Source organism: Lathyrus oleraceus, chromosome 5, assembly GCF_024323335.1.
Source record: "Lathyrus oleraceus cultivar Zhongwan6 chromosome 5, CAAS_Psat_ZW6_1.0, whole genome shotgun sequence".
Classification (NCBI taxonomy): Eukaryota; Viridiplantae; Streptophyta; class Magnoliopsida; order Fabales; family Fabaceae; genus Lathyrus; species Lathyrus oleraceus.
Window position 1 is genome coordinate 345,945,675 of NC_066583.1, and position 72,089 is coordinate 346,017,763.

The following is a 72,089-nucleotide window of genomic DNA, read 5'->3' on the forward strand; positions in this document are numbered from 1 at the left end:
TTAATTGAATAAATGTCATTTTAATTGTGTTGACCATTTGGATTGACTTAATTGAGTTTATTATTTGTTGTTGGGCCTTGGTCAAGGTTGATTTGACTTTGTCAAGTTAATATTATTGGATTTAGGGGATTGATGGAATGTACATTCCATCTCCCAAAATGAATGAATAATATTAATTTGGTAAAAGTCCTCCTTTGACCAATTTGTGATCTCATTCATCCTTTTCCTTCTTCATCTAATTCCCCTTCTTCATCCATTCATTTTCAATTGGCCAATGAAATCTCAAAGTCCTAATGCTAGTTGATTGAAAGATTAACATGAGTATGGATGAGATTAGGCCACACCTTTGCATATTTTTTATGTGTGGTATGTTTAAATGAGCATAGTTCATAATGTTATGTTTCAAACATGCATTAACACCAAAAGTCTATTGCCCGACCTCAAATAGTTGTGACTTCGGTATAAGTCCAATTATGATTGCTTAACATAACGCTAAATTTGTGACATAAAAGGCATAAGCATTCTAGTTAGTGAGACTGTAAGTGTCCCCTCTTCCATGGTATTGTGTGGAAACTTGGACTTCTTTCCTTCCTTTGGAAGATGTTTTGGTTCAAGGATCCATGCTTGTGGCAAGTGGGTTGAGTGTTCTCCAAAGAATGTCTTGAAATCAAAAGCAAAACAAAACTAACTACTAACTTACTAACCATTAACTTTTAATTTCAAGTCTTTACTTTTATGCAATTTACTTTTAGCACTTTATTATCATTTGCCATTATATATATCATTTTAATTGTTTATGTTAATGTAATTTTCACTTTGTCCACTTGGACCATATTGTGTGATATACTTTGTTTCTTTGCTTCTTTGTGTGGTCTTTGACCATTAATGCACATAATAACAAAAACCCTAAAAGACTTTTGAGTGGACTATTGGTTTGATCTTGCCCAATTGGACTTAGAACTTAGGCAAGATTCCTTTGCTAATGGACTTGGCCAATGCCAATTTGTTGAAGAACCAAGTGCTTGCAATTTGAAATCCATCTGATACATCATTCAAGATCTCTCCAGTTCATCTGCCACATGATCATTGTGAAGCTGTTATTTTAAACCTGTGACTTGTGGAATTCATCTATTACATAGGCTATCTTGCAGAAGATCATGAAGTGGATAAGCTAGGATGAGACCATCTTTATTTGATGTCTTTGCTCTTCAAAATTGATATAATTGTGCATTCGTGTGTTGCTTGATTCTAAAAGTCCAAGGAAATTATGGGTTTCTATTGACATACTTGTCTATTGGATTGCTACCCATTTGGTTAGATCTTTTCAACCTTAAACTTTTAAATTTTGTGCATAGGATAATCTCTTCATCTTATCCCCATTTATTTAATTTCAAAATCTCTCCCTCCATTTTTAAAACCTTCTTTGTGTGAATTCTTTTTGTTCTAAACTTAGACCACTTTTGCAAAAAAGATAGAAACTTTGGCCTTATGCCATTGCATTTTCAAACTTATTTTCTTAAATCAAACTTGTGAATAAACTTAACTATACTTGACTTAAACTTTCAAAAAAGCCAAAAAGAACTAACTCATTCAAACCATTTTAGGCCTTTGTGCCTTTCAAACTTAAATTTTGTTAAAACCAACACACTCATTTTGAAATTTCTAGCACGAATTACGAGATTTTGATCCCTCATTTATATGTTGGTACGTAGGCACCAGACCGAAGGTCTTGTCAAACACAAAAATATAATTAATGAATTCTTTTCTCATCCTCTCATTCTATTTGTTTGTAAACATCACTTTGTACAAAATACATATGCACACAAAAAGGGCTCCCTAGGAGTACCTAGGACACTTTGGGTGCTAACACCTTCCCTCTGTGTAACCAACCCCCTTATATGTGATCTCTGACTTTTATTAGTTTTTATTTAAAAACTTCTTACTATTTGGGTTTTGTTCGTACTTTTTCCCTTTTCCCTTGGAAACAATAAAAGCGCGGTGGCGACTCTTGTTAATTGATCTCTAGCTTGTCAATAGCTTGATGATCATGAATTTCCCGCTACATCCCCGTTGCCCAAAAAATGGACCGGACCGGTTAGAAATTTCATCTATATAATCTCACACTCTCTTCAATCTTGGAAGGAACCATTTTTGTCTAAAATTTCTGCACTTAAAACCAAATTTTCTCTCTAACTTCATCTTCTCCAATTCTCCAACCTACACTAAATCTTTCTCTCACCATTGAAGCAAGCTTCACATTGAAGTTTTTAACCAATTGAGTTAAACCTCCTACATTCTACATTCATATAATCAACATCAAGAACAACAATTCAATTCAGAATTTTTCAGAGCTAAATCATTGAATAGAAGAAGTAGAAGGTCAAAATTAGCATACCTATGGTTTTCTTCATCTTCTTCATCATCATAATTCAATAATTTCCAAGAAAAACCTATGTCTTACAGGTCGGTGAATTTTCTTTTACCTCTGTTTGCTTGAAACTTGATACCACAATGTAGCTCTTGCATTGGATAATCAAATCCCCAATGTTTGGTGTCTTGATTCTTCATCTCTGTCATTTAATTTTAGTTTTCATAGTTAGGGTTCATGATTTTCTTGCTTCAATTCTGAAAATTAATGGAGTATTGAATCAAATTGATGAGAGGTTTAGAAATAGGAGACAGAGATGAGCATTTTTTATGTTGCAACTTAACTGATCTGGACAACTCCTCCGCCTCCGGTGGTGGAGCAAAGTGGCGGAAGAGGGAGAGCATATGAGGAAAAAGATGAAGTTGCTGATTTTTTTCTTTCTTTCCTCCCTTTGCAATTTTTGTTTGCGCCATAGTGCACTACAAGCCCATTGTTTTGTTATATGCACCTCTGTTTTTCTCAAATACATCCTTGTTAAACACAATAACTACATTTGACCTTATACCTCAATCTCTTAGGCCCGATGCCTCTGTTTCTAGGCCACACTCTCTTCTGGTCTACATACCCCTCTGCATTATTTTATTTTTATTGAATTAATGTTTGTTTTCTTTAATTCTTTTGTTACATTTTTTATGATTTAATTCATTTTAATGCATGTTAATACTTATTTCTACACATTATTTTCACATGAAAAATGCTTAGAAAATAAAATAAAATAATAATAATGCATGTTAATACTTGTTTCTACACATTATTTTGACATGACAAATGCTTAGAAAATTAAATAAACAATAATAACAATGTATGTTAGTTAATTAGATTTTAATTCTAGATTAGTTCCTTTAATTAGAAATTAATATGTTCACTTTAATTTTAGATTAACTTGTAGAAATTAAGCAATATTAATATATTTGATTTCTAGATTTAGTTAAAACTCATGTGCTTGTAATTTTGGATTCATGTCCTGATTGATTGATCAAAGTAATTTTAATCAATTAATCACTTCACTTTTACTTGATCCCCTATCCAGTCGAGTGATCAAAAGTCTCTTGATCACTTGATAGGATTAGATCTCTATACCTGCATTGGACCTCAAGTCAAGTCAACCTTCTCTTGCAAGACTTTGAAGACCCCGAACATCAAAGTTGGATCATTACTCAAGCACAACAAAAAGATCTTCAACACTTGTCAATTGTGATTTGAACTGTGTTTCACGAGCCTTAAGTAATAGAGAAGGGATGAGAGGAAGAATTCCTACCCTTATTTTGAATATCTTTGGATTCATGACGAATGACCCAGTTTCTTAGAGTATTCACCCCTATTCATAGACTTCAGTGCAATTCGAATCAAATAATTGTCAAGTCTCCTTCATCACAAGCAACACTTCATCATCAAGCACAACAAAGGTCCCTCTTCAACACTCATCAGTTATGATGAGGATTACACGCCACAAACCTTAAGTAGTAGAGAATGGGTGAGAGGGAGAATGCTTATCCTCATTCTGAAAATCTTTTGGTACGGGACGAATAACCCAGTTGCTCAGAGTAGTCGCCTCTAGTCATAGACTTTATTGTAATTCAAATAAAATGATTGAAAAGTCTTCTTCAGACGACATTTCAACATTTCAACAAGCTACATCAACAATACACTTTCTCTTTGGATCAAACACAACACTCTCTTTGAAATCCATGCATCCTTTGGGTTAATCACCTCATGTTTAAACACCCATAGGGAAATGTATGAGGTTGATGTCTTGATCCCTTGGATCTAGGAAAAATCCTATAAAGTTTGCATTGGCCACACCATTTATTGGTCGATGTCTCACACTCTTCGATTCAAATACACACTCCTTTATGGATTCAAACAATATACTTTCATTACACAAACCACACTCTTCTTTCCTCTTTAGCCATATTATCTATTGGTTAACACCACACCCTTTCTTAGCTTTGGCTAGTAACCATCTATTGTTTAACACCACACACTTTTACATTTCAAGCAATTCTCTCTTTCTTTTAATGCAAATCAATCAACTCTTTCTTTTCTTTTGACACTTAAACATTTTCAAAAACTTAACTTTCTTTTCATAAAAGAACTATTATAATTCGTTCCTTAGCATTCAAACTAAAAGTCTGGAGCATCCGAACAATGACCAAATCAGCTAACGTCTACACACTTCTAGGATACAATTATAATTGTTCCCTAAAAACAACCAACGCACACTTATTTTCTACCAAGAACTACGAAACTCTAATTTTCTCATTGCATTATGAGAATACGTAGGCACGAGGGTTTGAATCCTTGGCGAGCACACTAATTATTAAACTTTTTCCCCCTCTTTCTCGAGTAATCTTTAGATAATAACACTCATCCATGCAAAGAATAATCAAAATGGTTCTTGTTAAGTACAACAGATGTGAGGGATGTTAATACTTTCCCCTTGCATAACCTACTTCCTTACCCATTTCTCTTTCCCTGGATTTTATCGATATTTTCCATTTCCTTCGGGAATAAATAAAGTTTGATGGCGACTTTGTTGTATCTTTAATTGTGCAATACGCTCAGATATTTTTCACGGTGCGATATAGCGATCTGCCCAATGAGGACGAACTTCGTCTAGAGAGAAATGTCTAGCCCAGCGAGATATGTAGAGTGGGGGTTAGGGGTTCTGTGATGTGCGCCCAGAGAGAGAGGAGCTCGCCCAACCAGTTGTAGATCTCCTAGCGAGGGTGACAGTGCAGAATTGAATCGTTTCGAGTTAATTTGTTTGACAATGTGTTGTTTTGGCAATTATGGTTGTTGCCTGTATTATTTGGGATTATGTGAAGTGTTATGATTAATTGCATAATTATGACTAATGACTTATGATTATGGGTATGAGTTGTTGTGTTATGAATACAATCATGTGTTGTGAATGTAATTGCATGTGTTATATGGTGATGCGTAGCTCAGAGTGAGAACTATTATTTATGCATTTAAATGTATGCTTGTTTACAGTCAGATGTGGGGTTGTAATAATTGTTATGTTGTTGCATTGATTTGTATTGACATGAATAATTATGTCGTGTAATTGAAATAAGCGTGTGCGCTAGTTCAGAAAGAGGGACTAGTGGCTTATACCAAGCTCATAAGGGGTGGCTTGCAGCTCATAAGGGGGGGCTCATGGTTCCGAAGGGCGGACCCTGTTCCTGGGAGAATCAAATGTTGAGTTGGTACCATATGCATAGTATCACGTTGTGTCGTGAGTTGCATTGCATATATGTGTGTATTGTTGTGGAATGGGTGTGAGATTGTGATGACGTTAATTGTGTATTGAATGTATGATATGTTGTGTGTTTATCTACCATTGCATTTTTTACACCGTTTTTATGTTGAAGTTTATTTCTCACCCTTTTTGTCTAATGTTGTCCACCATGGACATCTTGTAGATAATCATCAGTAGAGTTGTTGTGTATGGAAGGTGGCTTGTTGGAGCTATTTTTCATTTATTTTATCACAAATTAGTGGTTTTAGTGTTCTAATTTTGTAACATCAGGAACGAAGCATTTTTGCTATATTTTGAGATAATGCTGAATCATGTGGTTTAATGTCTAATATTTTTTTATGAAGATTAATTTTTGAAGTTGTTATGATATTATTTTTCACTATTTGTTGTCAAATATATTGATGAATTTTGGATGATTGTCTTAATGATACTTTAAATTGTCAATTAAATTTTTTATATAAATTTCAAAATTTAGAGTATTACAAATTGAATCGGGTGTACGGTTTGCGTAAACCCTACTCATATCTCCCTATAAACCTATCAGAATTCAACTCTTTTGAAATAATATATGAATGAAGTATGCGACCTATTTTAACTTTTTTTATAATTATCTTCAATTTCTAACGTTTAGTTTTTGGTAGTTTAAACTTCAAAGTTATTTTATTGTTTTGTCACATGTATATTTTCTTAATAGTAGTCTCTAACATTTTTTAACAAAATTTTTAACTCTTAATCAAGTCAACGAGTATTTAGGATTCAAACCATAAACTTTTTTGAAATTATTAAAATTATGACTCGAAATCTAGATTAATCGTCGAGTTTATTTATTAATAAACCATATTTTTCTGTCTAAAAAAAACTATAACCATATCTTGTTGAAAGGGTAATGGATAATAATTACCGATTATCTTATCCAAGTTGAAAGTTCAATTCTAATTTAAAAATAAATAAAAAAGAAAAAATATAATTATAATTATTAAAAATATTACATCAAAAATATAATTATATATTAAAAAAACATTAATTATAATTTCTTTAACTTTGATCAATCTCATAATATATAAATGTAAAAAAAAAAATAGACTTTTCAAAATTTTATGTTTCTCTAAAATTTGGGACCCTGCACTGTAAAGCTTGCTGCTCCTACACAGAGTTGGACCCTCTAAAATCTTCTTCTTTCCTTATGAGACGAGTTTCACCTACCGACACATATGTCCTTCATCCTACCGTAGGCGTCAGGTTTCACTTATTTAGACGTTTGAGGTACCCAAGTCACTAGTGGTACCAGAGGCACTCTACCACCTCATACTACTGATGTTGTTGAGTCAATGTCACCTCTAGAGGGTGAGGCTTCTGCGGATGCTGAGCCAGATGCATTTGGATGAGGTCTTGTAGATTTGTCACTACTGCCTATGTACCCATACCATATTGTCATACATATCTAGGACGAAGAGGTAGCATTAGTTGTCTTCATTCTTTTTAATTTACATTTATTTTAATTGACAAATTTGTGACATTGTTTTTTTTCCAGGACTGCGATCCGCTGAAGATGTGTCGTACTGGCTACATCTTCCGATCATAGGATGACTCCTAGATCATGGGAGGATCACCAAAGATGAGGCACTCGTGATGATGGTAGACTATTTAGGGGTTGACCCAACGGAAGCGAATGAGGGTTTGGATGAAACCAAAGGGGCTCATGCTAGGTTTGAAGATCTAAATCAGATATATACATATGAGATCCAGAGAACACATCTGGCTATAGGTGATGACGAGCAGGTGGGCTCCACATAATGCATGATATGAGAGCATACCTGTTATATTTGATTGGCACTGCGATTTTTATGGACAAGAGCGCCACTTATACAGATGTCATCTACCTATGGTACTTCGAGGATTTCGAGTTGATCGATGAGTACAACTAGAGGACCGCTTGTTTGGTCTACTTGTACTCGAAGTTATCAGAGGGTTGTAGGTGGAAGACAAGGAAGGTCACAAGCAGCATCACACAACTCACGGTAATATTTGTTGATCTTTTAATCTTTTTGTATCGTTTTCATTTCATCTTTACAACGTCATTACTTATTATTCGTGTGTTCCAAACTTTTCAGGCAGGGATCCTCTAGCATTTCTCGCGCATTTTCGGTTGGGCGAATGTATCAACTTACTCTAAGCATATGTCGTGTGCTACTGCATTTTCCCGCTCAGAGGGAATCAGGAGACTGAGTCATTCAGAATGTATCTTGACTGCTTGGTTACCGATGACATGCACTTCAACAGCTATGTCGATCACTGTGAGACACATACATTTGACCAGACAGTTCTATACTCTAGATGGTTGGCATGTGGGTCACGTCTCAATGCTTCTCATTTTCCTGAGCGTGTCATGCAGCAGTTCGACTACACCCAGGCCATTCCTAGACACCTTGTTGTATCTGCTCCTCCTGCTTTGACACGTAGACAGATGGATGAGATGTTTGATGATTATGAGAGTCATCTAGTACCAGAGGAGGCACAGAGTACCATAGCCCCGAGCGACTGGAGCTACGTGGACGGGTACATCAGATGGTTCTTTAGGGTGTCACATTTGTATATGGTGCAGGCTCCCTCAAGAGACTCACCTAAGCCAACTCATCAGGAGATATTAGAGGAGACGCAAGCACAATTAGATCATGTTGAGTGTGTCTTGCCTATATTTCGTCGCATTGTGAAGATTGCGCGGACAGACATTGACAAAGGTATCTTCCTTGATAGGTCTAATGTGAGAAAGGTCCTAGATGTCATCATGATGGAGGCACGGGGGCATGATGTACTAGAGACATCATCAGAGGACGGGGGAGATTGATGGCCGAGGAGGCAAATGAGATAGATGAGGCAGAGACGATGTAATCTAACATACATAGTAGTGCATTAGTATATAGTAGTAGTAGTATTATGGATTGTATTCTATTTTGACATCATGCTACTTTATCGTTACTCTCGGGGGTTTTTTTCTATTTATTAATCTTTTATTTATATATTATATTTTTGGATCATCCGAATTTATGTACGTCGTTGTTTGTATATCGATATGCTACGGAGATATAACTCCGTAAAATAAACGGAGATGCATCTCCAAAATATTTTAACGTTCAACTAAAAATTGATACATCCAAAAATGCATTTCCGAAATCTATTTAAGTATTTTCGCATTGGAAAAAATTTCAACTTATTTATAAAATGGAAGTTTGCCGCATCCAAATCTTTTAAATAATATTTATATAAATTAAAACATGATGGCCATTTGGTCCACTTTAGTACCCAAACAAACCATAATAGATAAACATATATATTTTCCAATAACACTTTCAATAAACAATATGACACTAACAAAAGTTCAATTAACAATTTATAACTAAAAATAGGGAAGGCAAGTTTGTTTTTTTTAAGTAAAATGTTACCAAAATACATTTTACAATTTATTTGAACATTATACTTTAAGATTACAATATTAAACTCTTATTACTAAAGTAATATTAAATTCTAAATTTAATTAAGAATCTTGGTTGAGATGAAACCTTCCAAGCCCAACTTTATGCCCAAGAGCTTTGATGTCTTGTTGCACTTGTTCTCTAAAATCATTGTAAGTAAAGGGCTTGTACTTGGAGCTCTCAATCATAACTCCATCACCAGGAAATACAAAGTAGCATATTGAGATTCTTTCTATATCTTTCTCCACTTTCACTCTATGTGACACACTCTTGTATGTGTCGCTGCTAATAGCCTAAACCAAACCAAACCAAATTTATTATGTATATTTATAACAACTTCATTATAATATAAAAAATGTTGATTTTGAAAAAAATTAAGACCTGCATCATGTCGCCGAGGTTGATAATCAATGTGTTGGAAATCGGCTTTACGGTTAACCATTGATCATCTTTGAGAACTTGAAGGCCACTCACATGGTCATCTTGGTTCAATATCGATAAGACTGAGCTATCGGTGTGAACCTCCATACCCCAACCAACATCGGTGCGTGGGTAGCGATACACACGTACGATGCCGGTGTTTTCAGCTAAATAGGACTTTGTCTCTTTGAGATTCAGGTCAAGGCTCTTAGCCATTGCTTCAAATAAAGTTGTAGCAATTCTTGATAGATGGGTTGCATAGTCAAGTAGCAAAAGCCTTGCAAAAAGAAAACATTCAAGTCTAATAATAAATCAAAATATTGGCTTCAAATTTATTATATAAATTCAAGACATGATAGAGATAAAAAAAAATATTCATTTAGCTTTAAATTTCTTTATACTATCGACAATTTTCGTTAGGTAGGACCAAATTGGATAAGACAAATCCTCGTTTGCAGGTTAACTTTATGACAGAAAGTCTTTTGTATTCTGTCTCTTCCTCCATGTTGTATCATTTGTGTGCATGTGTAACAATTCAACTTTAATTGGGACCAATAATTCAATTTCTTCGGAATGCCAAATTTATGATATTTATAAAAAAAAAATATTTGAAAATTAATATTACATACTAGTACATCTAAAAGTTTATAAAGAGACTTTATTTAAAAACAAACAAATCTTTTAAAATAATTTTATAGTCTTGTAACTTGTTTGTTTCTGAATCAATTGGTCCCATTTATGACAGGTTTTAAATTTACTTGTTTTTTAAGTAAACATATTACTAGCACGACAACTAATTTTGCTTCAATCAAATGACACAAATTTTAAAATATTTGCTGATGAACTTTGATTCCACTTTTTTCAATATAGTTTCTTTCCTTTAATACTGTAAAAAATTATGAAGGCTAGTTTATAAAACAATTTTTAATTTTATTAAAAAAATTAATTAAGGTTTACAAACATTCTCAACTAGCATCACTTTAATTTTTTTAGTTGCATTCAAAGAAACAGTTTATTTAAAAAACAAATTTTAAAAAAAATAATAAGTTTATTATAAATAATTTAGATATTATGATATAGAGATTTAAGAAAACATAAATAATATCATTGAAAAATATTCAAAGTAAAAGTAAGTGCATGTTAAAATAGTTGTTATTAATTTAGTTAAAATAATCATATTTTTTCTATTTAAGAAATATATATTTAAAAAATCATATATATTATAAGTAATGTTATTAAAAATTAGCCTTTTTTCAAAACTTAATCAAAATAGTCATTTTATTTTTAACATAATAAAAAACATATTTTAACAAAATTGGTAAAATATTATTTAATTGATTTTTTATATAAATATTCTTTAAAATGCTCAAAACAACCTTAAATAAATAGGTCCAAGTTCAAAGGTAATTAAAATTATTCATTAAAAACATAACATATATATCCTAATATTTTCAACAACAAAATTATTTATAGTTATTTTCTTAATCAGTCTCCTAAAATACACTTAATAGTGTACATGTATTTTTTATTTATATGGTTTAATGAATAAAATTGAATAAAACTACACGTTAAGACTCATGACTCATCTATCAATCAAATCTAATAATAATCCACAAATTCATGGATTTGCATAATCCAATTGGTAGACACTAGAAACACCCATTCATGCAATGTTATGGGCAACAACCAAAATGTCATATTCAAAATATTTGCATCCATTAATCTATGTTTCATATTTTCCACGCATGCACATACTCCTAACAAATAAAACACAAAAGATTGCCTACAAAGAGACAAAACAATAAAACAAAAACAAAAACTTAATAAAGTTGTTAACTATGATGCCAGAATATAATATCGATAGATATCGGCACATACTGCCACTTCGACATCAATAATAATTGTCATATTATATCTGTATTTACCTTATGGACTCAAGTGAAGGAACTTGATGTTGAAATTGCTCGAGTTTAGATAATGGCACATCAAAACCTTCAACCCAATTGATATTCTGAGTTCCATTTGATAAAGCTTTTCCAGAAGGAGTCAGGGCAGGTGTACCCCAAAAGTATGTGATAGGACATTCATTGCATGCTTCTTGTTTGGACTCAAAAGACAAAGAGAATACTTGTATGGTTACATCTTGAAGCTGTTCCATAAGGGTTAATGGAATTCCATGGTTCACCAAACGAAATAGACCCCATTCCTTGCAAGCTTCATCCAAGTTCTTGTGGTTTAAGTACTTGAGATCTATGGTGGGAACAGGATCCGAATCTTGAATCGGGTTAGGATCCGTTGTGTTATTCGGGTTGGTTAGGTTTTGTGGTTGGTTGTTTTGATGGCGGAGAATTGGAGGGTAAGAATCCATGTTGTTCATTCTTTTTTGTTTTGTATAAAAAAAAAGAGGAATAGAATGATGAGGTGACAATCAAAACTATATATATATATATATATATATATATATATATATATATATATATATATATATATATATATATATATATATATATATATATATATATATATATATATATATATTGCAAGTACATGTGATTCATTCTTATTTTATTATTTTTTATAAAAGAGAAAGAGATGTGGAGTCGAAACGTGTCCATCAGCCCAATTTGCTCGAAGATTCTAAGAAGTTACACTCATGTATTATTCTTTTGGCAGATATACTCATTTACTTTTATCATTTTAATTGAGTTTTAAAATGATATACTATTTTAGAAAAATATAAATACATTGAATTAGCATATGAATTATGAAGAGAAGGATGTTGATTTTATAGATAAAAATGTTTATTGAGTAAAAGAAAATGAATTTTAAAGAGAGAGAGTGTTTATTAAACACATGAAAACAACACCTACAACGATTGTTGGATTTTTTGAAATATTTTTATTTCATTTCCCGATTTATTTCCATAATCGAATTTCAGCATATATATATATATATATGGTGTATAAGATAGATATTGAGTTTTTTTTTTTCAAATCGGTCATATGTCAAAAGAAAGAAGGTTTTAATTGTGAAACTTATTTTGTAGTATTTATATATTTTCAAATCGGTCATATGTCAAAAGAAAGAAGGTTTTAATTGTGAAACTTATTTTGTAGTATTTATATAGCGCACATTTTTTGTAGTATTTCTAGAGCGCGCAATGGCATAATTTGAGTACGGGAATAATTTGAGCATCACTAACAATACATTTAATCTCTGTTGCTAGTGCATTGATTTTTTTCTTTAGTTCTACTCGGACGAGTTATTACTTTTTCATGTCAATTTAGACGGAAGTAATTTTAATTGTTCATCATATATAAACTTAAGAGTGTGTCATTCAAGTACTATCAAACTCTTATTTTCAAACTATATTTTTTAGATTTTATTGACTTGTGTGTTAGAGTATTAATTTGACAGGTCCTCGTCGCCTTGTCGTACTGGAAGCTCATGCCACCACGTTGAAAGAACTTGTTTCTTTGGCACTAGGTATTTCTCGTTCCACCTCGAAATAGTGATGTTGTTTGTGGGAATCGACGATTGATTTTATTGAATTCCCATAAAATTTATTGTCTTTTTATCGCTCATCTGCTTCAACTGATCTTCGTTCTACTTTTGTGTTTGTTTGATCTTATGTAAACTAATGCAACATCCAAGTACACTAGACTAAACGGTAATGCCACCACCGTTGTTGTGACAAATAACACTCTTGATCCAATGAGAAAGGCTCAACCTCTTCCAACAACATAAATTGATTCAGTTCTTGTGACTTCTCTTTACGTTCCAACTCCGCATGATCCACTTCCTCCAACTGTCGACCAAAGAAAATTCCAAGTCCTTCGTACTTTTCAATCTTCTCAAGAGTTACTTCAAGATCAAACCTCGCAATAACTTGCACTACAACCTACGATCCCTGAACAACAAATGCTTCAGAGCCTCCAGTAACTACAGACCAACCCAGATGTGCAAGGAGCAAATGGACTTCTCAACAACTTTTACAACTTGGTACATTAGTAGAACTTGCATTTCTTAGGCAAAAGACTCCTCGGAATTGAAGAAAACCTGAAATATGCTTCAATCCCTACAGAAGTTGGCATTACAAGACAATGGTGAAACCACACCACGACCGATCCTTGTTGATACCAGGCCTCTTTAGGTCTCGGGACCGTTTCTAATGTCGAGAAACTTGATCTCTTATACTTGATTCTAAAGGAAGAGATGTTAGCCTTACTCACATGGGAGCATGTCATCTTCACCAATCGCCATCGCCCAATTCCTAGAGGAAAGACAAACACGACAAAAAAATACAAGCTCCTGGCCGAAGAAGGAATCCACTCCACAGTTGTATCCTCGACAGTCGAATATTGACGTCTCAGAAAAACCTTTGGCGTTAGACATATACAACGAATGGATATTTTAATGAGAACATCGAACATGTGGATATTATGTTTTATTATCACCACCCTCATGGTGTGGTGAAGTGTAAATTATTCCTTCTGACCCTTAGAGGAGCCACCATGACGTGGTTCAAGTCCCTCCTTAATGGTCACATAAACTCTTAAAAAGAGCTTTGTGACTCTTTTACCACCCAATTCACCACCCAAAAAATAGTAACTCGCGATGATATTTGTCCTCAGTAGAATTCACCAAAATAAAAAGGAATCCCTAAAAGAATACATAGAGGGATTCACTAAGGTGTCAGTAGAGGTAGGAGGGACAAATGATGGGCTAAAGTGTTAGATATTTAAGAAAGGACTAAGATCAAATTGTATGTTTCGCGAGAAGTTAGGACTGTAACAAGTTGGGAGATTAAAAGACCTCTTGACCATATCTCATCCAAAAATTAACTATGAGGTGGAACTCCTGGATAAAGAGGTGGAATATGGATGATGATCAAGGATCACAAGGAACAATCGACCGGTAGAGAATGACCATAATTGACGACGAGGCAAGAGAGACAGAAGGCCATAGACCAGATTCTCATTTTATACACCATTTAACACATCAAGGAAAAGGATTTTTGCAAGAATGCGCCAACATCGATTTAAAGGAAGTCTGGATAAGAAACACTTACTCGGTAAAATAATCAGTTAGGACCGATAAGACAATATTATGTCATTTCCACAAGAGTCATGGTAACAATACAAATGAATGCATACATTTGAAAGATGAAAACAAGGATCTAATTTTAAGAGGGAATGTTAATATGGTATATCTAAGAAGATGATCGAAAATATCATAGTGAAAGAAAGACAAATCCCCACTTGTAGGTTAACTTTATGATAAAGAGTATTTGTATTTTGTCTCTTCCTCCATGTTGTATAATTTGTGTGCATGTGTAACAATTCAATTTTAATTGAGAGCGGTAATTCAATTTCTTCATAACTATAAATAGTATTTGTTTCGTTCTAGAACCATAAATGATGTATATTAATAATGAAGAATCTTAAATTGGTGGTGATGATCTCTGATGCAGTGGTGTGGGGTGGACCTGCAATGTTAACACTCTAACATCCAAGTCAGTTCAGAATTCAAGATGAGTATAGTAAAAAGTAGATATCAAAATGTGTATGTTGAGTATCATAAGTGAAAGCTTTTATACGTTGGGTCATTTAGAGTGGATTGACATTGAATTAGGCCTCGGTTTTTTGGGCCTTTGGGTAGTCCAAAACAGTTTCCCATAAGGCTTGTCGAGCAGTTATTAGTCGGGGAAGTCTTAGAAGGTGTGGTCGTCCTCTGAGGATGTTGTTCACATAAGGTCAAAAGATGTTGGGAATCCTCCTCTCTTATTTCCCCCTGTGTTGGCTTGTCGGATGCCTCAGACTACGTCGAAGATAAAGGATTGTGTGTTTGTCGAAGATCATGCCCATGTGTGTAAGCTCTCCAAAATAGGAAAATCTAGCTTGTGGGCAGAGTCATCTTTTCAGTTGTTGTTGGAGGCTTCCCTTATGACTCTGTTCGCTACCAATCACTGGGATTTATGGTCTCCGACGCTCCTTCTCAAAAGGTAGAGTATTTGAAGGCTTCTTGTGAACTTGTTGAGTCGAAAGTTGCTGGCTATGAATGGGAGTCGGCCGGGTTTCACTAACGTATGGATCAAATGTCTCTTTTCATGGAGAAGGTAAACTTGTATGGGTCTCCTGCTACCTTGGTCGTCCGGGTGGATGACATCAAGGGCTTGCTTGAAGAAGAGAAAAAAGGTTCCCATGAAGTGGAGCTTGTGCTGGAGGCCTCATCTTCAAGTGCCTAGGCAGCTGTGATTGAGCTTGAGGAAGAGAAACCCACTCATTCTAGGGAGCTGGAGGCTTTCCAATAGGAGAGGGTCGGTTTGGACAATTAGCTGATAGATCTTTCCGACGAAAGTCTAGAGGAAACTACCTTCAAGAATGTTGTAAGTCAACTAGAGTTACTTGTTCCTGATCTCCAAGCATTTCATGGCTTCTTTAAATTTGTCGCTATAAATGATTTGTTGTAATTTTTTGTCGCTTTGTAAACTAAAGGATGTTTGTTACATTGTTTTACTTGTTGTATTTAGCTTCGGTCTCTATATGTATCATTCACTTTGTGGTGCCAATTCCCTTGGTGGGGATTAACAAGATCTAGTCATAACTTCACAATTACAGTTGAATAGTTGCTCTGTGTTATAGAGGATTGTCCCCAATCAAGGATAGGATCATCGTCTCTGTTCCCTGAGTTATGATTCAGATCGAGGTGAATGTATATGGGCTCTACTGCCTACGTTCTTTGAGTGGCTAACTTCGAAGGGGTGTGTCAGTTGCGCATAAATGTGATTAGTCTTTCCCACTTTTTGTTTCCTAAAAATAAAAATGACATAAAAGAATGCAACTGAATGATAAATGGGGGAAAACTCACTACATTTATCAATATTTCAATTTGTTACACGAAAAGAAAGAATTAGGTCGATATACAGCCCTTTTAACTATAATATCGCTTTAATTTAGCAGTGTTCCAAGTCCTTGGTATTTTATATCCTATAAGAGTTTCCAAGATGTAGGCGCATTTCCAAGTCTTGACTTTCAGCCGATATTGTCTTTCCTAATTTTCCGCCAGCTTGATGTCTCAAGCATTCTTCGCTCAATGTCAGCTCTTTGCAGTACAAAGTCCCCCACTTAAAATTCTCTTAGTCGAACATGTCGTTTGTATTTAGAGGTTGTGGTCTGCTTGACCATGGAGCTGGTGAAAGCGACTAGTATCCTTTTTTATTCTATGAGGTCGACTTCTTCTTTGATCACGATGTCACTTTTCTCCGTTAGCAAAGGGTGAGATATCCTCAAACTCAACTCTTCAATTTCCACTTTAAAGATAACTTTACTACCATAGATAAGTCTAAAAGGAGTTTCCCTAGTGGTCGACTAGGGAGTTGCACGATAATCCCAGAAGACGTGTGGTAGGTCATCGGCCCAGTTTCCCTTAGCTTCCTCTAGTCTTCACTTCATACCTCTAAGTAGCACCAGGTTGGCTGCTTCTGCATCCCGTTCGTCTGAGGGTGCTCTACTAAGGTGAAATGTTACTTAATCTTCAATTCCTCCAAGATATTTTTCAAGTTATTGTCTATGAACTACATTCCATTGTTTGTTACGATGGCTTAGGGGACCCCTAATATAGCCAGGACATTTCTTTTGAAGAACTTCAGGACATTTTTCATTGTTATGATCACCAACGCTTATGCTTATATCCATTTGGTGAAGTAATATATAGTTTCAATCAAATATTTGAGTTGCCTTGGTGCGAACGTGCCAATGATGTCCAATCCCCACTGTAGGAAAGGCAATGGCGATGTCACAATATGTAACTCTGAGGATGGAGCATTGAAGACATCCTCATGCCGCTGGCATTTGTCACATTTTTCACGTACTCCTTGGCATCTTGAACCATGGTCATCCAGAAATATCCTGCTCTTAAAACCTTTTTCGCTAATACATGGCTCTGAGGTGTTGTCCCGTTATCCCTTTGTGTACATCTAAAAGGGTGTAAGTGGCCTCCTCTTTTCCTAGGTACATCAACAAGGGAGTAGCTAGGATGATTTTATATAATATTCACTTAACCACAATATATGAACTAGCCCTTCTCCTCACCTAGGTTACCTCTACTAGGTTGGATATAAGAATCTCATGCTCCATATATTCTTGAATTGGAGACATCCAGGAATGTGGAGCAGTATTGCTTATGGTCAACACTATATCACTCAAGACCTCAATACTTCGAGATTTCCTAGTTTTTTAGACGAAATAATTATTAACTACGAGGTTCCTACTTGCTAACATGGAGGGTATGTCAGCGTGAGTGTCCTTATCTTGAATCGGTGGTGCTAATCTTTGATACGGAGGTGGAGGATGAACCTGCAAGGTTAGCACTCCAACGTCTAAGTCAGTTCAAAATTCAAGATGAGTGTAGTACAAAGTGGAGATCAGAAAGTGTATCTTGAGTATTATGAGTGAAAGCTTTTATATGTTGGATCGTTTGGAATGAATTCACATTAAATTAGGTCTTGACTTTTTGGATCTTTGATTGACTCAAAACAATATTCTTTTTTGTTTCATTAAAAAGAGAGAATTATATATATATATATATATATATATATATATATATATATATATATATATATATATATATATATATATATATATATATATATATATATATATATATATATATATATATATATATATATATATATATATATATATATATATATATATATATATATATATATATATATATATATATATATATATATTGTAATACCCCAAAATTTACCCTTCATTTTTCCTGGAAAAAAAAACGAAAAAAAAAAATTTAATTAATTAATTAATTAATTAATTAAATTAATTAATTAAATAAATAAAATATAACAAATTATTTTGGACTTGGGTCTCCCTCATTTGAGCCCACTACCCACGAAAATCAGTCTATAAATACTGAAGTTTCAGTAGAGGAAAACACACTTGGAGTTACACTGGGAGATTCACTGGAAAAAGATAGTGAGAGAAAGAAGACAGAACAAATGGGGATTTTGAGGAGAAACAAAACACTTTGAGGTTTCCTTGGAACAAAACCCCGAGGAAAAAGATAGTGAGAGAAGACCTGACAGAGAACTCAGAGCAGCCTCCAAACCCTGAAGGGAACTCAACTTGTAAACCTCACGGGTGCAACTCAATTTCAATCAAGCTCTCCAATCAGGTTTGCCCTATATCCATCATCTTTATGCCTTTAATTTGAATGCTCTAAACGTATGAGGTATTATGAGTGAATTTGATACCTTTTTTGTGAGCCTTTTGTGAATTTTGATGGAATTATTCATGTGGTTACATTTTGATTTAGGGGCAACTCTGGGTTACCCTATTTTGTTTCTCTAACCTGTCTTTGTGGTGCCATGGCATTGTTTTCCCTGGATTTCACCTTGTTTGTCTAACCTTTCTGTTGAGTTTTCATGAGGGCTCACATACTCTTGCAGGGATACCCCCTGGAGTTTTATTCTGATTATTCGTGTTGACCGATTTCCTTTGACGGTCCAGCTGGAGACATTTCAGGGTTTCTTGCCCCTTTAATTGCTGTAACTTCGGATCTTTATCCGTGTGGTAATTTTTTCCTTTTCTCGTACTTTATCGCTTTCTTAGCTGGAAGACCTCGATAGGAGGCAATGTTTGGGCCCCTTGGTGGCATTTTACTTTGAGATACATGTTTTGTGTTTTGTATTCATATCCCCACATGTAGCGTGGTTCCTTCGTCAAGGACTGCCTGTTTGCCCTCGAGCATCCCAAACCCTAAAACCCAAAAGCAACACGTTTACTCCTTCTACTACAGGCGAGTAAGTCTCCAAAGGTCGAGCATCCGGTAGATTGCGTAGTGACGTCGTTCGTCCAAAACCCAATCCATAACCCCGTAGTTAGCCAAACTACGGCTTGCTCTGATTCTCATTCCAGATGAGATACGTAGGCATAAGACGCGATGTCTTAGCGAGCACACATCCCCCCAACCCATAGGTCAGCCGAGCTACGAAGACTCTGATTCTCATATTCAGATGAGATACGTATGCAGCGGATGCGACATCCGCGCGAGTCATTTCTCTTAACCTTTTTAGTAAATAGACACATTAGGTAAACCCACACCCTTTAGACAAAAACTACAAAAGTGGATCCCGTAGAGTACTATGGATGCGTAGGGGTGCTAGTACCGTCCCTTCGCATAACCGACTCCCGAACCCAAGATTTGGTTGCAAGACCCCGTCTTGTCCTTTCCTTTTTCAGGTTTACTTCGAGTGTTTCCTTTCCCTCCTTTGGGATGAATAACGCACGGTGGCGACTCTCCTGTCATTCTCTTTCGCCGGTTGTTTTTTCGCACACTGTATTTTTCAGGTTGCGACAGCTGGCGACTCTGCTGGGGACCCTAAGAAGTTGACCTCTTGCTGGTCCATCTTCCCTAAGCGAGTCCCTCCCAGCTTTTGTAGTTTGTTTGTTTATTGGGTGTTCATGCTTTTGTACAGTTATTTATTTACCTGCTTTACCTTATTACATTGTGTACATATCATTGTTGTATCTGTTGGCTGGCTATGGCTGCTTGGTGATCTTTGTGAGATGAGTTCTATACCCGAACTCGAGAGCACTTAAGATAGGAGAATGGCATAGTCCTGTCAACTTGTGTGGAGTTATTCCTTAGCGAGTTGACTTGCAAGCCCATTCACTTGGTGAAGGTCATGTTGAGATCAATAATGTCACATAAGTAAGTTATGGTTAGACATTACTTGTTCCAATATAGACCTAAGAAGCCAAGGACCTTAGTTTACCAAACCCATCTTGGCCTATTCGTAGGACGTAGTGCGAAAGTCGTTCAAGTGTAAGATTTGATACGATTGTTACGCGATACTACACTCATAAGAGTCTCTCTTGAGAATATTGTTGGAATACGAGTAGTCGTTCCTCTGATAATATCCGAAAGATGGGATTATGACTATGGGAACCTTTTGTAGAACATGTTTGGCAGGTTTAAACCTTAGTACACTCCTTTTGGGTGGTTCTTAACCTAAACTCCATGCTCGTGGCTTGCAACAAACCCTTGATTCATGGTTAATCCGATCAGGTATCCTTAATATCAATGAAACTCGGGTGTTGATAAGGTGTAAACCATAATCCGCCAAAATGGGTGGTTGATATTAAGGATAACATGATCCATCCCATGACCTTTGTTTGGTGTACTCTTAATTTCTCTCTAGACAGTGCAACCTGACAGATGTTCAAGCAGATACAGCAATCCTGATTGGCATGCCATTGCATTGCATTCACATCATCACACCATTTGCATTCATATCATTTAACACATGTTTATCCTTTTCAAGGAGGTTTAAATCTTCTTCTTGATTCTAGTCGGGGTTTTCTTCTTACACTGTTTATCAAATGTGAGACTGGAATCAAGGGGGTAGAATACTTTTGGAATTGATAAACATGTCATTGCATTTGCATAGTCATCCGCATGTCTTGCATAACAGGTACCGCCACAGTGTTCTCAGTTTGTTTGGTGTCCCACTAGCAGGATAGCTGACTCAGGCATTCACCGATACGGTACCCGGAGGAACCAACAGAGAGTAATGGAAAGCCTACAGGCAGAGCTCGCCGAGATGAAGATTCGCATGAATCAATTCATGGATTTGGTTCAAGGGGTGGCTCAAGGACAGCAGGAGCTTAGATTGTTGGTACAGAGGGATCCCCCTATTACTCAACCGGAGACGTTGGCTGATCCTCCAGCTGGAGAGGCTAATGGACCCAATGGACCGGGGCCTATCCCAATCCTACATGTCACCTCCGGTCAACAACCCATTCAGGATGGTCAGGATGATCAGTTCCCCTTGCTTCAGGAAGACTTTGGCATGGACCCCATGTTTAGAAGATTGGAAGAAAGGTTGAAGGCAGTGGAAGGACAGAATCCTCTGGGAGTAGATGTTGCTGACTTGGGGCTGGTCCCAGGTGTGAGGGTGCCACCGAAATTCAAGGTCCCGATATTTGACAAATACAATGGCAGCTCTTGCCCCAAAACTCACGTGCAAGCCTATTTCTGTAAAATGGTTGCATACTCTGATGACGAGAAGCTACTTATGTACTTCTTCCAGGATAGCCTAGCTGGGGCATCCTTGGAATGGTATATGAGGCTGGACAGAGCCCACATCCGTTGCTGGAGGGATTTGGCAGAAGCTTTCGTGAAGCAGTATCAGTATAATGCAGACATGGCTCCGGACAGAACTCAACTTTAGAATCTGTCTCTTAAAAGCAATGAGTGCTTCAGGGAATACGCTCAACGCTGGAGGGATACAGCTTCCCGTGTTCAGCCTCCTATGTTGGAAAAGGAAATGGCCAACATGTTCATGAATACGCTGCCTGAACCTTACTTGGAGCGTCTGGTAGGTTGCAATGCTTCCAACTTTGTTGATGTGGTCTCTACTGGAGAAAGGGTGGAGAATTACCTTAAGACATACAAGATCCAGAGTGGAGGTGGATCCTCATCAGGGGTGAAGAAGCCGTTCATTCAGGGACAGAAGAAAAGAGAAGGGGATGCAAATGCCATATCTTCTTATCAGAACAAGGATAACCGGAGGAATAACTTTCAGAATTATCATCAGCAACCGTATGTTCCGGCTGTGACCATTCCAGCTGCAGCACCACTACAACAACAACAATCACACCGTCAACCAGCTCAGTATCAACAGCAGCAACAACCGGGTAACAGACCCGCTTATCAACAGAGGCAAAGGATGATGGACCGGCGTTTCGACACCCTTCCAATGTCGTACGCCCAGTTGCTTTCTAGTCTTCAACAACTACAACTTGTGCAATTGCGCACTCTGGCTCCTCCTATTGGTAGACTTCCGATGGGTTACGACGCCAACGCTAGGTGTAGCTTCCACTCGGGGGCACCTGGCCATGACATTGAGAACTGCAAAGCTTTTAAGCACGTAGTTCAGGACCTCATAGATTCAAAGGCCATCGACCTTGCACCAGCTTCGAATGTTGTCAACAATCCCATGCCCCAGCATGGTGGTGCGAGCGTTAATTTGGTAGAGGGAGAAGCCAAGTCCATTAAGGATGTGTTGAAGCTGAAGACTCCATTGTCGGATGTCAAAGGATGCTTGCTGAAGGCCGACGTTTTCCCCGGTTGTGGGAAGGGTTGTTTGGATTGTGCCACTCAGGGCGGAGGTTGTTTGAAGTTACAGCAGGGTATCCAGGCCTTGCTCGACAAAGGTATCCTCCAGGTTGAGGGTTTGTCTGTCCAAGAGTCTGCGGAAGGGGTTGAGGAAGAAGGGTTTGAAGATGCTACTAATGAATTCGCAGATGTTGTTCCTACTGATTCTGTAATCCATGATGTAACTGAAATGGATTCCGATGTTTCGGATGTGTGTACTTCAACGCCTCAGACTCATCAGGGGCCGATCACTTTCTCCAGTGCTGGCATCATTCAGTATGGTCAAGTCTCTACAATCAACGAAGAAGATGGGGATAGTGATTGTGATATTGACAACTGGGTGCGTCCGAGGATCCCGGGTGAAGTCATCAACAATTGGTCTTCTGAGGAGATTATCCAAGTCACTCTTCTTGAAGAGTAATTTTCTTTGTTTATTCATGCATATCCAAGTCTTACGTTCCACCCAGGGCGTAATGACTCATTGTAGGGCCCATCTATGTGACACTTGCATTTTTATCATAAATAAAGGACGTATTTTTGCATTCAAATATTTCGTTCCCTGTCTTTCTATTTTTGCAGTTTTTCAAAATAAAAAAATGGCAATGTTTTGTTTAGTTTTCACTTCTTGTTCACACTCATAAGCACACACCATCACTCATGCAGATGCACAACACCGGATCCTATTGATAACGGTTCTGCTATGGCTCGCTTCGACTTTGAAAATCCAATCTTTCAAGCTGAAGAAGAGGGTGATGAAGACTGTGAACTCCCTGAAGAACTTACCAGGTTATTAAAACAGGAAGAAAGGGTCATTCAACCGCATCAAGAGTCTGTTGAAGTGATTAATCTCGGCACCGAGGACGCCAAGAGAGAAATCAAGATAGGGGCTGCTTTGGGAGATGATGTGAAGAAAGGGTTGATTGAATTGCTGCAAGAATACGTTGACATCTTCGCCTGGTCTTATCAGGACATGCCTGGGCTGGACACAGACATCGTGGTACACCGCTTGCCTCTCAAAGAAGGTTGTCCTCCGGTCAAGCAGAAGCTCAGAAGAACAAGACCAGAGATGGCTGTCAAGATAAAGGAAGAAGTGCAAAAGCAGTTGGATGCAGGGTTTCTAGCAGTCACCAATTATCCGCCATGGGTTGCAAATATCGTCCCAGTACCTAAGAAGGATGGAAAGGTACGGATGTGTGTCGACTACCGGGATCTGAACAGAGCTAGCCCTAAAGATGATTTCCCATTACCTCACATCGACGTTTTGGTGGATAATACAGCTCAGTTCTCGGTATTCTCCTTCATGGATGGCTTTTCTGGCTATAATCAAATCAAGATGGCACCAGAAGACATGGAAAAGACAACTTTCATAACCCCATGGGGCACCTTCTGCTACAAGGTGATGCCGTTTGGTCTGAAAAATGTCGGAGCAACATATCAGCGAGCAATGGTGACTCTGTTCCATGATATGATGAATCATGAAATCGAGGTTTATGTGGACGATATGATTGCCAAATCTCAGACAGAAGAAGAACATTTGTTGAATTTGCAGAAACTGTTTGAGCGTTTGAGGAAATTCAAACTGAGACTTAACCCGAACAAGTGCACTTTCGGGGTGAGATCGGGAAAATTGCTGGGTTTTATCGTTAGCGGAAAAGGGATTGAGGTGGATCCCGACAAAGTAAAAGCGATACAGGAAATGCCAGAGCCAAGAACAGAGAAGCAAGTCCGTAGTTTCTTAGGGAGGTTGAACTACATTGCAAGGTTCATCTCTCACCTAACAACCACGTGTGAGCCAATTTTCAAATTGCTGAGGAAAGATCAGGCTATCAGGTGGAATGAAGATTGTCAAAGGGCTTTCGAGAAGATAAAAGAGTATCTACAGAAACCTCCAATCCTTATACCTCCAGTTCCTGGGAGACCTCTGATAATGTACCTATCAGTGATTGAGAACTCGATGGGGTGTGTATTGGGACAGCTGATAACACGAAACTATATCATATTTTAGGACTTAATTCCATTAAATTCTATGACTATTTATTTCGGTTTACTGCATTTTATGAGATATTACGTGGTATTTTCTTCCTATTTGTCTCAGGTAGTCTATTTTGAAGAACAAGTGAAGATGGAAGAAAAGGAGGTGCAAAAAGGAGAGAAAAAGAACCAAATGCCAAAGCCCAGCCCAAAGCGCAAAACATAAAGGCACTACCTGTGACGGACGTCACAAGGTGCGTGACGAGCGTCACGCAAAGCAGCCTTGTGACGGACGTCACACATGGTGTGACGAGCGTCACACCATTCCACTATCTTTTTGGCGCAAGTAACACCCTCAGAAGACTTGAAGAGACGTTGAGGAGTTTGTGTCCTATATCCACGCCATGCATTTAGCCACGTTGAAGACCCTTGGGAAACGAAAAGCAGTTACCAACACCAATATAAATAGCTACTTCAAAAACCTAAAAGGGTTCCTCGGTTTTTTTCCACGCTCAGACTGCCGAAGCTTTTCCAATTTTCTTTCTTTTTTTCGCTTCTGCAATTTTCTTTTCCAGCAACTTAACATTGTTTATTTATTTATTTCTTTTGCAAGTTCTACGTTTTTTCCCTTGCAATTTACCTTTCCCTTTTTAGCATTTAGATATTTTTCGCATAATAGTTTCTACACCGGAAACTATTGTGTAACTTTTTATCGGATCTAACCTTACGTTAGATTCTAGTTTTATTTCCTTGGTTTAATTTATTGTTTAATTGAAGAATCCAAGAACAAATCCTACCGGCTTGTGGTGGAGTGTTCAAGACTATTGTATTACGCATTCAGGTTCTTTAATCATTATTTAATGTTTTGTTTTATTATTTATTTATATTATCTGCCTGGAATGAGTCTGTTTATGCATGATATGTATTCTGGTTCGTTTAGCATGTCTAGCTAATTCGCCTAGATATCGGTATGTAAAGTAAGCAGAATAAGGGATCAAGACTGAGTCGGTCTATTTAAACTTAAAATTAAAATCAATCTTTTTACGGTCTCAACTTACAGGTTTAATAACAAGATTTTTTACAAAAGTAAAGGACATAAAGAAGTTAAAATCAATAGAGCGAGAGTTTGAGGTTTTAACTGGACAGTGTAAGTTAGGCATTAATTCTAGATCAGGGCGAGAGCAAGTTTTAGAGTTAATTAAATTCTGACCTTTTCCAAAAAGTATTTTTAAAGATTGAATGTGAGGACGAGAGTTAAGCATTTGGATTTAATTATATAACCTAAGTCAACAGAGCGAGAGTTTGAGATAAGGGTGTTTAAAACGGTCAGTGTTTTCTTAAGAAGAGTTTCTGCAACTTTATTGCTTTCAAAAGGTGGTTTTTGACTTAATTATAAGTGACAGCTACATTAATATAAAATCATGGTTTATTCAACAGAGCGAGAGTTTGAGATAAAACCTTTAACCAATAAAGTTAACCGAAACGATTTATTTTAAAACCAAGAAACCGACAAAGACTTGATTCCCTAGTTTTGACGAACTACATACCGATATCCGTTTTATTAATATTTAAGCTAGATCTTAGTTTAGCCTTTAGTCTTTCCCCAAACAATCAAACATTTTTCACCTTAGCTTTACGTAGTAACCTTAGATAACGGTATATCGATTCATAAGTCCCTGTGGGATCGATATCTTTTAAAACTACGCGATAGAACTGTGCACTTGCAGTTTGTATCCCATTCTCGACTCACACAGTCGAGCGATCAAGTTTTTGGCGCCGTTGCCGGGGACTTTTATTTAATCGATATCGTAACTCTTCCGTTACGCTGTAGAGACTAAGGTTTCTTTTTTCTTCTATTCTTTCTTTCGTTGATTTGTATGCCACGCACTCGCTCACAAGGCGAACCGCTCTATTTACGAATCAACGATATCGAACTGTATCTCCGAGTCTTACGACGAATTCGGGAATACCGTGCTGAAAACAATCTCCCTCCTATCGAATTTCCTGATCTCAAAGAGCTTCTTCTTTCACCCGAGATGGCAGAACCAGCTCGTGCTCTTAGAGATTACGCCGCTCCATCGCAAGATGAACCGCATTCAAGTATTGCTCCGCCCGCAATCGAAGCAAACAACTTCGAACTTAAACCTTCGCTGTTGCAGGCTGTGCAACAGAACCAATTCTCTGGAAATCTTACCGAAGATCCAAACCTTCATTTATCCGTATTTGTCCAATACGCCGATACTGTTAAAGCTAATGGTGTCACTTCAGAGGCAATTCGACTTCGTCTTTTTCCTTTCTCATTAAGAGATAGCGCTAGAAGATGGCTTCAATCTCTCCCTTCCAACTCAGTCACCACATGGAACGAGTTGAAGAAAGTTTTTCTTGCCCGATATTTTCCGCCAAGCAAAACAGCTATGTTAAGAGCCCAGATAAACGGATTTAAACAGAAAGACAACGAGTCTCTTTTCGAAGCATGGGAAAGATACAAAGACATGATGAGACTTTGCCCACACCATGGTTTGGAAGACTGGTTAGTAATTCATACATTTTATAATGGTCTCTTATACAACACAAGGTTAACAATAGACGCCGCTGCAGGTGGTGCATTAATGAACAAACCTTATGCTGATGCTTACCAGCTTATCGAGAGCATGGCCCAAAACCACTATCAGTGGGGAACCGAACGAACAACGGTGGAAAAACCTCAAACGAAAACTGGCATGTACGAGATAAGTAACCTTGATCACGTTAATGCAAAAGTGGATGCTTTGGTCCAGAAAATTGAAAGTTTAAACGTATCACCCCCAGCCGCCGTGGTTGCTATAACTCAGAATTGCGAGGTCTGTGGAATCCAAGGTCACACCCCTGCGGAATGTCAACTCTTGACTGGAATCCAAGCAGAGCAAGTGAACTATGCTCAAGGAAGCCCCTACTCGAATACCTATAACCCAAATTGGAAGAACCATCCAAATTTTTCATATAAGAGTAATAATGCTTTGTACGCACCTGGACAGTCTCCAAATCAAGCCCCATCTATACCTCCGGGATATCAGAAACCGAATCCGTCCATGCCTAACAATAACACCCCTAGGAAATCCAACTTGGAAATCATGATGGAAAACTTTATAGCTTCCCAACAACAAACCAATAAAGATTTCTTAAACCAGAACATACACACTGGCGAACAACTTAAACAACTAGCAAGCAAAGTAGATGCCTTGGCTACCCATAACAAAATGCTGGAAACACAAATATCACAAGTAGCCCAACAACAAGCACCTACTGCTGCCCCAACTGGTACATTCCCTGGACAGCCCCAACCTAATCCGAGAAGCCAAGCTCATGCAATTATATTAAGAAGTGGAACGGAAGTGGAAGGACCGTCTGATCCAAGGATAGAAAACCAAAACCCTAAGAAATCAACTGAGGAAAGTGAACCTAAGGAAAAGGAAGAGAGTAATAAGGAAACCCTAGAAAAGAAGGAACCTTATGTACCTCCACCACCTTACAAACCACCTATCCCTTACCCTCAAAGGCTTGTTAAAACCAAAGATGCGGGCCAATTTAGAAAATTTGTTGATCTCCTTAAACAATTAAACGTTACAATTCCGTTCACTGAAGCTATTACGCAGATGCCCTCATATGCTAAATTCTTAAAAGAAATTCTTTCTAATAAGAGGAAACTTGAGGATAGCGAAACCGTTACACTCCCTGCCGAATGTAGCGCTATAATCCAAAACATGCCCCCTAAACTCAAGGATCCAGGTAGTTTCTCTATACCCTGTCACATAGGAAAATTTGTCATTGACAAAGCCTTATGCGATTTAGGAGCCGGAATTAGCGTTATGCCTTTATCCATATGTAAGAAACTGGAAATGGGAGAATTAAGACCAACCAAAATGTCTGTGCAACTAGCAGATCGTTCCATCAAATATCCTGTAGGAATCCTTGAAAACGTTCCCGTACGCATAGGTCAGTTTTACATTCCCACTGACTTTACAATTATGGACATTAGAGAAGATGATATTACACCTATTATACTAGGAAGACCGTTCTTAGCAACTGCCGGTGCAATCATAGACGTAAAACGAGGACGACTCACCTTCGAAGTAGGTGAAGAGAAAATTGAGTTCATTCTTTCCAAATTCTTGAAAGCACCTGCAATAGAAGATACATGTTACTTCATGGATATCATCGATGAATGCATAAAAGAAGCAGAGTTAGGAGAAGACAAATCATCAGACTATCTTTTAGAAGACAAATCTAACCAATGTTTAGCAATAACACCGGACCCTACGCAATGTCTTAACAAACCAACCCCTGACCTGAAAACACTTCCCAAAAATCTGAGATATGAATTCCTAGACTTAGAACTTGAACGACCTGTGATAGTTAATGCAGACCTAGGGAGACTCGAAACAGAAAAACTCCTACATATCTTAAGGAAGTATCCAACCGCACTAGGGTACCACATCACCGATCTTAAAGGAATAAGTCCTTCTATCTGTATGCACCGCATCATGTTAGAAGAAGACTGTAAAACCTCTAGGGAACACCAGAGAAGACTAAATCCGATCCTAAGTGAGGTAGTAAAAAAGGAAATAACCAAGTTATTGGAAGCAGGTATTATATATCCTATATCTGATAGCAAATGGGTTAGTCCTGTACACGTTGTACCAAAGAAAGGAGGCATAACCGTTATTGAAAACGAAAAAGGAGAAACTATAACTAAACGAATCGAATCGGGATGGAGAATGTGCATTGACTATAGGAAACTAAACAAAGCAACCCGAAAAGATCATTTCCCTTTACCATTCATTGACCAAATGTTAGAACGATTAGCAAAACATTCACATTTCTGTTATCTAGACGGTTATTCAGGCTTCTTTCAAATACCAATTCACCCTGATGACCAAGAAAAGACAACGTTCACGTGCCCTTTTGGTACCTTCGCTTATAGACGAATGCCGTTTGGTCTGTGTAATGCCCCTGCAACCTTTCAAAGATGCATGATGGCAATTTTCGCCGACTTTCTCGAAAACATCATGGAAGTATTTATGGATGACTTTTCTGTATACGGACAAAGTTTCGAAGAATGCCTTGAAAACCTGGAAAGAGTTCTTGAGCGATGTGTAAAAGTAAACTTAGTACTTAATTGGGAAAAGTGCCACTTTATGGTACAAGAAGGAATTGTTTTAGGACACATCATCTCGAACAGAGGAATTGAAGTAGACAAAGCCAAAATAGAGGTAATCGAAAATCTTCAACCCCCAAGAACCGTGAGAGAAGTACGAAGCTTTTTAGGACACGCCGGTTTTTACCGACGATTCATCAAAGACTTCTCTAAGATAATTAAACCTTTAACCGGACTGTTGATGAAAGATGCTGAATTCATATTCGACGATAACTGTTTAAAAGCATTTCAAAAGCTTAAGCAAGCATTGATCTCAGCACCCATAATGCAGACACCAGACTGGAATGAACCATTCGAAATAATGTGCGATGCCAGTGATTATGCTGTAGGTGCTGTTTTAGGACAAAGAAAGGATAAAAAGCTTCACGTTATATATTACGCAAGCAGAACCCTGGATGAAGCGCAAATGAATTACGCCACTACCGAGAAAGAACTCCTAGCAGTGGTATTTGCGCTAGATAAATTTCGTTCTTACTTGGTCGGAGCCAAAATAATAGTCTACACTGATCACGCTGCTATCAGGTACCTTTTAACAAAAAAGGATGCTAAACCTAGACTCCTAAGATGGATCTTGTTGCTACAAGAATTCGACTTAGAAATCAAGGACAAGAAAGGAACTGAAAACGTAGTAGCAGACCACCTCTCTAGACTTGAGAACCTTGAACCGGAAAGAACATCAATTAATGATGATTTCTCGTACGACAAACTTATAGCTACTTTGGAAGAGAACAACTCCGACATGCAAGTAGAAACCACCTTAGCTATATCTGCCACACCGTGGTACGCTGATCTCGTCAATTATTTAGCTGCCAGAATAGTCCCACCTACTTTATCTTACCAGCAGAAGAAACGATTCTTCTACGACATAAAACACTATTATTGGGATGATCCCTTACTTTTCAAAAGAGGCCCCGATGGTATTTTCCGTCGATGTATACCCGAAGAAGAGGTAGAAAATATAATCCAACACTGCCACTCCGCTCCTTATGGTGGACACACAAGTACATCCAAGACCTGCTCTAAAATCCTACAAGCCGGCTTTTATTGGCCAACTATATGGAAGGACGTACATGCGGCTATTAAGGAATGTGACAGATGTCAACGCACGGGAAACATATCTAGACGTGACGAGATGCCACAAAAAGGTATTTTGGAAGTAGAGATCTTCGACGTGTGGGGAATAGACTTCATGGGACCTTTTCCATCCTCTTTCGGTAACAAATACATACTCGTGGCAGTTGACTACGTATCAAAATGGATCGAAGCTATAGCTTCTCCAACAAATGACACCCGAGTAGTAACTAGACTCTTTAAAAATATAATATTTCCGAGATTTGGCATCCCAAGAATAGTAGTCAGTGATGGTGGATCACACTTTATATCCAAGGTACTCGAAAAACTACTACTTAAGTATGGAGTGAGACATAAGATAGCGACACCTTACCACCCTCAAACCAGTGGACAAGTGGAAGTGTCTAACAGAGAAATCAAGCAAATACTAGAAAAAACGGTCGCCACTTCAAGGAAAGATTGGTCATTGAAATTACCAGAAGCTTTGTGGGCATACCGAACTGCTTATAAAACCCCCATAGGGACGACCCCATTTAAGCTCATTTATGGAAAATCCTGTCACCTCCCGGTAGAATTAGAACATAAAGCCTATTGGGCTATTAGAAATCTAAATTTGAACTATAAGGCCGCCGGTGAAAAGAGAATCCTTGACATAAACGAATTAGAGGAACTCAGAAGAGACGCCTATGAAAACGCCAGAATCTATAAAGAAAGAACAAAACAATGGCATGACAAGCGTATATCAAGGAAAATCTTCAAGCAAGGCGACGCAGTACTTTTATTTAACTCTAGACTAAAGTTATTCCCGGGAAAACTACGATCCATATGGTCAGGGCCTTTTCATATCACTAAAATCTTTCCCAGTGGAGCGGTAGAAATAAAAGGAAAATCTACAGAACCGTTCACCGTAAACGGGCAACGTCTGAAACACTATCACTATGCGGAAACCAACGAGGATTCGCAAATCCTACACTTAGACGAAACGCCCCCAGGACCTATAGATTATATTTAACAGTTTCTTTGTCGAGCTTGCGACATTTAAACAAAGCGCTTAGTGGGAGACAACCCACAAATTAGTTTGTTATTTTCTTATTCTATTATTATCATTCCCCTATTTCTTTCTTAATTATTCTTTTAATTTCTGTTTAGTATTCATTCTTGATTTATTCAAAAAGAAAAAATAAATAATAATAATAATTTTTCCTTCTTTCGGCATTTGGCCAAATCCTGACTTAAACTCATGTTTTCTTTTCTCTAGCTAACACCAACCAGATGGGACATATTGATCGTATGGGTATCAAGTTCAGAGGAATGGCTCAGAAACAAAAGTTTGAAGAACTAGCCGCTAGAGAGATGCTACCTAGTTTATATGCTGATGATTGGGCTATGACTGCCCTTGGACTGAGACAGAGTGTCCTGTATTTGCTGAATCAGATAGGATGGGAGACATCCCCTATCCTAAGACATTTCACCACCTACCGGAGACTCACACTAGAATTCCTTAGCTCATTAATCTATCTACCCAGCCATGGAAAAGGAATTAGCAGAGGTTTTATCTAGTTCAGAATGTTCAACATGGAGTACCAATTTAATATTAGAGACTTTACCAATCTTTTGGGTTTTCCTACCTCCTTTGATACATTCACTGTAAGCCAGGAAGAACTTTTTGAATATAGAGAGCTTGAACACTTTTGGGGTAAGCTGACTGGAAATGATGAGCCCGAAGAACATGAGTTTCTCTCTGGAAACATACACAACCCAGCCTTCCGCTATTTCCATAAGATCCTGACCCACACTTTATTTGGGAAGAAGCCAAACAGTACTTCAGTTTCACGTGATGAACTCTTCATCATATTTTGTGCCTCCCAGAACCGTCCAGTAAACGGTGCTACCTTTATGTTAGCTAATTTGGACCACCTTATCCAGGATGAGCGAGCACCAATCAGAATAGGCGGTTTGATAACTATGATAGGTAATGCTATTGGATTACGTCAGCCTATGCTTGACCTAAACCCTTTTTGTGGCATTACTACTATGAGTATACCCTTCCTCTTCAACACTGTGTTCATAGCAAACCTAGGGTCTGATGAGTTTGAGCTTATTATTGATAACCAGGTTCTTTGCTTATTCACCATGCCCGATCCTAGGACTAGCATTCATAACCGCAGTAACTGGCTCTATAACCTGAACGAAACTCCCACTCCTGCTAGATCCACTGAATCCATCCAGGACTATGAGATTTGTGATGACTATGAGACTTATGATGACCAGATCCCTCATGCTGAATCTGACCCTCAGACACCATCCGGCTATTATGATATTGACCCTCCGCCTCAACCTATTCAGACCGAAGAATCAGCCATATCCGACCTCCGGCATCATATGCCCGGAACTGATTATCACACCGCCATTGAAGCTTTGATGTCAGAACAAGACGCCCTTAGAGGAGAATTTACTAACATGAGACACGAAGTTCTAGGATACATGAGCAGTATGACAAATCAGTTTCACGAGTTGATACATCGTGTTAACTCTTTTGCTCCTCCGGCCAGAGATCGTACAGAGGGATAGAATTTAGTTATTTTTCTAAGTTATTTAGTTTTAAGTTAGATTTTTTTCATTAATGTTATTTGAATTCATGTTCACATTTATTTCTCTTTCATTTCATTGTTTTCCTTTCCTATATTACATTATGATCATTTTATTGAAGCTGTTTATTTAATTTTATTATGCAATAGCTATTATGCTCTACTGTTGCTACCTATGACTTATTATTATGCAAAGCAGATTAAGCATGCACGATAAATTAAATTACAGAATAAACCAATCATAAGCAAAACAAAACAAAATAAATAACAAAAATAAAATTCATTACCAAAGTAATTCTGTGAAACGCTACAGAAGCCTTGCCAAAAAGGAATGTGTGACGGGCGTCACACAATCCATAACGGACGGCACGCCTATTGCATGTTACGAACGTCACACTCCTGTGACGAGCGTAACACTCCTCAGACTAGTGAACGTTAAGGAGCAGTTGGAGACGAACGTTACACCTTTAACTTTTTACCTTCCCCATTCATTTTTCATTTAACCACACTTAATTACTTTTCAGCCACTTTTTCTTTCCACCTTCCAAATTCTTCTCCTATAAATACCCACCAAACCTCCCTTCATTCACCACAAACCATTCTCTCCTATCAAATACATTTCTTTTTCTTTCCAAATCACCCCTTCAAAATTCATCACAATGGCGGGAAATCAGAATTTCGGAAATATCATCTTCCGATCCGAAGATGACAATTATCAGAGAGAGCAATTCGAGCGTTTCCAACAGCGCGGCATCGTTTCCACCAGGTACCCCGATTTACCTTGTTTACACCAATTAGGATTACTCCAAGGTATCGAATGGATGCTCCGTCAAGCCAACTTAACCTTCCTTTGCACTCATAACCAACCCACCTACCCATCCCTAACCTTAGAATTCTTAAGTTCATACGACTACACCACTCCCGCCGGTGAAGACGAATTTCTAACCGGTACCGCAACCTTCCGTATGTTTAACACCGAGTACTCCCTAACCTAAAACCAATTGAGTACCATGCTACAATTTCCCACAGAAGGTCTGCTGCACGCCAGAATCCCTCCAACCTCAAACTGGAACACAGTTGTAGTTTTCGGCCTTTTCAAGAAAATTACCGGTATAGATACCTACAACTGGGAAGAGCTCCTTCTCTCCCATATACATAATCCCACTATCCGGTACTTTATTCGCATCCTGTAAAACACATTTTTTGGAAGGCCAAACAACAGCAAGGTCAACTCAAAGGAGCTATTTTTCCTCCAATGCGTCTTCGAACCGGATACTCAGGTAAACGCCGCCTCCTTTCTATTTCATCATATCCGCACCTTATGTGCTAGAGGCCGGCAACCTTTTATAATTGGTGGATTAATCACCACCATAGCACTTGGCCTAAACCTAGGGGATAAACTCCAAACTTTAGAATCCCTACCTCCCCTATCTATGGATATCAGCTATTGTCGCTCCAGCCGCCTGATTAAGAACAGAGTAGGCGGAGGATATTATCTTATGGTGAACAACCAGGCAGTCCCAAGCGTTGTTCTACCAAATACTGCCCTCACTGATGTCACAAACCCCGACCGCCACCTCTACGATCTAAACGCTCCTGAAACCACCGAGCCTTTACAAACAAACCCACAAACAGATGAGTTTGAAGCAATGGAACAAGGTGATCATCCGCCTACACAACAGTCAGTCCCGCTCAACCCTTCCAGTAATGCAACTGGCCCATCCTCCCAACGTCGTCGACGAAGAAGGCCTGCAACCAACGACGACATTATGGATGCTATCGATGGTATGCAGGCACAGAATGTCGAAATGCTGCAGATGATGCGTCAAATGCAACAGCAACAGGATGCTAGGAATGCCATAACCGACCAGCGGTTTACTGAGTTGTTCAGCAGGTTCGACAACTTAGACTTACGTCCGAGATCACCAGGTCCAAGAACCAGAGGCGGAAGACAACCTTAGTTGTAGTTTCTTTTTCCTTTCCATATTGTATTTCATTTCCTTAAAACATTGAGGACAATGTTTAATTTAAGTATGGGGGGGAAAACTTGTTCTTCCTATTTCCATTTTTCAAGTATGTACCTTTCCTTTTAATGTTATTTCCCTCTTTAATTGTTAAAAAAAAAAAAAAAATAAATAAATAAATATAAATTTTTAAGTTAAGTCCCGAGTGTGAAAATTTCTATTATCTATTCCCTCAAAAAAAAATTCATGAGCCATAACAAAAATTTAACACACCCAATAAGTACAAAAGTTGCTTACTTTATAAAACTTGAGTGAAATCAAGACAAAATTATTACCATAACAACGCTCTGAGAACCTCAACATGTTAGATCAGGATAAGTACCTCTTATACCAATCCCTTGAACTTTTAGTTTTATAGTAACCCCGAGTAGTTTATACGAGAAGTCAGCACCATCTTAATAGCAAACTACGTGGAGAGCCGATGAATATAAGTGAATGATCCCCAAAGTAACACAAAATATATGAATATATCAGGAAATGCACTGATTAAATTAGGTGATCCTTACCAGATCATTTAATCTAAAGGTTGCAGATCATGCAAAAAAACACAATATGAAAGATCCATTATGAGTTGGTTCAGTAGGTATCTGGTACTGAACTCGGTAGGGCGGACTACGGTTCGATCCCCCACAATTTGCAATGGACTGAATAACGAAGTTATCCGACTTATGTACCAGAACTTCTAGCTAAAAGCGGATCATAATCACTAACCGGTTACTCCACTATGTGCGCGAAAAGATAAAGGGCTTAATGTGATTTCGCTAGAATGAAAGCGGGTGAAATAAAAGTAAAGGAACTAGGATAGCTATAATGGCATTACTTGAACTGATTTGCATAAGCTAGGGTTATCTAAGTTGTAACGGTAGTTGTTGATGTCAAGATTAAACTCAAGTTGCTTCTAAACAAAATCCACTTGCAACCTATTACGAATTGATGTGTGTTTTGAAACTTCACCTGGCAAAATTTTTGAAAACGATTTCTATACTGAATTTTGCTTGAGGACAAGCAAAGATCTAAGTATGGGGGAGTTTGATAACACGAAACTATATCATATTTTAGGACTTAACTCCATTAAATTCTATGACTATTTATTTCGGTTTACTGCATTTTATGAGATATTACGTGGTATTTTCTTCCTATTTGTCTCAGGTAGTCTATTTTGAAGAACAAGTGAAGATGGAAGAAAAGGAGGTGCAAAAAGGAGAGAAAAAGAACCAAATGCCAAAGCCCAGCCCAAAGCGCAAAACATAAAGGCACTACCTGTGACGGACGTCACAAGGTGCGTGACGAGCGTCACGCAAAGCAGCCTTGTGACGGACGTCACACATGGTGTGACGAGCGTCACACCATTCCACTATCTTTTTGGCGCAAGTAACGCCCTCAGAAGACTTGAAGAGACGTTGAGGAGTTTGTGTCCTATATCCACGCCATGCATTTAGCCACGTTGAAGACCCTTGGGAAACGAAAAGCAGTTACCAACACCAATATAAATAGCTACTTCAAAAACCTAAAAGGGTTCCTCGGTTTTTTTCCACGCTCAGACTGCCGAAGCTTTTCCAATTTTCTTTCTTTTTTTCGCTTCTGCAATTTTCTTTTCCAGCAACTTAACATTGTTTATTTATTTATTTCTTTTGCAAGTTCTACGTTTTTTCCCTTGCAATTTACCTTTCCCTTTTTAGCATTTAGATATTTTTCGCATAATAGTTTCTACACCGGAAACTATTGTGTAACTTTTTATCGGATCTAACCTTACGTTAGATTCTAGTTTTATTTCCTTGGTTTAATTTATTGTTTAATTGAAGAATCCAAGAACAAATCCTACCGACTTGTGGTGGAGTGTTCAAGACTATTGTATTACGCATTCAGGTTCTTTAATCATTATTTAATGTTTTATTTTATTATTTATTTATATTATCTGCCTGGAATGAGTCTGTTTATGCATGATATGTATTCTGGTTCGTTTAGCATGTCTAGCTAATTCGCCTAGATATCGGTATGTAAAGTAAGCAGAATAAGGGATCAAGACTGAGTCGGTCTATTTAAACTTAAAATTAAAATCAATCTTTTTACGGTCTCAACTTACAGGTTTAATAACAAGATTTTTTACAAAAGTAAAGGACATAAAGAAGTTAAAATCAATAGAGCGAGAGTTTGAGGTTTTAACTGGACAGTGTAAGTTAGGCATTAATTCTAGATCAGGGCGAGAGCAAGTTTTAGAGTTAATTAAATTCTGACCTTTTCCAAAAAGTATTTTTAAAGATTGAATGTGAGGACGAGAGTTAAGCATTTGGATTTAATTATATAACCTAAGTCAACAGAGCGAGAGTTTGAGATAAGGGTGTTTAAAACGGTCAGTGTTTTCTTAAGAAGAGTTTCTGCAACTTTATTGCTTTCAAAAGGTGGTTTTTGACTTAATTATAAGTGACAGCTACATTAATATAAAATCATGGTTTATTCAACAGAGCGAGAGTTTGAGATAAAACCTTTAACCAATAAAGTTAACCGAAACGATTTATTTTAAAACCAAGAAACCGACAAAGACTTGATTCCCTAGTTTTGACGAACTACATACCGATATCCGTTTTATTAATATTTAAGCTAGATCTTAGTTTAGCCTTTAGTCTTTCCCCAAACAATCAAACATTTTTCACCTTAGCTTTACGTAGTAACCTTAGATAACGGTATATCGATTCATAAGTCCCTGTGGGATCGATATCTTTTAAAACTACGCGATAGAACTGCGCACTTGCAGTTTGTATCCCATTCTCGACTCACACAGTCGAGCGATCAAGTTTTTGGCGCCGTTGCCGGGGACTTTTATTTAATCGATATCGTAACTCTTCCGTTACGCTGTAGAGACTAAGGTTTCTTTTTTCTTCTATTCTTTCTTTCGTTGATTTGTATGCCACGCACTCGCTCACAAGGCGAACCGCTCTATTTACGAATCAACGATATCGAACTGTATCTCCGAGTCTTACGACGAATTCGGGAATACCGTGCTGAAAACAATCTCCCTCCTATCGAATTTCCTGATCTCAAAGAGCTTCTTCTTTCACCCGAGATGGCAGAACCAGCTCGTGCTCTTAGAGATTACGCCGCTCCATCGCAAGATGAACCGCATTCAAGTATTGCTCCGCCCGCAATCGAAGCAAACAACTTCGAACTTAAACCTTCGCTGTTGCAGGCTGTGCAACAGAACCAATTCTCTGGAAATCTTACCGAAGATCCAAACCTTCATTTATCCGTATTTGTCCAATACGCCGATACTGTTAAAGCTAATGGTGTCACTTCAAAGGCAATTCGACTTCGTCTTTTTCCTTTCTCATTAAGAGATAGCGCTAGAAGATGGCTTCAATCTCTCCCTTCCAACTCAGTCACCACATGGAATTGGCGCTGTTATTACTACTCCGAAAGGTGCCCACATACCTTTCACCGCTCGTTTGACTTTTGAGTGCACAAATAATGAAGCTGAGTACGAGGCCTGTATCTTGGGTATTGAGCAAGCCATCGATCTAAGAATCAAAACTCTGGACATCTTCGGAGATTCAACTCTGGTGATCAATCAAGTGAATGGTGATTGGAATACTCTCCAGCCCACTCTGGTCCCCTACAGAGATTACACGAGAAGACTTTTGACTTTCTTCACAACGGTAAAATTGTATCATATACCTCGTGATGAGAACCAGATGGCAGACGCACTTGCTACTCTATCCTCCATGATCAAGGTAATTCGTTGGAACCATGCTCCCAGGATCGATGTGATGCGCCTTGACAGGGCCGCGTATGTGTTTGCTGCCGAACTGGCAGTCGATGACAAGCCCTGGTATCACGATATCAAGTGCTTTCTGAAGAATCAAGAGTACCTTGCAGGGGCATCCAACAATGACAGAAAGACTTTGAGAAGATTGGCAGGCAGTTTCTTCTTGAACAAAGACAATGTGTTGTATAAGAGGAACTTCGACATGGTTTTGCTCAGATGTGTGGACAGACACGAGGCGGACATGTTAATGCAGGAAGTTCATGAAGGTTCCTTCGGTACCCATGCCGGCGGACATGCAATGGCTAAGAAATTGTTGAGAGCGGGTTATTATTGGTTGACCATGGAATCAGATTGTTTCAAGTATGCTCGAAAGTGTCATAAATGCCAGATTTATGCTGATAAGGTGCATGTACCGCCGAATCCTCTGAATGTGATGTCTTCGCCGTGGCCGTTTGCGATGTGGGGCATCGACATGATTGGAAAGATTGAGCCGACTGCTTCTAATGGGCATCGCTTCATCCTTGTTGCCATCACCTATTTCACCAAATGGGTCGAGGCAGCGTCGTTCGCGAATGTCACCAGACATGTGGTTGCCCGTTTCATCAAGAAAGAAATCATTTGTCGCTATGGGATTTGTCATACGGTGAACTGGACTTTTTGTGGTTTTAATCGCAATGTCGCGGTTAGCAAGAGTCGCCACCGACTTTTCTTTTATCCAATAAGGAAAGGTGGAAAAGAACAGGAAAGACCTTAATTTAGATTTTGGGTTCGGGAGGTACATTATACAAAGGGAAGGTGTTAGCACCCTTTGTATCCATGGTTATCCATGGGCTCTTAATTGCTCGATCACTTATATTATTTTTGTCTAAAAAAAGTGTTTGTGAATTGTTTGGAAAATTGTTTTGAAAAGAGAATTTAACTTTGTAATGATTCTTGTATGAATGTATACAAAGTGGTTATCTCGTTTAGTTTTGAAAATTGTTTAGAAAAATATAACTCGGTAATGATTCTAGTATGAATGTATACCAAGTGGTGATTTTCTAAAGGTATTTTGAAAGGTGTGAGGTGTGAAAAAATGTTTTAGGTTGTGAGCCAGCAATTAAGAGTTATACCGACCCAAGGTCTTTACGGGCATTTCCTATCCTTATGAGGGTAAAACTGTCCTTATTATTGAGAAATAAGTAGTTTTATCCTTTGGATGTAAAAGGGTCATCGTAGGGTCATCGATTGGTCATTGAAGGCAACAGTTATGAGGATACCTTAGCATTCGAAGGGACTATCATCATTTAATCGTAGGCAACATCGGAGGGTCATCGAGGGACAAAGTTGTATATTCGAAGGCAACATCCGAGGGACTATAATTTATTTTATGATGATTTAACCGAAGGGTCTTTGCTAAGGGTATCCCCACATTCGCGGGACATGACCGTAATATCGTAATCGTAAGGCAACAAAGAGAGGTCCAAGATCACTTATTCAAAGGCAAAGTTTTACAATTAATTAGGTGATTAGGAGGAATTCTCCCACATTAAAATTAATACATTAAAATTAATACATTAAAATTAATACATTAAAATTAATACATCAAAATTAATTAGGTAATTTAGGGTGAAAACTCCACAAGGGTATCCCACAAATAAAGTGGAATACCTAGCCAATAACCTTTTCCTGGGATATGTGAACCTTTTCGAAGCTCAAAAAGAAACATGTCAGAATACCAAATCAGGGTGCAATCGAAGATTACACCGGAAAAATATCGCAACAGTAAATAGGATAGGATGAATAATGCATGGCTATGATAAAAACATAAAAAAAACAGACTAGAAAAATCAGGTACTGTCTCGTTCGCCTCTGCCTCGCCTAGCGAAGGCCAGGCGAACGGCCACGGATTTTGAATTTTGAGAAAAACAGCCCCATGTTAGGAACCTTGAACTTTATGGCATTTTATCACAGGAACAGCATGGTCAAACATTCAGGGTATTCAGGCATGTTTAAATTCACATACGAAAGCAAATTATATATCAACATTTAATCATGATGCATTATATGTGTAGATATGGCCAATTGAAAGTATAAACAATAGAGATACGCAAACCTGTTTGCCAATTCAAGGTTGAAGGGATTGACCACTTGTGGTATCGGAATGAGTTAGGCGGCGGGAATTGGGCGGCGATGGCTTCGGGGCGGATGAGCTGCCTTCAGGGTTTCTTTATTCTGAATTCTCCGGATTGGCAGGGTTCCTATGCCAAAGTTTCTATCCGTCCTTCTCTGTTCTCTTTCTTTCTTTTTCCTCAAGGTTTTGTTCCAAGGAAACCTCAGAGTGTTTTGCTTCTCTTCCTTCTTTCTCCAGTGAATCTCCCAGTGTAAACTCTAAGTCTAACTCCCTGTCCTTTTCCTCTACTGAAACTTCAATATTTATAGACTAATTTTGTGGGTAATGGGCTTGGAATGAGGGAGACCCAAGTCCAAAATAATTTGTTATATTTTATTTATTTATTTATTTTAATTATTTAATTAATTAATTAATTAATTAATTAAATTTTTATTTATTTATTTATTTATTTTTTCGTTTTTTTTTCGTTTTTTTTTTTTTTTTTTTTTTTTTTTCAGGAAAAATGATGGGTAAATTTTGGGGTATGACAGCTGCCCCTGTTCAATATTCTTGAACCGAGAGAGTTAGGATGGCGTGTATGCCATTCGTGGTCTGGAGGTGGAAGATTATTGAACACTAGAATGCCCCAAAAATTTGCACTTGAGGATCGACAGTTGGTCTTGATGGAGATGGGCTTAAAGATGCCATCCGGGAGGTTTGATGACGAAAGCTTCAGATCGAGCCGTACATTAGGCCAATTTGAAGACATGGGTGCCACACTGGGTCGTACATTAGACCGAATAATGAGTCATCCATTAGGCTGCCGACTTCGCTGGGGAGTCGGAGTGTGTCATATGCTGTTGGGGATAAAGGATCAGAATGGACCATACGCTAGATCGTATCTGAGTTGAAGAGAGAGCCGTCCGTTAGGCTGAATCTGATGATGAAAGGGGTAGTCGTACACTAGACTGCACTTCAGAAATGTACCGTACACTAGGTAGCATCTGAGTAGTTGAGGATCTGAATGGGTCGTACGTTAGACCGCATTGGAGTTGCTGGAGCTCAGAATGGATCGTACACTAAATCGAATCTGAGTTGCAGAATGAGCCGTCCAGTAGGCTGAATCTGATGGTAAAAGGGAGTAGTCGTACACTAGACTACACTTCAGAAATGTACCGTACGCTAGGTAGCATCTGAGTAAGGGAGTAGCCGTATACTAGACTACCATTCAGAAATGTACCTGTCCGAATGTAGCATCTGAGAAAGGGAGTAGCCGTATACTGGACTACCATCCAGAAATGTACCTGTCCGAAGGTAGCATCTGGGAAAGGGAGTAGCCGTATACTAGACTACCATCCAGAAATGTACCTGTCCGAAGGTAGCATCTGGGAAAGGGAGTAGCCGTATACTGGACTACCATCCAGAAATGTACCTGTCCGAAGGTAGCATCTGGGAAAGGGAGTAGCCGCATACTAGACTACCATTCAGAAATGTACCTGTCCGAAGGTAGCATCTGAGTAAGGGAGTAGCTGTATACTGGACTACCATCCAGAAATGTACCTGTCCGAAGGTAGCATCTGGGAAAGGGAGTAGCCGTATACTGGACTACCATCCAGAAATGTACCTGTCCGAAGGTAGCATCTGGGAAAGGGAGTAGCCGTATACTAGACTACCATCCAGAAATGTACCTGTCCGAAGGTAGCATCTGGGAAAGGGAGTAGCCGCATACTAGACTACCATTCAGAAATGTACCTGTCCGAAGGTAGCATCTGGGAAAGGGAGTAGTCGTACACTAGACTACACTTCAGAAATGTACCTGTCCGAAGGTAGCATCTGAGAAAGGGAGTAGCCGTATACTAGACTACCATCCAGAAATGTACCTGTCCGAAGGTAGCATCTGGTCAGATGAAGGTCTAACTTGGTCGTGCATTAGACTGTACTTGAGTTGAAGAAGGTCAGAATGGATCGTACGCTAGATCGTATCTGAGTTGTTGAGGGTCAGAATGGATCGTCTGTTAGATCGTATCTGAATTGAAGAAGGTCAGAATGGATCGTACGCTAGATCGTATCTGAGTTGTCGAAGGTCAGAATGGATCGTATGCTAGATCGTATCTGAGTTGAAGGAGTCATATGTTGAGCTGAATCAGAATGAACCGTATGTTAGGCTGTATCTGTATACGTTGTACTTGCAATAAATGTCTGGGATGGGCTTAAAGATGTCATCGCTAGGAGGATATCGAAGTGTTGTCAGAATGAATGTTCCCATGAATTGCATCTGGAATATGTATCTGAATCTTGTCTGTGATTGATAAAGGCGTCTGCCTGAATGAGCCTTTTACTTTGACTATATCAGGAGGATAATTAACCTGCAAAGAAAAGTTAGCTTTATGCCATGTCATGATGCATGAGATGTTTTATGCTTTCGAAAATAAATGCGAATGTTGTATGCATGCGTATGCTGTGAAATGATGCAATGAATGAGTTATGCGTATGAGAAGTTCTGCTTGGGGACTCTACTGGGGAAAATAAATCCCCATCTACTGATTGGAGATATTCGTGTTGAGGACCCTTTCTCGGCTGGGGGTTCTGATTTCTGTCTGATGGTAGAGATATTCAACAGAGCCTGGCTGGGGATGGATGAGATGATCAATCTGTCTGATGATGCCGACCTCTGTTGGGGAATAGCTGGCTGTGCCGGGGAATACTGCCAACTTCTTCTGGGGAAAAAAACAGGCTTGCTGGGGGGAAGAGAATTGGTAGTGGATTCATTGGAAGCATGATTAGACCTTTTCCTTGATCCTAAAGTAGGGTAGTAATTGCTATTGCTATTCTATGCATGTATTTTGGTAAACATTGGTCATATTCAAATGCACATATTAATTCAAATTAAATCAATGGACATTTACGCAACCAAAACAGAAAAGTAAAAAACAAAAGCATCTTTTTTGAAAGAGGGTTGTATTGATTTTTGAAAGAAGGCCTATAAACAGGCAAATTGTGTACAAGGAGACAGAAATCCTAGTAAGAGGAAATTGTCAAAAACAAAGAGAAAGCTATGCAGAAAAAGTCCTATTGATTTTAAGTCTACTACTGCCATTATGTCTTCAAGCATCTCATCCCCTGCTGTCGGATAGAAGTGATTGGCTTGGTCAGTCCCTTGAACTTGGATGAAAGTTGACTGAGAACGGGACATAGTCATACGCTTTAATCCCTAATTTTTGCCTGGACCGCCTTTTCAGGTTTTCAGTCCACCAGGATACCCTTTTTTGCCCAAGCCACCTTTTCAGGTTTTCGACTTGCCGGGTGTACATTTTTTTATATATATCCCTAATTTTTGCCCGAACCCTTTTGGTTCGCCGGGATGCCCTTACTTTTGCCTAGATACGTCGATCTAGCGGGTCTTTTTCATGCGTAGTATTTTTTAACTATGTCCGCGTTCACGGGATGCGGGAAATCTTCGCCATCCACTGTAGCAAGTATCATGGCTCCACCAGAGAATACCTTCCTAACTACAAATGGCCCTTTGTACGTGGGAGTCCATTTGCCTCTGGGATCAGTTTGCGGTAGCACGATACGCTTGATTACCAAGTCGCCAATTTGATACACTTGTCGCTTGACCCTTTCGTTGAATGCCTGGGTCATGCGTTTCTGATATATCTGCCTATGACAAACAGCCGCGAGTCTCTTCAATCAAATTTATCTGATCGAGTCGAGTCTGAATCCGTTCCTCTTCATCTAAGCCCACCTCTTTCATGATTCTTAGCGAGGGAATCTGAACTTCCACTGGTAAGATGGCTTCCATTCCATAGACTAAAGAGAACGGAGCTGCCCCTGTCGAAGTGCGTACTGAAGTGCGATAGTCATGAAAAGCAAATGGTAACATCTCATGCCAGTCTTTGTACATTACTGTCATCTTTTGTATAAGCTTCTGGACATTGTTAGCAGCCTCCACGGCGCCGTTCATCCTTGGCCGGTACGGAGAAGAATTAGAGTGTTTTATTTTGAACCGCGTGCAGAGTGCAGTAACCATCTTGTTGTTCAAATTAGCACTATTATCAGTGATAACTCTTTCAGGAGACAACAAGTTTCTCGAATAGATATTTGATAGAACCCATCTTAGAAATCAATAAAGTGGTATGATTCAACATGTACTGTCTTAGTCGGCGAGCAGCCCAAGCCAAAGCGCAGCAAGCTTTCTCGAGCTATGAGTATCTTGTTTCACAGTCGGTACCTTTTGCTAAGGCGGTATATGGCATGCTCTTTTCGACCAGACTCGTCATGTTGCCCCAACACACCTCATTGGATTTTCTAACACGGTCAAATACATGATTAGAGGTCTTCCTTCAACTGGTGGTGTCAGAATTGGAGGTTCTTGGAGACACTTCTTGATTTTATCAAAAGTTTCCTGACATTCATCATCTCTTGACTGTCCTCAGTAATTTGAAGATAGGTTTGCAAGTAGCAGTCAAGTAGGATATAAACCGGGCAATGTAATTCAAGTGCCCCAAGAGGCTTCTGACTTCTTTCTTGTCTACTTTTAGTACTCAGATCGACAGTTTCAATTGACTCCTCATGCGGCTGTATAGTCCTTTCTTCTTTCAGTAACAGTCTGGCAAGTTCTTCAGGTACTTCACAATCTTCCTCACTTCCATCTTCGGCTTGGTAGATCGGATTTTCGAAGTCATAATGAACAGTAGCAGAACTATTATCAACAGGATCCAGAGTGGATGTGGATACGCAATTTGTTACGTAAGTGTGTGCAAGAAAGCATAGCTTATTTGAAAAATGACAGGAAAGATAAAGAGCGCAATATTTGAATGCAAAAAGTCCATTGATTTATTGAATATGAATATGCTTATGAGAATGACAAAACATTTAACCAAATTTGATACATTGAATAAACAACAAACAATTACTCCTGACTAAAGGAAGTTGGAATAGTGTCTTCAGCCTTCCAATTATCCAAGTTGCAATCGCTATTCACATCTTCTACAGCATTAACAGTCTTGTCATGATCGGGCATAGGAGCAGTGATGACTTTAGGAATATCCAGAGGATCAAATTCAAATTCCCCAGCGTCGATCATATCCTGAATCTTGTTCTTCAGCGACCAGCAATCATTCGTATCATGCCCGGGGCTATCGGAGTGATAGGCACACCTGGCGTTGGGATTATAACGAGGAGAAGTAGTGTTGGGTTTTGCAGGAGGATCTCTGAGGGTAATTAAATTTACTTTTAGCATACCCTGTAGTGCTTGTGCTAAAGTCATATTGATCTTCGTAAACTGCCTTCTTCCCGGGTTAATGTGCCTCACAGATTTCTTGTCCTTTTTCTTCTTGAGCAAGAGAGTCTTTAGTTCCTCCTGCCCCTTGGATAAGTTCAAGATCATCTCCTGGAGTTGAGCATTCTGAGCCTGGAGATCTTTGACAGTTTGTTCGAGGTCCATTTTTCTGTTTGAAGGAAAACCGTGAGAATACTGATCCTTTTAGAGTACCTGTTATGCAATGTCATGTTATGCTATGCAATGTATGAAATGTTTTCAAGGACTTTTGGAATTTAATTTTGCATAAACTACCAAAAAAAAAGCCACTTTTATTAATAATATTTGATTAATATTCATTATAATAAGAAGTAAAATACAATAAAAGCTCTGGTCTCCCAGGGACGGCTTCTTTTTGGGCGAAGATATGTATTGAGTCTTCGTTCCTCATTAAGCTGGTCGGTGAGCTCTAACACCTTCTTCCTTGTAGCACAGAACTGGGCTTCAAAAGTATCCCTTTCCTCTCTCAACTGGATCCAGGACTTCTTTAATTCTTCAACATCGGTAGGCATATCTGGATAAGGAACGATCTGAGGAGTACCTCCTTCAGCTTCTGGTTCAACAATCAGTGGTCCGACTGCCAGATATGGCATGACAAGTTCACGAGCTCTTGTGCGGACCCATCTGAGATAAGGTTCCATAGGAATAGAGTTTTTCTGTCCTAAAGTACTTCTTTTCACCATGCCCCAAGCTCGCACAAATCTTTGACGGAGACCTTGGGAATCGTTATCATAGTCAAACACCGTGCCTTGTATAATTATTTCATGTGGACCATCTCTTCGAGCACAACCAAACTGACGTAGGGCTAAAGCAGGATTATAAGTAATACCTCCTCTTATCCCCATGAGTGGTACATTAGGGAATTCTCCACAACGGTCAATGATGATATTGTTTTCTTTGAAATGAGGACACCAACAGATGTCTGAGTGGGAGAGCGACATTATCCTTTGAGACCATCTCAAACTTTGCTCATTCTTCAAGAATGACTGAGGAAGGTGCGAAATAAACCACCTGGATAATAAAGGTATGCAGCACATGAGAGTCCCTTGCCTCTTCATAGTACGAGTGTGAAGGGAATGCAGAATGTCGCCGAGCAAGGTAGGCACAGGGTTACGAGCGAGAAATATCTGAATAGCATTCATATCTATGAATTGATCTGGATTAGGGAATAACACCAAACCATAGATTAGTAATGCTAGAATCTCCTCGAAAGCATGGACATTCATGACTTTTAAGAATTCTCGGGCCTTATTCATCAGAAATTTGGCAAGTAAACCCTTAACTCCACTTCTTGTTACCCAATTAGCTTCAATATCTGACTTTGTCATGTGTAAAGCTGCGACAACTTTTTCGGACCTCGGAATCTTTTCTAAACCACTGAAAGGTATTTGATCAAGAATAGGTATCCCAAGCAGCTGGGAAAATTCTTCTAATGTGGGCACCAACTGATAATCTGGGAATGTGAAGCAATGATGTTTAGGATCGAAGAACTGGAATAGGACTCTCATCATATCTTCTTTGAAACCAGTGGTAACCAAATCGAGGAGAGAACCATGCTTTTTGACGAACTGAGCCTGATCAGGAAGTTCTGACACTAAATCCTTGAGTTGAGGAGAGATGACTACAAAATTTATCCGGATAGTCTTCCTGGGAGCCATAGCCTTACAAAATAGAGCCAAGTTAAATCCCTAAGTCCTCGAAGTGATTAGTGCAATGTCATAATGTTATGATGTTATGATGTTATGATGTTATGATGTTATGATATTATGATATTAAACAAATAACAAGCATAAGCAAGTCATACAACAATCATTCCTAGGTTTTAAGGCTTGCATGAGTTCCATAGGTAAGTACCCTCCCCACTGAAGTTTGGTGGGTTCAACCTGTCTTAGAATAGTAACCGGGTTCTAGAAGGATCTCAAATCATTGACCTTTCCTTAAGTCCACTTCAGTGCAACACCAAGTGGTTGACCGAAGCTTCCCTAAAGTCCAATCTCAAAGAGTGTAGTATCGAGTCTCAACCAACTCCAGTCGGAACCGAAGCCAGTTATCTCACTACTTTCTAATGGCCAGGATGAGTCAATTAGGGTTCTAAAGGTCTGGTTAATGCTTTTATGACACCACGCGAATGCCAAATATTTCCTCAACTAACATGAGGAACATCAGGACATCCAAAGTGCCACATTAACCGTAGCCATCATTTTGACCATTCCAGTATACGCCGGACAGTCGCGATGATCTCTTGCTACTTACCTAAGGTACACTAGATCCGGGTGTAGGATCTTTCACTCAAGCATAACATACCCAAGCAATCCCTTAAAAATAAATCAGACAAATTGAATAAGTGATCTTGTTTTTAAGGTAACCTCTCTTTTTAAATATTCCCCAGCAGAGTCGCCAGTTCTGTCATACGGTGAACTGGACTTTTTGTGGTTTTAATCGCAATGTCGCGGTTAGCAAGAGTCGCCACCGACTTTTCTTTTATCCAATAAGGAAAGGTGGAAAAGAACAGGAAAGACCTTAATTTAGATTTTGGGTTCGGGAGGTACATTATACAAAGGGAAGGTGTTAGCACCCTTTGTATCCATGGTTATCCATGGGCTCTTAATTGCTCGATCACTTATATTATTTTTGTCTAAAAAAAGTGTTTGTGAATTGTTTGGAAAATTGTTTTGAAAAGAGAATTTAACTTTGTAATGATTCTTGTATGAATGTATACAAAGTGGTTATCTCGTTTAGTTTTGAAAATTGTTTAGAAAAATATAACTCGGTAATGATTCTAGTATGAATGTATACCAAGTGGTGATTTTCTAAAGGTATTTTGAAAGGTGTGAGGTGTGAAAAAATGTTTTAGGTTGTGAGCCAGCAATTAAGAGTTATACCGACCCAAGGTCTTTACGGGCATTTCCTATCCTTATGAGGGTAAAACTGTCCTTATTATTGAGAAATAAGTAGTTTTATCCTTTGGATGTAAAAGGGTCATCGTAGGGTCATCGATTGGTCATTGAAGGCAACAGTTATGAGGATACCTTAGCATTCGAAGGGACTATCATCATTTAATCGTAGGCAACATCGGAGGGTCATCGAGGGACAAAGTTGTATATTCGAAGGCAACATCCGAGGGACTATAATTTATTTTATGATGATTTAACCGAAGGGTCTTTGCTAAGGGTATCCCCACATTCGCGGGACATGACCGTAATATCGTAATCGTAAGGCAACAAAGAGAGGTCCAAGATCACTTATTCAAAGGCAAAGTTTTACAATTAATTAGGTGATTAGGAGGAATTCTCCCACATTAAAATTAATACATTAAAATTAATACATTAAAATTAATACATTAAAATTAATACATTAAAATTAATACATTAAAATTAATACATTAAAATTAATACATCAAAATTAATTAGGTAATTTAGGGTGAAAACTCCACAAGGGTATCCCACAAATAAAGTGGAATACCTAGCCAATAACCTTTTCCTGGGATATGTGAACCTTTTCGAAGCTCAAAAAGAAACATGTCAGAATACCAAATCAGGGTGCAATCGAAGATTACACCGGAAAAATATCGCAACAGTAAATAGGATAGGATGAATAATGCATGGCTATGATAAAAACATAAAAAAAACAGACTAGAAAAATCAGGTACTGTCTCGTTCGCCTCTGCCTCGCCTAGCGAAGGCCAGGCGAACGGCCACGGATTTTGAATTTTGAGAAAAACAGCCCCATGTTAGGAACCTTGAACTTTATGGCATTTTATCACAGGAACAACATGGTCAAACATTCAGGGTATTCAGGCATGTTTAAATTCACATACGAAAGCAAATTATATATCAACATTTAATCATGATGCATTATATGTGTAGATATGGCCAATTGAAAGTATAAACAATAGAGATACGCAAACCTGTTTGCCAATTCAAGGTTGAAGGGATTGACCACTTGTGGTATCGGAATGAGTTAGGCGGCGGGAATTGGGCGGCGATGGCTTCGGGGCGGATGAGCTGCCTTCAGGGTTTCTTTATTCTGAATTCTCCGGGTTGGCAGGGTTCCTATGCCAAAGTTTCTATCCGTCCTTCTCTGTTCTCTCTCTTTCTTTTTCCTCAAGGTTTTGTTCCAAGGAAACCTCAGAGTGTTTTGCTTCTCTTCCTTCTTTCTCCAGTGAATCTCCCAGTGTAAACTCTAAGTCTAACTCCCTGTCCTTTTCCTCTACTGAAACTTCAGTATTTATAGACTAATTTTGTGGGTAATGGGCTTGGAATGAGGGAGACCCAAGTCCAAAATAATTTGTTATATTTTATTTATTTATTTATTTTAATTATTTAATTAATTAATTAATTAATTAATTAATTAATTAATTAAATTTTTTTTTTTTTCAGGAAAAATGATGGGTAAATTTTGGGGTATGACAGGATTCCCGAAAGAATCATTACTGATAATGGTTCTAATCTCAACAACAAAATGATGAAGGAGTTGTGTCAGAACTTCAACATTCAGCATCACAATTCTTCCCCTTACCACCCTAAGATGAACGGCGTTGTTGAGGCGGCAAATAAGAACATAAAGAAGATTGTGCAGAAGATGGTCGTCACGTACAGAGATTGGCATGAGATGCTACCCTTCGCCTTGCATGGGTACCGTACTTCAGTACGTACATCGACCGGGGCAACCCCTTACTCCCTTGTGTATGGTATGGAAGCAGTCCTACCTGTTGAAGTGGAGATTCCTTCCCCAAGAGTCTTGTTGGATGTCAAGCTAGACGAAGCTGAATGGATTCAGACAAGGTTCAATGAGTTGAGTCTTATCGAAGAGAAGCGAATGGCAGCCATTTGTCATGGGCAGTTGTATCAGAGTCGGATGAAGAGAGCCTTTGATCAGAAAGTGCGTCCTCGTTGTTTCCAAGTCGGAGATTTAGTGTTGAAAAGGATCCTTCCTCCTCAGACAGATCACAGGGGCAAGTGGACTCCTAACTATGATGGACCGTATATTGTCACCAAGGTTTTTGATGGTGGGGCTTTAATGCTTGCAACTATGGATGGTGAAAACTTCACTTCCCCTGTGAACTCAGACGCAGTTAAAAAATACTTCGCATAAAATAGACCCGCTGGACAGTAAAAAGAATAGTCCAGGCAAAAAATGGGCATCCCGGCGAACCAAGAAAATGAAAGGGTTCGGGCAAAAATTAGGGACAAAAATAAAAAAAGATTGTACACCCGGTAAGTTGAAAACCTGAAAAGGCAACTTAGGCAAAAATGGGTATCTCGGTGGATCGAAAACCCGAAAAGGGCGATCCAGGCAAAAGTTAGGGATTAAGCGAATGACTGCGTTTTTAGTCGTTCTGAATCTCATCTCGTGCCAATGACTGGAAATTTTTGAAGGATAGGAAACAGTCCAATCACTCTTTCAGAAAGCTGATCATATGGAGGATCTTGAAGACGGGAAGTCATAGCGGAATTGGAACCCAATAGAAATCCATTTCACATTTCCATTAGATTAATTTCTGTTTTTATCTATTGTGCGATTACCTCTTTCCAGGGATTGCTTCTTAATGTAAATGCCTATTCAGAGGCCATTCAATCAATAAAATCATGTTATTCAGTATATCTCTGTTTTCATTTTCATTTTACTGTTTTGTTTGCAAAAATGACGTCCGAATTTTTGATAAACATTGCATCATGACACATAAGGGCTTTACAGGTACATGCTTAATAAACATTTAAAATTGCTGTAAATTTTAAGTGCTTTGGATCGTCTATTCAGAACAGGTGCCCTCGGGGCATTTCCTTAAAATCCCCTGTAGATGATCGTGAATATCTTCCCCAGTGAAGTCACCAACAGACGAATTCGGTGTCTTATCCCTGCAGAGCTGATCAGAGCGTTGGATTCTTCAATCTCCAGCAGTTTCTCACCACCGTACTTCCCCAAGCGGTTGTTTCAGGACATACACTCCCCAGTAGAGTTGATAGTACCAGACTACATATCCCCAACGGGGTTGACAGTGCCAGACTTTATCTTCCCAGCAGAAGTGGCTGCTCCTTAGAGTTCGATGCCAGATCGATAATCCCAATGCCAGATCCATGGTTTCTTTCCTTGAAGCAGAACCTCGGTACCGTATCAGTGTTTGCTCCCCCTACTGAGTCATCTCCCGCAAATCGTGGTTGCCAGAACCATTGTAGCTTTCCTTAGCAGTAGGCTTCCAATGCCATTCTTTCCCCGATCAGAGTCTCGGTATGGCCAGAACACCGCATGGCTAGTCATCTCCCAACAGAGTTCATTGTGGTGTGTATCTCCAGCAGCCTGGCCAGAGCCCAGAGGATGGTAATCATTTCCTCAGCAGATCCCCTTGCCTCGGCTTGGCATTCTACCCAGCATTTCGCATCCCTGCATGTAGAATCATATTGCATTGCATCCTTCCAAATCGCGTAGCATTTCCATTTTCATGGAGCATTACACCATTGAAAAATTCAAACATACGCATGTAAGCATAAAACATTCTCGGTATCCCAAGTGATAAGCTAGAAGTTGTTTCCAGTACTCAGACTGAAGATTGTTCATGACTTACCTTTGTTATCCCCAGCAAGTGTTATTGGCCCATGCGTCGCCTCTATTATCATTCCCTATTTCTGCCAATGCTGACAGGCATGAAGTTTTCCGATGTTCAGATCGAAGAAGTTTCTGACGTTCAGGTCGATGCAACTTGTGGCATTCAGGCCAGTTTTCCGGTATCCAGACCGAAGTGGCATTCAGGTCAGTTTTCCGGTATCCAGACCGAAGTGGCATTCAGGCCAGTTTTCCGGTATCCAGACCGAAGTGGCATTCAGGCCAGTTTTCCGGTATCCAGACCGAAGTGGCATTCAGGCCAATTTTCCGGTATCCAGACCGAAGTGGCATTCAGGCCAATTTTCCGATATTCAGATCGAAGAAGTTTCCGACGTTCAGGTCGATGCAACTGTGGCATTCAGGCCAGTTTTCCGGTATCCAGACCAAAGTGGCATTCAGGCCAGTTTTCCGGTATCCAGACCGAAGTGGCATTCAGGCCAATTTTCCGGTATCCAGACCGAAGTGGCATTCAGGCCAGTTTTCCGGTATCCAGACCGAAGTGGCATTCAGGCCAGTGTTCCGATGTTCAGATCGAAGAAGTTTCTGACGGTCAGGTCGATGCGACTTATGGCATTCAGGCCAGTGTTCCGATATTCAGATCGAAGTGGCATTCAGGCTAGTGTTCTGATATTCAGATTGAAGTGGCATTCAGGCCAGTTTTCCCGATATTCAAATCGAAGTGACATTCAGGCCAAGTCTTTCCGATGTTCAGATCGAAGAAGTTTCCGACGTTCAGGTCAATGCAACTTGTGGCATTCAGGCTAATTTTCCGATGTTCAGATCGAAGTCATTTCCAGTATTCAGACTGATGAGCGGCATTCAGGCCATGGTTATTTCTGTGTTACCATTTATTTTGGTATCCAAGTTAACATTCTTTTTCGGTATTCAGACTGACTTTCACTGTACCAGACGGATTCTTCTTTCAAGACCACCTCTTTGCCGATTCTGACAGACATTGTTACTTCACTTCACTTCAGTGCAAATTTTTGGGCTTTTATTGTATTCAATCCCTTGATACCTCGAAAGCACGAAAGCAGCTGCCATCTTCTTTCCGGGTCTCCAGTTGATTGAATAGGGGCAGCTGTAATACCCCAAAATTTACCCTTCATTTTTCCTGAAAAAAAAAAAGAAAAAAAAAAGAAAAAAAAATAAAATTTAATTAATTAATTAATTAATTAAATTAATTAATTAAATAAATAAATAAAATATAACAAATTATTTTGGACTTGGGTCTCCCTCATTTGAGCCCACTACCCACGAAAATCAGTCTATAAATACTGAAGTTTCAGTAGAGGAAAACACACTTGGAGTTACACTGGGAGATTTACTGGAAAAAGATAGTGAGAGAAATAAGACAGAACAAAGGGGGATTTTGAGGAGAAACAAAACACTCTGAGGTTTCCTTGGAACAAAACCCTAAGGAAAAAGATAGTGAGAGAAGACCTGACAGAGAACTCAGAGCAGCCTCCAAACCCTGAAGGGAACTCAACTTGTAAACCTCACGGGTGCAACTCAATTTCAATCAAGCTCTCCAATCAGGTTTGCCCTATATCCATCATCTTTATGCCTTTAATTTGAATGCTCTAAACGTATGAGGTATTATGGGTGAATTTGATACCTTTTTTGTGAGCCTTTTGTGAATTTTGATGGAATTATTCATGTGGTTACATTTTGATTTAGGGGCAACTCTGGGTTACCCTATTTTGTTTCTCTAACCTGTCTTTGTGTTGCCATGGCATTGTTTTCCCTGGATTTCACCTTGTTTGTCTAACCTTTCTGTTGAGTTTTCGTGAGGGCTCACATACTCTTGCAGGGATACCCCCTGGAGTTTTATTCTGATTATTCGTGTTGACTGATTTCCTTTGACGGTCCAGCTGGAGACATTTCAGGGTTTCTTGCCCCTTTAATTGCTGTAACTTCGGATCTTTATCCGTGTGGTAATTTTTTCCTTTTCTCGTACTTTATCGCTTTCTTAGCTGGAAGACCTCGATAGGAGGCAATGTTTGGACCCCTTGGTGGCATTTTACTTTGAGATACATGTTTTGTGTTTTGTATTCATATCCCCACATGTAGCGCGGTTCCTTCGTCAAGGACTGCCTGTTTGCCCTCGAGCATCCCAAACCCTAAAACCCAAAAGCAACACGTTTACTCCTTCTACTACAGGCGAGTAAGTCTCCAAAGGTCGAGCATCCGGTAGATTGCGTAGTGACGTCGTTCGTCCAAAACCCAATCCATAACCCCGTAGTTAGCCGAACTACGGCTTGCTCTGATTCTCATTCCAGATGAGATACGTAGGCATAAGACGCGATGTCTTAGCGAGCACACATCCCCCCAACCCATAGGTCAGCCGAGCTACGAAGACTCTGATTCTCATATTCAGATGAGATACGTATGCAGCGGATGCGACATCCGCGCGAGTCATTTCTCTTAACCTTTTTAGTAAATAGACACATTAGGTAAACCCACACCCTTTAGACAAAAACTACAAAAGTGGATCCCGTAGAGTACTATGGATGCGTAGGGGTGCTAGTACCTTCCCTTCGCATAACCGACTCCCGAACCCAAGATTTGGTTGCAAGACCCCGTCTTGTCCTTTCCTTTTTCAGGTTTACTTCGAGCGTTTCCTTTCCCTCCTTTGGGATGAATAACGCACGGTGGCGACTCTCCTGTCATTCTCTTTCGCCGGTTGTTTTTTCGCACACTGTATTTTTCAGGTTGCGACATATATATATATATATATATATATATATATATATATATATATATATATATATATATATATATATATATATATATATATATATATATATATATATATATATATATATATATATATATATATATATATATCATGATCAAATGACACCAATATGTCAAACTTAAAAACATGACATCTCTGATAACTTTTTACTCTATGTCTGTATGATAAAATCCACTGTTGGATTGAAAGTTATTATCATATAGATCATGCCTATAAATTTTCACATCAATCCAAACTTATTTAATATGTTAAAGAGAATGATAAAAATTAACGGTTTTCATAAAGATTTATAAACGTTAGTTTTTATATATCTCGTTGACATGTCAAATAATTTACTATTGATATTAAATTTTAAAGACATGATCTATTTATAATAGCTTGCAATCCAATGGTAGATTTTGTTATGCAAATATGCGGTAAAGAGTTATCGAATGTGTCATATTATTAAGTTTGACACATTGGTGTGTATATATATATATATATATATATATATATATATATATATATATATATATATATATATATATATATATATATATATACACACACACTTCTGAGTTCAACACCACTGGAAACAATAATTGCCTACTTTTTTATAAAGGGTTGAAGTATACTCACACAATCATGTCATGTGTTTGAAAACTAGAATATATAGTCATACCATTAATATTAATATTGAGTACTCCAAGTTCAGACATGCTAAAGTGACAATTTTGAATGATTTTCTAACACACCTAAGTATATAATTAACATAATTTTTCAGCTTCGGATCTTGTATAAATAATCGCTAACTCGATAACTTCATGCTAACTTCTATGGGTTTTTGGTGGGAAATGACTTCCATAATTTCCCTCCTTTGTGAATTCAAAAATAGGAGTTAGCGAAAACATGAAATATAAGCGTAACGACACAAAAAGAATTTTAGCATAGAAAACCATCTCAATGTGAGCAAGGAAAAAAACCACATAATCCTTATACCTCTTAAACTTCCACTATAACGATGATGGAATACAATAACTTCACGCTTATGTGGATCTTATTACAATATATCTCTCAATTTAAGGAACACTCTCACAAATTGACTCACTATTTCTCTCACTAGAAAACTCTTTATGAGAATTACTTTTCTCTCTTGAGCAATGCTCTCTTTCTCTCTTGCCTCTTGTGTGTTCTTCTCTTGTCTGTTATTTTGAATGCTTGCTCATTATGCTATTTATAGGAGAAGCAAGTCAAAGTTCCTTACATGCATGAAGAAACTTCCATGCAAAATATCATGTGTCTCTTGCAAAGCATGCCCCATAACATATGTTACTTATGCACTACATCGTGTGTACATCATACACCTTTCTATTTGTCATCACATGCAAGATTCCATTTTATCAAGTATATGTTGGCCGTGTGGAAATGGCTGGACCCCACAGTTTTATTACCGACTTGTAAAGTGTAAAGATTCATAGTATAGTAAGTTATACAATTGGTTTTGTCGACTGTAATGCTATGGTTAAAAACCAAAACTCAATCCCATTGTTAAGTTGGAATTATTTGCTCGTGTTGCCACATTGCTCAGCAAAAACATGTTTTCAATTTCATTTCTTCCCCTAATAACAATATTAGTTAGAAAACACTCAACCCCACATACTATCGAGCGTGATGACATTGCTTTTGGATTCAACATCAAATTCCTGGTCAATCCCATTCGAATATTGTTGTTGTTCTCTAAACCATAATTTGGCCTTTGTTAAATATGTAAGTCTTTGTGTGGAAGTCAAAATTATGTGTTTGTATTCGACGGGTGTCAACATTAGGTTGTGTCGAACAGAGTCTGTATTTGCTATATTTGACAGAAAGACAAATATAGCTTGTCGAAATAGCATGTAGTGGAATCATGCAGTTGTCGAAGGAGTCGACATATGTCCAAATAGTTAACTTAGCTTAGTTTTAGTTGAGTTAGTTATTTTTTGATTACTTGGAGTGCAAGTAATCTCTTTTATAAATAGAGATGAGCTATATTTCATTTGTAACAAAGGGAAGAACAAACTAAGTGTAAGAAAGCATTGCCTAGATTTTGAAATCAGAATTGTGATTAACACATTATAGTAAATGCTTAGAATACAGTTTGCACAACAACATTACATTCTTCTTCAGAATTTATTTTTCTCTCACCTTTAATTTGCATTGTTTTCTTCTTTCAATTCTCTGTGTAGTGTAGAATCATCTTGTAACTAATGAGTGGTTGTTTCACCTGAGTAAATGATGAAGAATAAGAGGCGTGATCAATCAATGAGATTGATTCTTGTTCATCAAGATTGATTCGGATAACTTCAAGATTGGAGTTTTTCTAACATCTAGTATCTAGAGCACTGGCTGTGTGATCCTTGGGACACATTGAATCACGATAAATCATCCAAACCGACATTTTTTGGTGAATATTCAAATCTTGAATGGTAAGAAATACGAAAATTGGTGCAAGCAGATGAAGTTTGTTTTCTATTATCAAGATCTCTGGGATCTGTTGAAGAATGGAGTAACACCAATTAGAGAGAATGTTACAGATGAACAAAAGGTTGCGCACACAAATTTTAAGAATAAAGATTACAATGCTTTCTTTGTGATCCATGAATACGTTGATCCAGACAACTTTGAGACGTTTGGTGATGTAGATTCAACAAAGGAAGCATGTAACATCCTGGAAAAATCATTTTGAGGCACTAAGAAAGTGAAGGAGGTGAGGTTACAAACTCACTAAAGGCTGTATGAATTGCTTCATATGGAAGACAATGAAAACATGATTGATTTCTTCACTAGAGTAACAAGACTGGTGAATCAAATCAAAACATGTGGGGAAATGTTGACATCAAAATAAGTAGTGTCAAAGATTTTAAGTTTATTGTATATAAAGTTCTATCATGTGTTAGTAGCCATAAAAGAATCAAAATATTTGTCAAGCATGACAAAATAAGAGCTTCAAGGGACTCTTGAATCTCACGAACCAAGAATGGCTAAAAGAAATGCAAGAAAGTCGAAGACTGGTGTGGCTTTGCAAGTTCAGTCGACTAAGAATCACAAAGGAAAATAGAATGGTAACAAGGATAGAGGAAGTTACAACAATTCAACTGGTAGAGGAAACCATCAACAAGGTAGTTCGTCGAATCAGAGACAATATTCTAACCAAGGCAATCACAAAGATGGTGGTGCAGATAGAGGAAGAAGCAATGAAAGAAAGCCTGATAAAAGTCATATTAAGTGCTACAATTGTAAAAAATATGGCCATTATGCAAGTTAATGTCGAGGAGGCAAGAAAGATCAAGAAACTGATGCAAAGTTTGTAGAAGACAAAGTGATGCTAATGGTCACAACAAAAGAAAAAGAAGGATTCAAAGATCAATGGTATCTCGACTCAGGTTGTTCGTCGCACATGACTGGAAGAAAATATTGGTTTATTAACATCAGTCCCTCGTCGAAGTACAAGGTCAAATTTACAAACGACAATGCCTTATCTACTGAAGTTATTGGCTATGTTCTGATCAAGAGAAAGGATGGTAAATGATCAGTAATTCCAATGTGTTGTACATACCTGACATGAAGAGTAATCCGCTAAGTATAGGTCAGATGATTGAAAGGAATTACAAAGTATTGATCAAGATAGAATGATCAGAGTGATCGACTCGAGAAACAGGTTAATCTTGAAGCCTCTTATGTCTTAGAATTGAACCTTCGGGATTGAAATTTATGTGATAGAACACAAGTGTTTGGCAAATGCAGCTAGTAGAGATGAATGGTTATGGAGTTGTAGATTTGGTCACTAAAATTTTAATGACATCAGTTATCTGAATAGGAAGAATGTGGTTTTAGGCATACCAAAAATCCATATTCTAGAAAAAGTGTGTGAATAATGTGTTCAAGCAAAGAAACACAAGAATAGCTTCAGTAAGGATGCAAGAAGCAAGTTGAAATCCACTCTCGAGATAATCTACTCATACATGTGTGGTCCTTTCCGGGTAGATTCACTTGGGGGTAACAAGTACTTTGTTACATTTATTGATGATTACAACAGAAAGTTATGGACCTACTTAACCAAGAAGAAAAGTGAAGTGATCGATTTTTCATCAAGTTCAAAGCTATGTTCGAAAGTCAGAGTGGTCACAAGATTAAGGTTCTGAGGACATATAGAGGTGGAGAGTATGCATCGGAAGATTTCGACACACTCTGTACAAAATAAGGAATTATACATGAGGTGGTGCCACCATACTGTTAGCTCCCAATTTTGACGCCCATATAAATTAAGAGAATAAAGTTTCTTGTGAAGATGTTTCGACAAAAGTATGCATTTGAAGTTTTAGTCGAAGATGCCTTGGTACAAGGGTAAAGATGCCGCGTGGACTTAGAAATATTTTTAGTAGTTTAAGGTGTTTTTCGACAGAGACGTCACCAGTTGTGGTTCAACGAGGGATTCAAATTCAAATAAAGGAGGGAACTTTTGTTCTTATCTAAACTGTTGAAAATACACAATGAGCATATTGGATAGTTACATGCATGCAAAGCCCCACTTGTCTCGATTTGGTGGAAAGGCCGTTAGAAGCAGTTACTTCGATTAGTATAAATAAGAGGTCTTCATGTTAGGATCGGGTGTGTGTTCAAGTGTGTACAAAATCTGTCAATTTTACCAAAGTATCTGTGTGCAGAGAAAAAGTAAATTGAGAAATGTATGTTTGGTGTTACACCATTATTTTTTACTTGAAGTAATTTAATCAATTCTTTATTTCTAGAATTATACTTTTACCCATAAGTTTATCTTTACCGCCATTTACTTTCGGTTTACAGCATTCTTTTTGCCCTCTTTCATTTTATATTTTCATTAAATCCTTTAGCGAATTACTGTTGGTATAAACATCGTTGAAGTGTTTATGTTCATTAGAACTCACCTTCAAAAACAGTTAGCATATGTCCTAGGATCAATCTGATTGATCCTATAAATAACCAAGTATAGTAATTTGGAAGATCAATGGTCGTTTACCAATTTTCACTATAAACAAGTTGGCACGCCCAGTGGGACAATGCTAACATTTGAAAAAGTGATTTTTTCTTCATTTATTCTAATTCTGATCGTTTAATCATTTTTCCGTTTTGAAAAATTCGTTGTATGTTATTAAGAAGTGGTAAAGTAGCCACAACCAACGAAGATAGACCAAGGAGAAGATCCACAAGGAGAATGGTGAATTAAAATGCGCCAAATAACCAAAATCCTCAAAATTCAAACAATAATGTACCACCCCCTTATTCTTCGACAGGGGCAAACACGACCACAATGCCCGTGTCTGAATCGGTACCATCTATGGCAAGTTCGATGCCTAACATTCGATTGGCCACATTGAACCCATTTTGACTTACATTGGGCCAAGGGAACCTCCTAACACTCCCTCACCAATTGGGAATGTTCCAAACAGGCCTTTAGTACCCCCCCCCCCCGGTTTCTCTATGCCTTTTGATGTTCAAGAACAACCTTATGGAATGCCAACTTCAGTAATGACAAGCTTACATAAGGCTGCTTCGACATTCTCAGAACCAACAGTTAACATAACCTCCCCATTACAAGGGTCAAGATCTGGGGTTAACATGGGTCGAAATAACCAATCTTTAGGATTGGGATACTAAACACAAATGCCTAACCTTACCAATAATTCTGCAACGGTGTGGAGGCAACAGATGGACGAAAGCAACCATGATATGGTCCAAATGCTTACCCAAACATTGACCACCGTATCGAATCCCTTGATTCAAAATACAACACAATCGAATCAGTAGATGACAACGTAGATGGCACGAATGGCTGACTTCTTGGGTGTGTCACAACCCCATTGACACCCTCCAAAGTATGGGATAAGGGAAAACCAAGGGGTAACCTTCGAAGAAGACCCTAATATTAACCAAATCCCACAAAACCAATTGCCACCAAAGATGGTAAATCAGGGAGTAGGAGTCGAACTCCCTAGGGCTGAACCACAAATCCCCAGGGAGAGAGAGCCAAGGATAGTAATGGTAAATAGAAACTAAAATGCTGATAATGTCATACAGCAAATTCGACATGATGATATGGAAACATATAATAATCTGGCAGTTATGGTCGAAAGGATTATGGCACGAAATGGGGTGAATTTTGGCCTTCGAAGGCCAAATTATACATCACCTTTGTCAGAATATATCCTACAGACAGATACACCCCCTAGAATGAAAATTCACAAATTTACTAAGTTTTCTGGGGATACAACTAAATCCACTGTCAAACATGTGTCTAGGTATATAGTAGAGGCAGGAGACATTTCGAACAACGAACACCTTAGGATAAAGTACTTCCCAAGTTCTCTCATGAAGAATTCCTTCACGTGGTTTACAACCTTGCCACAAAATTCGATCCACACTTGGAATCAGTTAGAAAGAATGTTCCATGAGCAATTTGACATGGGTCAAACAAAGATAAGTCAGAAGGAATTGACCAGAATTAAACAAAAATTCACTGAGCCAATTGGTGATTATCTAAATAGATTTCGATTGCTCAAATATAGGTGTTTCACACAGGTACCAGAGCATGAGTTGGTCGAAATGGCAGTTGGGCGCCTTGACTATTCTACCAGAAAAAAGTTAGACACCCAATATTTGAGAGATATGGCCCAACTGGATAATAAGGTTCGACAGATAGAACACTTGAAGGAAGAAAAGGCTAGAGCAAATAAGAATAAAAGAGCGGTCTACATCGAATTCCATAATGATGACGAAGGATCCAATAATGAGCCTTTAGACTTCGAAGAAAATGAAATCGACCTTGCTGAGTTGAAACAAGGGCCACCTTACTCTTGTAAGGTCTTGGCCCCGTCGAATGGGAAAAACCATACCGAATCAGAAAAGAATGATAAATTCCCTAAGAAAACTAACACATTCGACGTTACAAAATATGACGAAATCTTCAATTTTTTAGTTAAGGATGGCCAAATGATAGTGCCTCATAGTGCTAAAATGCCTCCTTTAGAACAAAGAAAGAAAATAGGGTTTTGTAAGTACCATAATTTTCTGGGTCATAAAACGTCTCAATGCTTTATTTTTAGGGATCTTGTCCAAAATGCTATTCAGGAAGGAAGACTCAAATTCGGGGACAAACCCAGAAGCCAAATGAAGATTGACTCTGGCCCTCTACAAGTGGCTGATGCTCACTACAAAAAGCCAAATAAAGTCAATATGGTTGAAGTTGTTGATGACTTCAACCACACCATCACCATGGTCGAAGTTACTAATGACTTCATCAACAAAGCTGTCATGGTTAGGGTCTCTGAGCACCTTGACTAGGAATTCTTCAAGAACTTTATTTAGGAAGCCGCTGAAAGCTTCACCAATGGAATCACTAATGGTTTCGACACTAGAGTCACTGAAGATTCCAACTTGATGATAGTAGCCAAAGAGACTGCTGATAGTTTTAAACAAATTGATAAGGCTACTGAGGGCCTTCAACTGAAATTCCAGAATTTAGGCATCACTGAAGTTGTTGACATGGAGGTTAACATGGTCGAAATCTCCCAAGAAACCTCCATGGAAGTTGACAACGAGTGTCGGAAAGAAGAGTACAATAAAGTAGCCTTCCCAAAGAAAGAGGAGACTCTAATGCATTGTCTCCATAGGTGCCAAAGAAAAAAGTCGGAAGTTACATTATTCCCTCGATGTAGTGACATGTTCGACAAATAAGCGGCTCACAATCTCGAAGGAGTCAGGAGGGAAAAAGACCAAGGGTGCTAGAGAGCCCCTAAGGATCAACATGATTTTGATCCTAGAAGGGTCTTCGACCCAAGAAGGTACTTTGATCCAAGCAGAACTTTGGTGAGGCTTGATGAAACAAAACGAATGGGTCATACTGCCAAACCTATCTCCTTCGAGCCCAATGTTGAGGCTTCCAATGGAAAATGGGTGAAGCCAGTTAATGGCAGAAAACATGGCCAGGGAAAATGGAAGAACTTCAAAGTAGATAGAGGTTCGTCATTGGCATATCGTAGGGAATTCCAGGCTGCCATAAAAACATCTCACATCTCTGAAAACTACAAAGGGAAAAATTCCATGACAAGGTCCCAGTGGAGAAGGGAACAGAGAAGGAGGAAAGCACATAGGGAGGCTGAGGAAAAGGAAAAAGTTGAATCCAACACCAATGTGCCTTCCATAAAGAATGGGAAGAAGGTAAAAAGTCTTGTCAAAGGAAAGTTTAACACTCCGATAGAGGCGACCAAAGAGAAATATGATTGAATGGTGGCCGAAGACGAAATGCTAACGAATGACTTCGACTCTGGGCCAGAGCATTCACTAGATATCTTAGTTGGTATGGTATCAGTGTTGCCCAGAGAATTCGACCAAATAATAGAGGTCGAAGACACTGACAGCATCATAGAAAGGGAAATGGCCGCTCACAAACCAGTGTGCTATTAAGTAATGAACAATGGTTGCGTAGAGGAGCAAAATGCTTTCTTCGAGAGACTAGATGAGGCAATATAAAGTCATCTCAAGACTCTTTTTATTACTGGGAAGACTGAAGATGTCTCAATTAACAAGATCTTGGTAGATTGCGGCGCAACGGTGAATTTGATGTCGCATCACATGTTAAGAAAAATAGGCAAATATGACACAGATGCCAAGCCCCACAACATGGTGCTTTCCAACTACGAAGGAAAGGTGGGTACTACCCTTGGAGTAATCTAGGTCGAGTTAACAGTAGGAATTGTCACTAGATCAACAATGTTTATGATTGTGGAGACAAAGGCCAACTATAACTTGCTACTTGGATGCGAATGGATACATGGAGTTGGAGATGTACCATCCTCCATGCACCAAAGAATCATCATATGGCACCCCGACGGTGTTGTGGAGAACATAGAAGTAGACCATGGCTACTTCAAGACTCTTATCAATCATGTTGACACGCACCAGTTAGACAAACACTTGGCCAATATTGCTCCATGTGATCTGGCCAGCTTTGCATTTACTCCAGACGATGATGCATACTGCTCTTTGTATTTACACCACACCAATAGCCTTCATTGGGATATAGAGGTGGTGGGCGAAGATGATTTTGGATACATAGGAACGTTAGGAGTCGACCCAATAGGCCGGGGAAGCGAATTCGGTGATGATGACTGAGTTCGAAGCACTAAAAAGGATTTCGGATTACATAGCCGAAAACAAACAACAATCGGCCTTGGAGGCGGAAGTCAAAAATATGGTTGTCGAAGCCAACAAGGAATTTCACCAAAGAGGTCATGGAAAGGACTTTGATCCAGAACCACCTGATAAGGTTCAGGACGAAGATCAAGGTCAGAGGCTCGACACTATCTATGATGAAGAGCCTTTGGGATTCGAGAAGGATCCGCTGGAAACAAGTATCAAGATGTTGGCGCAAGATCCACTTGAGGAAATAGAAATTTGTAAAAGCAATGCATCCACTTTAAAATTTGTATCACGAACTACGAGGTTTTGATCCCTCATTTTTATGTTGGCACGTAGGCACAAGTCCGAAGGTCTTGTCAAACACAAACATATAATTAATGAATTCTTTTCTCATCCCCCCATTCTATTTGTTTAAAACATCATTTTGTACCAAATATATATGCACACAAAAAAGGGCTCCCTAGGAGTACCTATGACACTTTGGATGCTAATACCTTCCCTCTGTGTAACCAACCCCCTTACCTGTAATCTCTGACATTTTATTAGTTTTGATTTGAAAACTTCTTACTTTTGGGTTTTGTTCGTACTTTTTCCCTTTTCCCTTGGAAACAATAAAAGCACGGTGGCGACTCTGGTTTTATTGATGTCTAGCTTATCCATAGCTTGATGATCATGAATTTACCGCTACAACTTGGAGCATAGTGGATACTTACATGCGTGCAAAGCGCCACTTGTCTCGATTTAGTGGAACGACCGTTAGGAGCGATTACTTCGATTAGTATAAATAAGAGGTCTTAATGTTAGGATCGGGTGTGTCTTCAAGTGTCTACAAAATCTGTCAATTTTACTAAAGTATCCATGTGCAGAGAAAGAGTAAATTGAGAAATGTACGTTTGATGTTACACCATTGTTTTTTACTTGAAGTAATTTAATCAATTCTTTATTTCCAGAATTATACTTTTACCCAGAAGTTTATCTTTACTGTCATTTACTTTCGATTTACAACATTCTTTTTACCCTCTTTCATTTTATATTTTCATTAAATCCTTTAACAAATTACTGCTGGTCTGAACACGGTTGAAGTGTTTATGTTCAGAAGAATTCATCTGCGAAAACAATTAGCACATGTCCTAGGATCAATCTGATTGATCCTGTAAGTAAACAAATATAGTAATTTGGAAGATCAACGGTTGTTTACCAATTTTCACGGTAAACACATACAATCCTCAACAAAATGGTACTGTTGAAAGAAAGAACATAACCATTATGAATATGGTGAGAAGTATGTTAAAAGGAAACCATCTCCCAAATGATCTATGGGGGTGAGGCTGTGTCAACTGGAACATACATATTGAACAAATGACCGACAAAGAGTCTTGAAGGTATTACACCAGAAGAATGTTAGTCTGGTGTCAAATCTAGCTTAAGCGACTTGAACATGTTTGGATCCATAGCACATAGACGTGTGTCAGATCAACCGAGAAGAAAGTTGGATGATAAGTCGAGTCAGATGATCCTAGTGGGATATTATTCGACTGATGGATACAAATTGTTTGACCCGGTGAGCAAGCAATTCGTGTCAGCAAGGATGTTATCATAGATGAGCTTAAGAAGTGGGATTGAACTAAGAAGATCAAGAAGGATTCAGTGAGAATCCTGTGTGATGAACCAGCTAGTGAAGTTGTTAGAGATGTTCGACAAACGGCTAGAAAAGCTCGACAAGAAGCTGTCGAAGGTCAAGCTAGCATAAGCTGACCTCAGAGAACCAGAAACATGCCTGCAAGACTACAAGAATATGTAATCATGCCAGATGATATGGTCGATGATGAAGTTGAGTTAATACATTATGCCTTTTATGCAGATACTGAGCCAGTCAATGTAGTTGAAGCATTGAAAGACTCAAGGTGGATGAAAGTTATGGTGGATGATATAAAATCCATAAAAGACAATGATACCTGGTCAGTAATCGAATTTTCAAAAGGCAAGAACGTAATTGATGTGAAATGGGTATACAAAGTCAAGATGAATCCAAAAGGTAAAGTAGTTCGACACAAGGCAAAACTTGTAGCGAAATGGTTTCTTCATAAAGAAGGAATCAACTATGATGAAGTTTTTGCACCAATAGCTAGCATAAAAATAACCAGGTTGGTTGTTTGTCTAGCCAATATGCATAACTGGTCAAATTTTTAGATGAACGTGAAATGTGCATTCCTAAATGGCCCTCCATACGAAGAGGTGAATTTGACACAAGCAATTGGGTTTGTGGAACAAGACCAAGAAAGGAAAGTATATAGGCTGCATAAAGCCCTGTATAGATTGAAACAAGGTCCAAGAGCTTAGAATAAGAAGAGATACAAATTTCTAAGAGACAAAGAGTTTGAGAAGTGTTAGACAGAGCATGGTGTATATGTCAGGAGAAGCAGGGGTAAGATGTTTATACTATGTCTCTATGTCGACGAGCTGTTGAGAACAGGAAGTTGCAAGAAGGAGATCGAAGACTTCAAACATGACTTAAGTAAGGAGTTTGAAATGTCAGACTTGAGAAATATCTCATACTTCATTGATATTGAATTCTGCAAGACTAGTAGAGGCTTGAGGATGCACTAAAGAAGATATACAGGCGGCATACTCAAGAGATTTGATATGCAAGATTGCAACCCAACTTCGACTCCAGCTGAGCCCAGATTGCAACTATCGAAAGACTTAGATGAAGATAATGTCAATCCAACGCATTATAGAAGATTCATTGGATCATTTCAATAACTCTGTCACACAAGGCCAAATTTAGCCTATTTCGTATGCATGGTCAGCAGATTCATGCAGAAGTCAAAGGTATCTCACCTTGCAGCCACCAAGAGGATACTAAGGTATCTCAAAGGAACACTTGATTATGGTATTTTGTTTCCTTCATTTGACGAAGGAAAAGAATGCACGCTTGTGGGCAACACTGACTCAAGTTGGTGTGGTGATGCTGAAGATAGAAAATCGACAGCAGGATATGTGTTCATGTTAGGTGGTACGCCAGTCGCATGGACTTCAAAAAAGGAATCAGTGGTAGCTTTATCATCATGTGAGGCAGAATACATAGCAGTTTCTATATGTGCATGCCAAGAAACATGGATGAGGAATCTAGTCGAATAAATTATAGGGAAGAATCATGGAGCAATGACCATGAAGATCGCCATTATGTTGGCTATCAACCTGACGAAGAATCTAATAGCACACAGAAGTATCAAACAAATCGAAATGAGGTTCCATTACTTGAAAGAGCAGGTAGCGAATGGAAGATTGAGTCTGGAGCATTGTAGATCAGAGAATCAGATTGCAGATATAATGACGAAGGTTGTGCAGGTCGAATTGTTCAAGAGGTTAAGAACAACGGTGAATGTAGATAGCTTAGACACGATGAATTAGATGGCGTGTTAAATATGGATTTCTTTGTGTCGAAGTCAAAATTGTGTATTTGCATTCGACGGGTGTCGAAATTAGATTGTGTCGAACAAAGTCTGTATTTGATATATTTGACAGAAAGTCAAATATAGCATGTCAAAATAGCATGCAGTTGTTAACGGAGTCGACATATGTCGAAATAGTTAACTTAGCTTAATTTTAGTTGAGTTATTTATTTTGTGATTACTTGTAGTGCAAGTAATCTCTTCTATAAATAGAGAGAAGCTCTATTTCATTTGTAACAAATGGAAGAACAAACTAAGTGTAAGAAAACATTGTGTAGACTCTTAAATCACAGTTGTGATTAACACATCAGAGCAAACACTTAAAGTGCAGTTTTTACAACAACAATACATTCTTCTTCTTCGTCCATAATTTCTTTTTCTCTCACTTTCAATTTGTATTGTTTTCTTCTTTCAATTCTTTGTGTAGTGTAGAATCATTTTGCAACCAATGAGTGGTTGTTTCACCTGCGTAAAAGGTAAAGAACAAAAGACATTATCAATAAGTGAGATTGATTTATATTCATCAAGATTGATTTGGTTAACTTCAAGATTGGAGTTTTTCCAACCGTCTTGGATACATTACATAATAGACCATAATAGACCTGCAAAAAGGCACCCTCATAGTTACTAGAAATAGATGCTTATGATAGTTCCTACAATAAACTTTTGTTAATTCAAAATAAGATGCAAAAATAAATGTTAGCTCAAGATAAATGCTTCTGAGAGTAGTTCCTGCTAAAATGTTTTGTTAATTCATAATCAGACACCAAGTCAATACTTTGAGGCTTAAGTACAATTGTCCTCCTAGTTCTATCGTACATCCAAATAGTCATGCAGGTTATTCCACCAACTTTCTACCAATTGAACAATTTTGCAATTGATCCAGTACAACGAGATGAACTTAATATCATTTATTATCTTCTAAAGATCTTTATTTCCTCCTCTAAAAATTATATCATTTCTCATCTCCCATACATTCCATATTGTCGCAATCCAAATTAACCTTTTGCCCTCTTCTTAATGTTGCCTTTGAGCATGTTGTTGAACTAGAGATAGTGGCCAACACCCTCTTCAATTAATGGCTCTTTAGTCTTCATTCATTTGGATACATTTTTTCATATCTTCTTTGTGAATTTACATTATAAAAGTAAATTATTATATGATTCTGGAAAACTGCAAAATATGCATTTTACCTATTAGATTTCTATCTAATCCTATGGTCCACAAGGAATCTCAATTTCATTTCTAATCAGAAGCTGGTACATGCTAACGATATTATAATTTTTTTGCACAACAATATCAGATAAATTCGAGAATATACTTATTTTAGCGGTTCAATCCCTATCCAATTATCATGTTAGAAACTAATGTGTAATCTGTTTCTAACCTTACGATCTAGTTTATTTGAAAACCATCTCTCGGCGTCATTATTATCGAATGAACTATGATCATTTAACATTATATCTTTCCATCATACATAATCTTTTGCACCTGAAAATGATTTTTGATTTTTTTTTTGAGGTGAGTGGCCCATACTTGTATTCTAGTATCTGTTTCCAAATGGCATGAGGATCATGCAAGAAACATAATTCCCATTTTTTTTACAAACTCTTTATTGAATGCTTCTAAATTCTTCACATTGGGCTCACCTTCATCTTTCTTTTGCATTGGTTATCCTATCGAACCATGCTAATTTTCTTATTGTTCGAGCACTGGCCCCAAAGGAATTTACGTTGAGTGCTACTAAGGGACTGAAAGCTTTCTTTGGAGCCTTGTAAGATGATAAGAAATACAATGGAATGCTTCTTAGAGAGAAGTTGACAAGAGTGACTTTACCACCAATGGATAAATGTTTGTCTTTCCAAAGTGATAATCTCCTTCTCAAATTTGGAGAATCAGGTACCATATAACAAACCTTCTTAGATTAGCTCCTAATGGTAATTCCTATGGATCTACGTGTTTGCAGGTATGAAATCTGCAACAACCCATTAGTTTGATTTTAATGTTAACAACACTCTATAGTGACATCTTCATGAGAAGTGTTGATCAAGTTATGATCAAGTTGTTTTTCTTGGTGATCGAGATTATCTATGTCTATCTTAGAGGAGAACACCTTATGTCAAACGATGTTCGATGAAGTCAGTGAAGATCTATGATCAAACAGTTTGTCTCATTATGGTGCTTATATTGAAGAGTTATCTCAAGCCTCGTCAAAAGAGAGTTCAAGGTTTCAGTGAAGTGCTAAAGTCAAAGATAATGTGACAAGGAACCTAAAGCTTCATAACTGTGAAAGAGAGTAAGTGTGAAAGCTCGCAGAGTATGGATTGAGTGATCAATGTCTGTAAAGGTATATGACGAACTCTCGACTTTACTAAAGAAAATCACACACATTTTAAACTCTTTGAAAAACCTTTATCCTTTTATGAAAATCACAAAAAAAAAATGTTTTTGTGCCTAGCTAATTGGCTAAGAACTCTAAAAGTTCTTTATGAAGACTTTTTACATTGTATAATCGATTAACCATTAGGCATAATCAATTATTCCTTTTGTAACACCTAAATAATCAGCTACTAGGGTTAATAATTGATTGTGCAACGAATATTTTGAAAACCTTCCATTTTTGGACTAGATAATTGATTATGTTGACTGCCTAATAAATTGATTATGATAATTGACGTGAAGTGTTATCTTACCCTTAACTCCTCCAAGATGGCCTGCAGGTTTCTGTCAGTGAACTGAGTTCTATTATTTGCCACAATGACTTTAGGGATTCCGAACTTGGCCAGGATTTTTTTTGTTGAAAATTTTCAAAACATCCCCACTCGTGATCTTAGCCAAAGCTCCGGCTTTCAGCCACTTGGTAAAGCGATCAATTGTCATAATCAGGTATTTAAAATGTCCTTGTGCTCGGAAGAATGGGCCAAGGATGTCCATACCCAACATAGAGAATAACCATTGTGAATTTAGCATGTGTAACTCCGATGGGGGGGGGGGGGGGGGGGTTGTTATGGATGTCCCCATATCGTTGATACTGATAGCACTTTTTCACATACTTCTTGGCATCTTGGACCATGGACTACCATAAATATCTGGACCTAAGGACTTGCTTTGCTAACACCAATGCGCCTAGGTGTTGTCCGACTATTCCTTCATGTACTCCGACGAGGATAGACGTTGCCTTTTCTTTTTCTTTTTCTTTTTCTTCTTCTTCTTTAAGACATTTCAGCATGGGAGTCGACATGCCTCTTTTGGTGGGAGTATGCCTTGATCTATGTACATCTTGATGGATAGTA

General features: G+C 38.3%; 1 protein-coding gene and 1 pseudogene across 1 annotated transcript; both read right to left on the reverse strand.

The window, feature by feature from the left end:
* Positions 1-9,068: 9,068 nt before the first annotated feature.
* Positions 9,069-11,995, reverse strand: LOC127084558 (gibberellin 2-beta-dioxygenase 8). Its single transcript, XM_051025040.1, has 3 exons — positions 11,509-11,995; positions 9,545-9,860; positions 9,069-9,456 (listed from the first exon to the last, which is right to left on the reverse strand). The coding sequence occupies exons 1-3, from the start codon at positions 11,958-11,960 to the stop codon at positions 9,226-9,228; spliced, it is 999 nt and encodes a 332-aa protein (XP_050880997.1). The 5' UTR covers positions 11,961-11,995; the 3' UTR covers positions 9,069-9,225.
* A 15,165-nt stretch (positions 11,996-27,160) lies between these two features.
* LOC127089275 (uncharacterized) lies at positions 27,161-27,260 on the reverse strand (annotated as a pseudogene).
* Between the last annotated feature and the right edge of the window lie 44,829 nt (positions 27,261-72,089).

Excerpts from the sequence above, each read along its gene's own strand:
- LOC127084558 (XM_051025040.1), bottom strand. The coding sequence starts at position 11,960 with ATGAACAACATGGATTCTTACCCTCCAATTCTCCGCCATCAAAACAAC. Across the intron at positions 9,861-11,508 it reads CCTTCACTTGAGTCCATAAG|GCTTTTGCTACTTGACTATG; the intron begins GTAAATACAGAT and ends TCTTTTTGCAAG. Across the intron at positions 9,457-9,544 it reads ACCTCGGCGACATGATGCAG|GCTATTAGCAGCGACACATA; the intron begins GTCTTAATTTTT and ends GGTTTGGTTTAG.